A 72,089-nucleotide genomic window follows, 5' to 3' on the forward strand; every position below is an offset into this window, starting at 1 on the left:
TATTATAGAAATAGACAATTGAAATAGGCATCAAACATGCTATATTACTGAATTTATTACTATCGTCATTTTTTTTTTTTTTAGTCGATCCATTTTACAAATTCAACTACAAAGGCCATTAGTTACATTACATTTAATTTTTCAACATACTTAAGACACAATTTAGCTTAAAATACAATAACGTACCTAATTGATTATGGTGTTGTGTACCTATTGTATTTGTATAGGACTACATTGTTTGAAATCTATATCATAAAATTTAATCTCATAATTATTTCCTAAATCCTACATAATATATAAACGAATAAACGATATTATAAAGTATTCAAAATTTAAAACAGGTAGAAAGAAGCATTTACGATTTTTTTTATAATATTGTTAGTAATTCAGAAATCAATGCGACTGAAACACAATAATATGACGTATCTATATAAACTAAAGCTACTGTTATGATTTTGATGAAGATTATATTATAAATACTAGGAAATTAAATTATTTATTTTTGACTATCTACCGAATACGTATATTAAATTATATTATTTTGTACGTTTAACGAGAAATTCATTGGAATTCAAATCTTTAATATTTAAATCGGATTTGAAATGACACGATTAACTATTGTATTCAAATATTTTACGATAAAGTTTTACTTTTATCTTATATTCCTATCATTTTAATCTGATTTTAATAAGGTGCTAAATGATTAGTCATTATAATGTCTACTGATAGTAGTTTCCCGGGTACTGTGAACATATGGCACGAGAAATTGGATACACATGTGTCGTACCGTACATCCTATAACGAACAACGTGGGTAGCTCGTAAGATAATATTTTTGCTAAGTTAAAGAATTATATATTTTTTCAAACCGAGACATTTGTGGCAAATTATATGATAGGTATGGTCGTCACACACGTGGACTGATTATAACATGCTTAGGCTATTATACTAACTTTGGGGCCTGTTTGAGTGTTATATACATATTGTATGTTATATTATATTCTTCCGTAGTGTACATTATTTTATCAAGTTGGTACCTAATAGGTACTACCTAAATATATTTTTGACCAAATACTCTTACATTAAATATTGATATCATTCATAATACATTAGTTTATTCACTTGTGTAAAAATGAAGAAAAAATGGTAATTCGCGGAAATGTTCTTAGGTCAGAGAACTCGAATATCCGTATCCTAAAATACAGAGTTAAAGATTATTTTTATTATTTAAAGCTTTTTTCGTAGGTTTTAAAATATTCCCACACAAAATATATCTTCATAATATAATTACATTCTCATGCCATTTCATTGTTTTATATATCTTGTGCTACCGCCGATATTATCTAATATCGAAAGGATTTGATTAAATCATAATATTATAACGCGCATTTTTGTTTTGCATCAACTATATTATTCCAATATCCATAGTACATAGTTGTTTCATACTTATATTTATCCTAATATAATGTATAATAAAAAAATTCAACTGAAAAAAATAAGTCGATGTTGTGCACTTATACATAAACCATGATTTATATAATAGGCACCTTCTCTTCTTGTTTACCTTGAAATATTATAACTATTATAACAACTGTCATCAACTATGTGCGTACTGCATATTATCATCAATATAATATCCAACCATAATAATTTGAGTGCATTCAAATTTTCCAAACTACTTATACATTTTAGAAAATCAGAACATTAAAACAATTAAATAATACACCTTTAGGTTCAGCAAAAAGGAATCTAAAACAAATGTCCGAAGCAAGAACTTTTCTTGTAAAATAAACGATCCAAAAATTAATTAAAATATTGCATATCGGTGTTTACTATTTTTGAAATTTATTTTAATTTGGTTCGTAACTTTAGGTATTACTCAGGTACTAACTGGGTCTCTGCAGACTTGATATTTTAATGAAAGGAAAAAGCCAAAAAAATTACAATATTTTGCAATTTAAGTTATTACAGAACTTAACAAAAAGTAATTTCAATTTATGTAGTTTTTATGACAAATTAATCACCAATATTATTATTTATTAATTATTTGTTACATATGCGCCAAAGCAATAATCACAATAATTATTCTTTGTATTATGATTTGTTTAAGTAGTTTAACAACTTGCTTTCTGAGTATATAATAAAAGTATAATACTTTGTTGTGTGTTGAAATAGCTATGTGGTATAAAAATGTCAGTTTCAAGCGATATCAACAATTTTCATAGTATAATTGAATGAAAGTTTATATACCTATATTTTGTGATAATTTTGTAACAATAAATATGGATATTGTGTTGGACGTTTTGGTAATTAGTATAATTAGGTACACTAATGTTCTATATATTTTTTTTTAATATTGACTACGACTTAAAGTTAGATAAATTAAAACTGTAAAATGAGCGTGTAGTAATCGTCATCGTTCTTGTTAAATAATTAAAATTACTTTATTTCTATTTGTTATTACACGTTTTTAGGCTATTATACATTGCTATAGTTATTAATTACTCATATATAATAGACGTACATGCATTGTCAATTTTTTAATTTAAAATTAATAATTATAATCATATAGTATATAAAAATACTTATATACTGCAGTTAATAATTTGAAGGCATGCAGGGAAAACAGATTAAGTCTTTGTGAAAATTATTTTTCTTGATGAATCAATAAGGTGAGTGGTGACCCATCGATTTCAACAATATAACATTGATTCCGCCGCCTACTCACTTCATTAATTAATCAAATCCAGGGCTTCCGAAGGGGGACAAGTAAGAGTAGTATCCTCTTGGCTTCTTTGGGTAAATATTATCATAATCATAATTTAGTACAAAATATTTTGTGATATTATCAACATATTTTTTCTTCAAGTTATTATTTTGAAAATTAGTATTTTATGATAAGGCTGCTGCCTAGCTGCTGGTTGCATCTGCTAACACTGATGGGTATATAAATATTGAACTTATCATTAATCGAGGAGCTATGATGGATTAAATGAACTATCGTAAAACACGCATTATTATTCCAATTTTTTATCGTTTAGGGAACTTCCGATAATAAAATATATAATAATTAATATTAAATAACTGGACCCGACTGGTATTAATCGATTAATGAGTATGGTATATTGTTATTGTTGCTTATAATAAAACTAACTTTTTTCATTATTTTTGGTTGTTTTTGCATTAAAATCTATCATATTTAATTTAAAGAAATTTAAAACATTTAATTTTATAAATAATTTTAAATTATCAAGTCAATGGTGCCATTTTATTTATAAAAAATACATTTTAGATTCTGAGCGGAGCTATGAATGTATTGATTTTACAATGATATGTGATTTTTAACATTTTTTTGTGTCTATGTACACGAGGAGTAGTCAAAATAATGGCTCGATTTTTAACTCCAGCATCTTTTCTGGTGGGCTCGACGGCCCTGCAGGTGCTGTTAACAACTGCTGTACCAGCGATGACGGTGACCTAAGTTCGAAGTGATCGTCGAAGACTATAATATTGGTGCTTGTAGAATCGACACAGTGTCTGCCGCAGTCAATGTCTCCACCTCGGGGTCGAGTGCCACCTAACTCTGAAATGTTTCTTTTCCTCGAGCTCGGCTCTGCTGACGTCCGTGTTCTTATACTTACCCTATAGTCTTCTATCACTCACCCACTGTGAGCCCTCAGGTCAAATATGAGTACCTAATTATGTTTCCATTGTTTAAAATTGGATTTGATGGATGATCTTATTATTGATCATGTCCTTAATTATTGCAGTTTCGATTTTTAGAGCGGTTTTGGTGTTATGTGATTCAGCCCGTTTAATTATTGCAGGTGTTTAATGATACGGTCGTGCGGATATAGATAGTCAGAATAATATTAAAAGTTAGCCGATTTCGAATTTTGTCCTAGGCCGTTGCCTATTATTTAAAACAAACATCGGTTATTACTAGCCAACGAGTACGGCACCATCATATTATTAATTGGCCAGAACAAGCTGGATTTCGGGCCCGTTTTTTAAAACTCTAACTGTCATTTTAATTAATTTATGAAAATGAATGTTGTAGGATTAAATTGTATGTATACAATATTATAATTCATAAATAATTTTTTAATTTGTTACATTTGAATGAAAACATGTCGCAGACAATACTATCATCACTTATCAGATAGTGAAATAAAATTGAAAAATTAAAATATTTTGCCCATCCCCCCCCCTTTGATTACATTTTTACGGACGTCCTTGAATCAAACAATACATTAAAATTTGGCTTAATTATTTAAAAACGAAGTAATAACTATAGATAGTAGCCTACCTAATATAATATTCACTCGATATTATTTTTAGCTGATTAAAAAAAAAAAATTAGCTATGCAATAAAACCCAATAAAACTTATATATTATATTATATTATCAATATAGTGGCCATTTCATACTGACAGCGATTGATGAAATTAAGATTTGTATTTTGTGTTCGAAATTTTATGTATTCCCTTACATCTACAATACTAAAGTACACTCAGTTCTCAATTTTTTTGGTATGAAAAACAGTAACTCGATGTTGAGCCTCCTACATTTACAAATTAAAATTGACAGAATCGATGGGACTACAGCCCTTTGTGGCATAAGTGATACTGGTAGAATTATTGTACTTTTGCGTCTCATAAAAAATGTCTAAGGGATTGATGAAATTCTGAACCAAGGAGTTGGGACTATTTGACAAAAGAAAATTGACTGAGGAATCCAAAATTGTTCATAGCTTTTAAGGCTTGGCAGAGCTCTGCGGTATTTATATACTATAGGACGTCACTGATTTGGTTATAGTAGCGTTACGAATTTAGAGTTAATTGCTTGTGGATAGGTTGGGTCAGAAAAATGGCCAGAACAGGTGGAATCTGGAATTAAATGTTTTCCTTTTATTTTTAAGACGTGGACCCTAAGTTAAGCATCCGTCGAACGTCAAACCCAAGGACAGAAAATTAAAATAACAAATGTAGGTATTTACCTATTTGTACTGTTGAATAAATTTAACTAGTTGCTACACAGTTAACATTTTAATGACAAAATTTTAATAATTGATTTAATCATTATTTTTATTTTCAATATTATAATGTACTCAGTACAACTATGCGTATTTTAGAATTATTCATCTGTTAATTAAGATAAATTTGTTAGTGTATAATTTTTTTTTAAATAGCTGTGGCTGTAATAAAAAAAAATGAACTGTAACTCGTGAAAATATAATTATGTAATTTATTATGTAGATGTGTACATAAATTAACAGTGAATAAATTTCAGTTTTTGGACAAACTGTTGACTATTTCAACGACGATAGTATGTTGACAATTCTACTACAATGTTGATAACTATAACATGGATAATATTATACATTTATGTACATAACTTTTGTATGAATTACTACTATTCATAGCGTAAAGTATAGGTTTGGTGCTACAGGTGAATGATCCTTGACCTCGAGTTTTCCAGGAGTTATAATAATATACAATATGAAAAAACAAACCAACCGTTTTCACTTTGGGTTAGGTTCACAACGGGTATTACCTATTTTGATTTTTACTTCAATATCACCCAAAAAGTAAACACAAGTGTGAATTTTCCATTTTATGTAGATTGTGTTAAATGTATTAACATTATTAAAATATAAACTGTAAATACTGTATCTAATTAATATAAAAATACTTATAAATTACATATTATATCCATAGTATTATGCCTTTATATGTCTGCATATATGAACACATTTTAATAGTATAAGATTTGTAATTACAAACTAATTTGCATATCTATAATATTTTATATATTACACAAATATGTTAATCTTCTTTCTACACGTGTCGTAATCTTAAACCATGTTATTTTATTATTACATTAAACTATCATAATATAACAAATAACAATACGAGTCCGAGTTGTTCAGTTGAAGATAAATTATTATTGTAATTTGATGATGTCCGTCGTCCATTACTGAGTACGAACAACGAATTACGGTGCATTCATCAGTATTGTGTTATAAAATTATAATTGTCCTTGTTTGTATATAAACATAGGTAGAGTATAATACGTTTTTCATAATATTTTGACATATACTTAATAAATTATAAAATTATTTATTGACTTAAACGATGACACTAAACGACAATACGACAATACGACAGTAAATAATAGAAATAATTATATGAATACCTAATATGAAAAACAATAATAGCTGATACCTATTTTATCCAATCCAAATAATAACTTTAGGATTTTTTCACAGTTTAAAGGCTTAACATTTGATTTTTACAACCTCTTTGGCTGAATGAAGTCGGGGATTTTTCCCATGTTGACCATAACCTACTTGATATCCCCTTATTTTAGATTATACCAGGTATCTACAATATAAACTTAGTCTTGGCGTGTAATCAAGCTTTTGCTTTTTTTTTTTTTAATACAGGATATTTTAAGTTACCCATACTAAATTATTTTTTTCACGGTAAAAAGTGTTCTATTATATGTTGAAAATTCATATAAATTAATCGGTTTTATATTTTTCTATAAGTCTCTAAGTTGTATTAATTATTGTTTTTATTTAATATATATTATTATTATATGTTTATGTAATAATATATCCTACATCAACAGGTCATGGATTATAATTAGTACCTACCTATGTTTTAATTGTTTGTTTTGTTTTCTTACATATTCGTTCTTCGAATTTTCATTTAAAGCAGTTAGTCAAACAGAGTTTGTTTTTCTTTTGTATTACTAATGTTGTAATGCATTATACAATGGTTATTTTGATTATTATAAGTTATAACGTTATTTTATCGTTTATTTTTCTATCGTAATGACACATAGTGTGATTTGTGGTGCAAAAGTCATCCACCAGTAATATTGTGTTGATAAAAAATAAAATAAAACAGTTACCGTTGTAAAATTTAAGATTATAAATTATAATATAGTACCTATGTAATACCTAAGTAATTTAATTTAAAACCTAAATTCAAGATATTGACAACTGTTGCATAGGTATATGCATAGTTAAATTATACAGATAGCTTATATTAATTAAAGGCAATAATAATTATGTGTTTGAAAAAAAAAAATACTTGGCAATTAATTTCCTTCACATTTATTCAGTTATAGCATACCTATTATGGCAACGTTGCAGATAAATTAACGTTTGTTGTATCTGGATGTAATGAAATTCGTATTCCTTGATCAATCGACCAATGTAAACACAATTGTTTATAGTGCATTCGAATAATTTAGTTAACCGAATAATATATAATACAAGTATACAACAGACGTTTCTAATTATTTGCATTTAAGTATCTAAGGGGAGGAGAGCGAGGGAAAGAGAGAGGGGAATGGCTGGTTAAAGTAAAGCAGCATATTGTCTGTATATTACATAGATGATGTTATTTACACGGGCAGAATTTTATTCGATTTTATTTGTAATTTATTCGTGTTTTTCAAAGATTCAAGCTGCGTTAAAATATATAACGTTTAAACACATAAAAAATAAGTGCGTTTAAAATACTTAAAATATTTTATAAAACGCTGAACAAACACCATTATAATATACATATTTAGTATGGTTACACACTTACACACACTTAAAGCGGATTATTCTACGGGTATTTATTTTTGGTCTCAAGTGTATGGCTTACTGTTAAAATTTAAAACTATATCAAGAACCAAACGCGGATCAATTTTAATTGAATTATACACGCTTTCATCGCAAGTAGAGTCGACGGATTCGTTTTCACACAATATATTATAATGTTTGAATAGTTATACCTACGCGTGTGTAATATATAGGTACACGCGTGCTCGTCAAACCTCGTTGTTCTCCGAGTAGGCACTTACAATAAAATATGGACCAGATGGTTTTTGCACGAGTATATTCAGTACCACATTATATGTTATTTACGAATCCCGAGGTCTTATGCAGTGTATTATAATAATATTATTATATTATATTTTTCGATCCCGTTACACCGTGTTATTTTTTCGGTATGCGTATTATACAAAATTATAATGCGCGCGTGTACGCTGTTCGCATTCGCGGGCCAGATATTTGTTTTGTTCTCGTCGTCGCGTGGTGGACCAGATTTGCAACGATACGTAATAATATTATTATACTTACCTACACGGTAAAAAAAAATCGTTTCGGTCTCGGCCGCGTTTTTAACCGTTCCCGAGTGCATTACATTGTAGCTGGTACTACTGCGTATCGGTTATACGACAGATAATACGCGAGTGCAGTTTAATAACAATAATAATAATAATGAGGAAACACGACTGAAAAAAATTTCGTCGTTGCAAGTCGCCCGACGGGTTAAAATATAATGCATATTATAATGATATAAATTATAAAGATACAAACGATTTTTTAACCGAAGCGAGGCAGGTAAACCTCCGCCGCCGACGACAGATGGCGCTGCTCCGTTTGCGCGGTCCAGTCTCCCCGACTACGGCGGGCCCGCTCCCCGCACGGTCCGCGGCGCCGACAACACCGCGGTAACCACGCATCGACACGACCGACGACGGCGCAGAGCCCGCACGGCGTCCGTCCAGGTCAACTGGTTTTATCGCGTCGTCCGTTGCGTGTTTTTCTTCCTTTTAAATCGTTTTTCCGTCGCCGTTGTTGTTGTAGTTGCTGTTATCGTCGTCTAAATATTTCACACGCCTACCGAACAAAGTGTAGTGTCGCGTGTACAACGGTGTGCAGGTGTTCGTCGATCGGCAGTTGATTTTTTTTCGGTCCATGTGTGTGCAATACGCTGCACGACGCGTCGCAGGTAAACGAGACAGCAGCACGTTATATTATTATTATTATTATTATTATTACACAGAAGCCCGGTGGTCGTCGGGGTCGGCAAACGAACGCGGTACGACGACGAAGTGTTTTTTTTTCCATATTATTACATATTTTCTTCGTTGCCGTTATTGTATTTTGTTTAACTGCAGCACACCTGTTGCCCGCGTAATCGTGTTTTTCGCGGTTTTTCGAGCTATGCGTTTCGCGACGGTTATTGCGAAGATCCCGACGACGTCGATCGAGGCGGCTGCTGCTGTGGCGGTGGCTAGTCGATAAACGAGCGCGGTTGTTGAGTGCCGACGACGTTTACAGTTTTGACACTGCGAAACCTACCTACGGTTACCCACCGCTCGTCTCGTAATTTAACGGTCACCGCCCGGCGTCGCCATTCGGTCCATCGTCGAGATGCTGTGCGCCGAGGAATTGATCGGTGGCTTCGACGAAGCGGACGCGTCGGCGTTCAAGTCGCCCATCCGCAGACTCGGCTCCACCAGGAAGATACTATACTTCAACAGTGAGTACCTAATACATGAACCCGAATTGCATGTTAGAACGTGCGCAATATTAATTATTATTAGCATTTAGTCGTGACCCGCGGGTCGTTATGTCATTTAAGTAAGACCCTACGCGTCAATATCGTGTCTAGGACTTTAGGTCATGGACGAGGCTCACAAAAACCGCAATACGTGACTATATCCAACAAGCTCTTCGTTGTTTGTGGTAACGGCTAACTGATACTGTGTAGGCGTCACGATTACGATATTTTGGGTGTAGACCGGCTGGCGCCTAATAGACGCCGATAATTTCTTATTGCTGCTCGAGAAAAACTAGAGCAAACTTCGGCACTGCTACTTCCGATGAAAGTTTATTATTTTTTCTAACTGATATCGTGAAAACTTCATTTAAATATTATCTTTTATTTTGGTATGTAGGTACCTACTGTATGTGTGTGTGCCCTTGAGTATCTATCACTTACTCCGCAGACCGAAACGGTTAGTCGAAAACGATATCCTTATGTCGACCGTTTACCGTCGTATCATCGTCGCAGTCTTTGGAAACACGGTAGGGTATTGGCCGTTATGGTACATATCTGATTTCCCGTTGGTTTTTTTTTTAGATCCGACGTACACGGATTTAAGGTGTACAATTTAAGTGGTTTTTATTTGAAAGTAGGTATCGGAAAACCCGACCGGCCTAATGGTAACGGCTGACTGATTTTCGCGATGATGAATTACTTATAAATATTAGATTTGAAGTGGAGAAAGTAGGACTTGTAATAATGGTTTTTAAAAATTATTGTAAAGTGCCGTAGAGAATGAAAATTTAGAATTTATCTACTTGACGATTCACATGTACCTATTTAGATTGTGTGAAAATAAAACTGGAGTAGATCTAAACTTGTCGATAGGTCCAGTATGTCTCAGTAATTTTGTTTGACTGGAAACATACATAATGTTAAAAATATGTATAATTGAAGTATACAACTTAACACGTGAGTGGTAAAGATAGAAGTGAAAAAAAAACTGTTTATAATATTGATTACAATAATGAATAGAACAACCGTCCAATATTGTTGAAAAAAACTTGAATCTAGAACGGACGTAAAATATATCTAAATACTTAAAATACTATAATATCTATGTAGGAATACGTATATTATATTCGAGTATCAACAAGTGTGAAAAGCTAGATGAAAAGTGAGTTTTTATGGTGTTGGAAGTGAAAGTATGTTTTCATCAGGAGCCGACATAATTACATTATTTCTTATGAGTTATGGTTATAAGTAATGCAGGCACTCACTTTGGCAATATTATAATATTTTGAATTGATATGATTAATTAGTAAATACATTCGTTAGGTGCCTAGTTGAATCGTACTCAAATATTTTGATGCACCTACTGATGTAAAAATTAAGATTTGAAGTAATATCTGTGCAATAATAAGTAATAATATTGTATATTAGTATCATGACATGGTATTATGTACCTATACACACATTATACAATACTAATACATAATATTTATTACTTGATATTAGTGTAATATGGTATCTATATCAAATACAGGGTGAGCATTTTATATTAAAATCGCCTATTTCACTGCCCCACTACTGAGCATCAAACATGTTCGGTAAAATGATAAATCTAAGACATTACTAACTTTACCTGACATTGACTTCTCATCGAAAAATTCAATATTATTTTGACAATAGGATAATCATCTGGATAGTTTTTTTACTACAGCAGCATCGTCGATAGTGACAAGGCAGCGTTTATTTATTACCTCGTGCGACAGCTCTTCGACCATAATATGTTTAGTTAAAAAACCCATGATGACTGGTTACCTATGTATTACTATTACTTCTTCAGTATCTATACCTTAATTTAAAAACTGAAGATGAATGTCAGACTATATATTAAATTGTGTCTTAAAAGTATATAGAGTAAAAAAAATCTGGATGGTAGCAATATCTGTTTATCAGGAAGCCTTAACAGAACTCAAAATTCTAATTCTATTTTTTCTTTAAATTATTATACCAAAGTTTATTCGAGAACTATTTATTTATTTATGTTGAAATAGGATGATAACAATTTATTTATGTAATATAGGTACATCTGGATTGGTTTACGGTTTTATGTTTTTTTATGATGAAAAAATGATTATCAATTATGCATTAAATATGATAATATTTGTAGTTATAAAAAAATTAATTATACGTATATTATTGGGATTGAATGATTGATTGGCTTTATAGTAGTTAACAGACACAATTATATAAAATATATCATCATTTAACCAGGTATATATGTATGTTGTTAGTCAAAGTATGTAAGTATGTTTATGATAACATACATAAATCGAACCTGATAATTTGTAATATAATAATTACCATAAAATAAGAATAAATAGAGAAAATACAATCATAGCATTATGTTAATGCTATGTGCATATGTCATATTTACACATTATATAAATTATATAAATCAGCGCTTATTTATTGATCCATTTATTCTAACCTGGAAATTTAAATAGAATTATGATAAGTGAACAGGTAAATTAATAATGCAGGTGCTTGTTCTGAATAAAAACTATGTATAGCATAAAGGTTCTAGTAAAGGTCAAAAACACTTCTGTGCTTCTTAATGGGATAAGACGTGTAGCATACATTTTTTTTTCCAATTTTCCAATTATTTTACGAATTTTCATTGAAATAAATTATACTTGGAAATATCAAATCATCGTGGTCATATGAATGCAATATATCCGCCGGTCTGAGTGGATACAGTACTTGTAAATAGTTGTGTATAAAAATGTTTCAAGTAGATAGTATAGATATATACTATATTAGGAATAAGTATGTAGATAGTATAGATACATACTATATTAGGAATAAGTAATATAGATCTAATGAATGCAAAATATTTGTTTTTATATGACGACGTGTCCATGTCCAATCGTAAAATTAACATAAGCCTTACTTCAGTCTCAGTTCAGTACTCAGACGGAAACACGTATATTGTTATTTTGAAAGAAATATTAATTTTTACGATATGGTTTTATTTTTATTTTCATTGTGAAAAGCCAATGCAGCTGCATATGGTATTCTTTATCGAAATATCTAAACGCGTTTGTAAAAGAGGATTTATAGTAGTCTAGGGAGTTTAAGGGATGCTATTGTTAAGACATTGACAATAGGGTGAATGATTTTTATCTAAACTTCTTGACACTGCTAGCATACAGATGCCCCATGTGTAATGGTAAACATAGTTTAAAATTAATTCCTGATATTCGAAAAGGCTTCTCAATTTCATATTGTTGTTGATATATCGTCTTGAACAATGAACAATATAATAATATTTCAGTTGATGTAGGCGAGCAACATTTTGACTTATAGAGTGAATTTATTCATCGATTACTAATCTAAAATACGATTATGTTTAATTTTACAATAATAGTAGTAAATTTTGTTTTATGTTGTTACTACGAGTGTAACTATAAATAAAATTTAATGTGACGCCAGGTAATCTTCTATAGTTTCTAAAATATTTGTTAAAACATTGCCCTTTTTCAGTTATCTATAGTTTTATAAATGTTTTATTATTGAAATATTTTTGGAATACGTTGTTTAGTTAAATTTATAACGAGTACATAGGTACCACATAATTTTAAGCTTAAATATAATTTTGATGTAGAATCTAATCCATGTAAATATTTGATGTATGTACTTTTTACTATGGAAGTTAATTTTGGGGAAGGGCGATTCAAGGACTTTTCTTAGGGGCATAGAGAGATTCGCCGAGATCTATGTAATTTAATAGATGGGGGCCCATACATAAATTATATTTTCTTATTATTCTATGGTATTTGAAAATGTACGAGGTGGCTTTAAATGTTGTCATTCAGTATATTTTGTTCATTATTGTTGGAATTATGACAATGCATGGCGTGAACAAAAATAAAAAATAAAAAAAAAAATATGAAAAAATACAAATACCAGTCAATGAACATCAATACACTTCCATGTATAAATAATGATCAAAATACTACACTCCAACCCTACTTTGTACAAAACTCGTTGTTGCGGACTTAGGAAGTTCAGCTGTCAGCGATAGAAATTAACGTGACCGTAAAAGATGAAAATATCTATAGGTTCTGTATGTTTTTGTCGGTTTTTTTTCATCACTCCACGTTGGTGAGCAGATGTTCATAATATATCCTTTCCCTGCTAGACGGCCACCACCATTGGGCTACCATATGGGCTATGTAGTGTTTGACACAAAACTAATTAATCATTTAAAACAGTTGAATATTATATGTCATATTGTCGTTCCCTGATAATACTCAAACGACTTTAAGGGTATTTAATGCAATAACAAAACTAATATAACCTTTAAGTACTTAGACATTTTTTTTTTGTGTGTGCTGTAGAGGTATAGATTATAGACTATACTTGTAGTATTACGCATAATTATATTTGATAATTTAGAAATTAGTTAATACGCATCTGCCTATTTTAAATTCCAGAAAATATGAATAAAATATTATTAATTTGAGTTATAAATTCTTAAATGTTGTTATTTTTATTTAATAAAAATAGAATACAAAAAAAGTCCTTATTATTTAAGGGACAAATTAGTGTTACCATAATATGTATAAAAAATATATAATAGTGCGCTTACTAGTTTAAATTACAGTTTAAAAGCTTCGCTAAATGTATACCAGTTTTTTTAATTTGAATTACTCCACTAGCCTTTCCATCCCTGTAAATATATTTTATTTATTTTGCATTGTAATTTATACTAAAAATAAAATTAGATACCTATTTATTTTCATATAATACATAATTTTACGTGAGCACTTAAAATAATTTTTTTAAATAAAAACTTTAATTAAGTTGACAAGGAATGAACAATAGCCATACTTTATCTATTTTCATTGAATTTAGTTGAACCACTTTATTATAATGTGTCCTAGGTAATATGCATTGCATTTTTCCTAACAGTACCTAGTTGGTGAACAAAATTGAAATTTCTTAAGGTGGTTTTACATATAACAAGTGTTTGCTTAACTAACGTAATTTAAAATAAATAGATTTGAAATAATTTTAAAACACTTATACTGTAGGTATTTGTTAAATTAACTTACATATTGATGTTATTTGGGATTCCAGTTGACTAATATGAAAATGTTCGTATTTATCCGGTAGTAGGCTTTATATAGGTAATTAATACTCATATAGCTGTATACGTTTTCCATGATGATTGATCGATTCAACACGATTTACTCTATTCTCCCTCTAAACAGGATGATGATTTTATAACTGAAGATTACCAATAATGATGCAAGAAGACTTGATTTAGGTATTTTTACTCGCTATAAAATCTTTTAAATTTTCTATATTTAAAATCCATTTTATAATATTTATGTTTTTTTTTTATCATATTATGTACCTAACATAGTGGCTATTTAAGTTAACTATCTGTTTTGAGTTATGACATAATATTATATAGTTTCATTTAAAAATGCTGAATCTGATTATTCATTTAAATATTTTAATGAATATTGATCGAATGTTGAACCAATATATTTAATTAAGCGCATATATTTTAAAATTAATACAAGTGATATGAAATGGTAGGTAATGCCGGAAATGGTGGAATAATTCGTGGTGCTCTAGCTATCCACAGAATTAATCAAAAGAACCAGATAGAAAATAATGATACTAAAAACTGCTAATCGACAATAATTATTAAAAATCAACCTTTATAAAACTTTGATTTAAATATTATGGTTTTTTGAGGTTAAACTCCAACTACAGTTTAAAATACATATTCAGCTAAAATAATATTAGATTTGGGTTTTATGTATGAGAATGTAAGTACCTATATAAAGTTAATTAAAATACAACTCATTATTTTTTCATTCAAAATATTTTTTATATTTAAACATAAAATAAATTCATTAACACTTATTTAAAAGAGTTTAAAATAATTTACTAAAGCTGTTAAAAATCTTAAGTAGAAACTAGCTTAACTAAACTTGTCTATACATATTTTGTTTATTTGTTATGGTTATTTTTTATTTTTAAGCCACTTAACTACCAGTTTCCACTTCTTCTTTATTTTTTACTTAAAACATATTAGTATTATCATGATAATTATTAGTTATGAGCTTATGATTCTAATAAAAACGATATATCTACCTACTTAATAATAATATTAACAAGCGCTGAGAATTATTTACTATTGTACAATGTTGAACTCGTAATTATAATTAATGACAACTCAAGGATTGAAAAAAAAAAGTTTTTCGAGTTAATAATTTTGATGTAATAACTTAATTGAATGGTTCTATATGTAAATTATAGCATAATGTTTTAGGTATATTTAAAATGTTAGATTAAGAATATTAACCGGTTGCATGTGATGTCCTTTTAATACTTTACAGGGTTCTTATTTTAAAAAATGGTCCAATTTACTATAAAAAATGGTTTAAGATTATATATGTGGTAAATATTATGTATTGTACGATTTACTGAATGAATTTGAGTCAGATGTCAGTTGTAGACTGTGAAAATGTATGTTTAGATCTACACCATGGTGGCGTACTTGCTTATCGTTTATTTGAATATAATTTTTAACACCTATCATACAATAATTTTTTATACAACTGTTCGTATTGAAAAATATTTGAATACATATAAAAATGTAGGTGATTTCATGAGTTTGTAACTGAATAATAATATTTACAGCAAAAAAATAAGCTATAGTAGTATTATTATTCTACAAATAAATAATTGAAGTAAAAAATATTGTGATTAAAATAACAAACTAAATCAGTTAATCAACCAATTGGATAATCAATAGTTTCTTAATTGTATTATAAGTACATCATTTATATAGTGATCAATTATCTCTATAATATTGTGACGATCACAATTAAAAAAGGAATTAGTATTTTTTGTTAATTACAATACCTATGTAATGTTTATTATTTTATAGTATAATAGAGTAGGTAAAAAAAATGCAGTTTGGCTATTAAATTTTTATTCTACTGCGCCTTAGTCGATTAAATATTGGACACATTACACTCGTTTTGACTATATTGTGATATATGTATAGTATAGTTTTTGGAGAGTATCGAATTTATAATTTTATGAACTATTTTCGTAATACGCATTATAGTGGCTTATTTTTTTTTTATGAATTGATGTTTTTAATAAGTACCTACCTAAAATATTTCTCTTTCTTAGTGTTATTTTTTTATTTGAACCATGACATAGACTTATATTTAAAATGAAACTCTTGAGAACTATTATAGTGACATGACGTGACTAGCAGAACAAAAGAAAAATAAAACTCAAATGAAAAAATCCAGATGCTGAAGTAGTGCTGTTAGGATCGAAAGGGGTACAAGTAAAAAAAATTGACACCATTTTGTATTTTTATCGTTATTATTATTAGACCGTGACGATTGCCATAATATTATTATATAAATAAGTTGTATTAATTGTAGAGAAATCGATGTCAGTAAAATGAAAATGAAAACGAGATATTCCTCAATACGTTTGTGAAACATTTGATCACCTATTAGGTACAGTTAAGGATATAGACTATGCGCGGTTCGTTTGGATAAACACAGGGATTGATAAAAAAAAAATCATCACCAAGGTAAAGGCGCAGCTCCAGTGTTTCATTGGATTGGTAATGAGGATGTAACGGATTAAATCGAAAACATATACTGTATAACGAATTTGGCCGTGTAATGTGCAGCAACAGACTCATCTGAGTTGGTCTGAAAATCATATCATTAAACATGATAATGTTTTAAAAAAAAAAACTATAGGCCGGTAAAATATGAAGAGTTTACAACCAATAAAGTGGACAAACTCAATATTATAAACATTGTGTAGTGTAGTTGGATATGGAAATTAATATAATATAATATTAGGTATACTTTTTTATTCATAAAGAGTTTTCTAACTAGGTAACTCTATATTAATGAAACGATGCGTAAATATAAGCGATGATTTTAGAAAGAAAACCGAATATTATGTATTTATGTAATACATTTGTATTCAAATAAAATAGGCCCTCTATTGTATTATGGAACATTCAATTGGAGACGTTTATTATATTATGCGTTATATTTAATATTTATTTTTTGTTTATTTGTTTGTGAAATGAAGAATTTTTACCCATCAAGTATATTATACATTGTACATGGTGGAAGGTTTTGATTATACACGACGGATCAAAACACTATTTTTTTGTAATCTTATAAAATACCAACTGGTTGTTATGAGGTTTTTGAATAAGACGTAACTACAATATACAATTTAACAATACCTACCTACAAGTTAATACATTGAATGTTTTTAACATTATTATTATGGACTTTATATAATTATTTAATTAAAGAAAATACTCAAATCCAAGTAGATATACCTGTAATACCTAATACACAAATTAACTTTCAATTTAAATTGTTATTATATGTAAGTACCTATGCAATATCATGCATATTATTTTTTTTGCTTAATTTGGGTAAATGTAATTAGTTAATCATGTTGTTGTAATTATTACTGAAAAACAAATTTTTGATGTTTTTGATATTTATACAGTTTAAAAAAATAACTAATTTCGGTATGCTTTATTATACTATGTGCCCAATACTGTACTCGTCTAGTGTAACCACTAACCTAGTTAAAAATAATAAGCATAGGCGTTTTTCAAAGTAATTATGGCACACCCTGTATAACACATTGAATGTGTGCGACTTGTGTGAGTCAAGGTTTATCAGCATTATTTGTTAAGGTCATGTTACAACGGGTAATATTATGTTTTGTCCCCTACGGAGGCAGTAAATTGATGATATTCAATATAATATTATTGTGCTTAATTTGTTAGGATTTCAAAAGCTACCCCTATAACTTTTTTTCAATGTGTTTTTTAATTTTAATAGATAAGTATTTCTAATGCATTAACAATAATATGATTGGTATCTTTATGGTCAGTTAATAAGTATATTTTATTCTCATACGTTTAAAAAATATGTAAGTTGATAATGGATGCAAATATGTTAGGACTTTGTGGTCAAATATTGACCATCGTATTTTATTTAATATAAATAATATTTACACTCTTTGATCTGGCATAAAAAAAATAAGATAATTTAATTTAATTTAATCTTAAAATAGATTTATGTAATTTTCTCAAATGCATTTCGTTTGATTTTTTTGTTGTGTATTTTTATTTTTTTGAACAAATTAAAAACTGAAATGTTTGTTGGTGTTTAGAGTATACCAATTGACTAGGTAATCACTACTATAATGAATCACTGCACAATTGTAAAATGCGAAATCATACAATTTTTCTTTTTTTATGGTATGGTTTTTTAATTATTGCCAAAATTTCACATCCTTTCCATAAAGAACTGGGGGGTGAGTAACTGTTAATGATTAAGCTAAGCACGTTCGTCACGTGTAATTAAATTATAAAATTTAGAATTCCTGTTGTTTATTTTTATTATATAGAAGTTTATTCCAAAATGTTTTTACTCTTAAAATCGTATTTCTATTTTTAGATTTTGGTAATAAATTTGCCAAATAAAAAAATTCTGAACCACATTATTTATTCACTTGAAAACATTTGGCGGGAGTCTAGTACACTTAACACATTATACTAATTTATACATTTTCGATCAAATAATATTTTAAATTATTTCTCCCTTCACTAGCTATAAATGCGGTTGTAATTTGATTGTATTATTGGAAATCTAATAAAAGTGTTATACAGGGATTGAAACAATAGTTTCTAAAAAAATATTGAAAAAATATATAGAAAAATACTATTATATTTCCATAATGGTAATAATAAATTATATGATTTTCGGACTTTGATTATAAATGATTTAAAGTAAATTAAAAACATTTGTCTACTAATTTAATTGGTATATTAAAAGGTTTTGTGTACACTGCACATAATAAACCGTGTTCCTAAACTATACTTGCAACACAATATAAGACTACCAATGTATTTAATTCTTGTGTTTGCAGCGTTTTGTGGTTTGAGCACTTTAGGGTTTTTTATTTTGTAATTGACAACATACAAGTTGTATTTTGGTATGTTGTACAGTACGTCACTTTCTCTTTTTGGTTCATATTGAATTTCTATCATGTTTCAGCGTCATACGTTTCTCTAACCGTAAAAAATCGGCAGGTCTATTGTGCATTTGAAAATACAATAGGTGATTTATTTTTGAATATGTTTTCGTCAAGTTCATACATATTGTATCTTTTTTATATGTATAATGCACAACACACCGAGTATGCTAAATTTACAAGGAAATAAATCAGAAATGTATACGAAAGTTAATTATTTCCCACGATGCATACGATTTATACGATTTAAACGTCATTATAATAATATATGGATTATTTTGACTATTTAAAACGACATTATAGTAAGCCGCTATTATGGGTGGTCTTCTGGTCTATTGGTTGATGCAATGATGTATCATATAAAATGGTACGCTTTGTTAGTGGACCATGTGTTTTGAAATTCTGTTTTCTGTTCATTTTCACCCTTATATCTTAACTACCGACATCCTCATTTCATCTGAACGTGTGTTTATGTTCTCGTATAGTATGTATATTTTCTACATAGTGATATATCATATAGTCTGTTGGCTAATATATTAAGTATCTTTTATTTTCGACATATTGCGTGGGTTTGGTCAGTATTTGTACTGGGGTCAGACGTATTTTTTCATTTTCCATTAACATGGATTTGAGATAAATATCTTATTGTTGTTTGACACGTTATCAATTTATATTCGTAGGTAGTACCTAAATACTAATCAATTAGTATTCACTTAAAAGGTAATTTAATTACACAAAGTATTAGTTACATACATATATTATTTATTTTGTTCATTTATTTTTAGTTTTAAGTTTAACTACTTAATCTAAAAAATTAATTAAAATATTTAGATTTATTATTAGGTAATCAAAATGTGTATTAAAGTACCTATATTAGTATATTTTTTATGTATATGCTTAATATCCATTGTTGTTAATGATCTAACTCAAATAATAAAAAAAATATTTTGTATTTATATTTGTACCTATATTATTAGGCATTACGTTTAGACAGTTAGTGAATCGGCAACATTGTAAATAGCAGCACCTAAACGGAATAGCTGTGCCTATTGCATTAAGTAATCAACCTACCGTGAAGTCTCTTGGTACAATTACTCTGACATATGTTTTTCATAATATATATATATATATAAATACAAAAGTATGGTGTAATGGCTATTTACTAAATTACGATATTTTCAAAATACTTACATACTAACATTTTAAATAAATAATCTCAGTTGATAATTTTTGATTTAATGACTTATTTTTCTTTGAGACACAATGATATTGCATACTATATTTACATAAATGATAAATTAATTATTTTATTCGTAGAATTATTATTATTGACTTAAAGTTATAGGATTGATCTGCTGCTTCAGGAGGTTGGAGTGTTTGAAGTATTGGTGATATCTAAAAAAAATTTGTTCATGAAAATTTTGTTGGCATAAATGGTTGCTATTCAAAAAAATATATGAAATAATTATTTAGTATTTAAAATGATCGAATGGTATTTATATGTTGTCAGAGATAATAATGTGTTCTAGACCTGGCTATAAACTTATTGGTGCCATAAACAGACATAATACTTAAAACTATTTTGTACTGGATAGTGCGTTATTTAAGATTTTATATTAATGATCGATTCGTGACATGGATTCAATCCACGTTAATATACGAGTCACGTTTGACACCAGGTTTTCTTATGACTTAATTTTTTCAACATCCTGGAACATTCTCGTGTAGTATATGGCTCATTGTGATTCGAAAATAATGTCTGTACATTGTACACTCATATATATATATATGTATACGTACCTACACATTATTAGTGCGTATTACTATTGTGTACAGTCGAGACCGATGAAACGATTTAAACCCCGAATGACCTCGATTCGATTTCTAGCGCACTTATAACTACTATTACATTATGATTATATTATGGCGATGGGAAAATACGTTTTTTCATCCCATTGAAATTTGATTTTCAGATAACAAATTGGCTAGGCCCCGTATGAACGCACCCATGTGGGTTGGTGGTAGGCGGGGGTTGGAGATGACGTCATAATGTTATTGAAATCCTTGAAGTGTGGTGTGGCAGCGCGTAAACGGCGCATTTCCCCTGCGGCGGACGGCGACGGTCGGAAAAGCGCATGATCCGAACGGGATAAAGCGGGGAACTCGGTCCGGCGGGCGGCACACAGCTTCCAGTATCGCACTCGCAACAGTTGTCGACCGTATATTTCTCGCTCCGTCTCTCCGCGTCGTCTTGCAGTTGTGTGTATACAAACACATCATCGTCGTCATACTATTGCGTCGCGGGCTTTAAAAATCCGCCGTCGCGCGTCTGCGGTACCAGACCGAAAACGTAGGTACCGATGAGTTACGTGGCTGGTGAATAACATGTTCCAGTGTATTGTCCAGCCCAAGAATACGTGGAGCAGGAGCAGCCCCGAACTCCGGGAACTCAGAGTCGTCTATCCAGGTGACCCTCGCCGCTCATGTATTAAAAATTGCAGTCGTATTACCTATACTGTCATTGATTATCAGTATACCTACTCGATCAATGCTACTATTAATGTTTATTCGTAGTCGGTTTACGCGTTTCCGGACCGCGTCCTCGGATATAGTCTCTCGGCCCCAGTCGTCATTTTGAGCGTCTCGAGAAACGGGCATCGTAAGATTGTTGTTGTTGTTAATGTTATCGCGGGAAGCAGCGCGGCTGACTGCAGCAGCAGAGACGAATCTCACATATCAATATAATATTATAGGTAGTTCTAGGTCTTGCCACACTGCAGGCCCGTGACTGTCGTAATCAACATACCACCTACCATGTATACGTATATGGATAATCGTAATGGTAAAGAATTCGTGTTTCGTACACGGTTGACGGTTCATTTGTCACGTGCGTGTTGGCCTAACGAAATTTGGTTTTGCGTAGTTAGCCCGTGTGTACCGTTGTAAGCGTATTTCGCTGTTATACGCATGGCAGGACGTGCCGGAGAGATCGATGACACCCGTTGCGGCGTCGGCGGCGGTAGAGGGCGATAACGCTCTCTCACCAGAACGTCCGGAACCGATTGTCTGCAGTGATTTCCGATATTAAATAAAATCTCGAATGAGATATTCCTCTTACAGGGTAATCGATATTAATGTTATTAAAATGTTTGTTCGATGTAATTATGCGTACCCACTTCAATTACAATACTATTGATTTTATGAAATTCAGCGTAATATTATTATAATTTACTTTCACCGACTCTTTCATTGCTGCAGTTTATTATTTCTATAGTATACCATTATTTTTTACAACGAGAATAAATTAGTTATAATTTGTACACCCTTATTCATATATTTAAAATATATGATTGTTCAAACTAAATGCAAATCGTAGACACAGTGCTAGTGTTATAATTACTGTCGTATATAACGTCAAGGGTAAGGTCAAAATGTAACTGAAATAATTCTAAATTACCACCTATGTGAACCAATTAAACATTATATAATGTTTGTCCTTGAAAAAATAATGAAGTATATCTATTAAGTTCTTGTATTTCGCTGTTAATAATAGGCAATTCACAATAAGATCAATTTTGAATTTTAATGTAAATTTAATTAAATGTATTACTTATATATTTTAATCGTAATATAAATATTGTCCATTATAAAAAATCCTATTTTATCATTAGGTACAAAGAATAAAGTCTTAATATGTTTATAAACATAAAACTACAAAGTTTACATAAATAAGATAACAAAATCATCTAATTTATATAATTTTGAAACGTTTAGCGTGGTTGGGATATAATATGAATCGATGTGCATTGTATAATAAATCTTATTATTTTTAGTAGAAGGGAGGATAAAAACAATGGTTAAGTAGCACAACTGTATACAACTACAAGTGGTTTACAATGTTTTTTTTAATGCTTTGAAACGGGTTGAGAATATCAGCCAACAAAACGATAATTTCACAAACATCTACTCTTCTACTTACATTTCTTGACCTCATAATATATTATATAGCACCGTATTATATTACTTAAAGATAACTTTAAAATTGGTTTCACAATACGTTGTAATTCAGAAGTAATTTTTTCTTTAAATATTTTTTGTACACATTTCAAATAATTTTCAAGTTGTAATATTAAATAAATATGAATAAATAATTTAGATTTCGTTAGTCAACAAGACGTATGCACAACAATGAATATTTTTGGTTGATAATATAATACTAAATATAATATGCCAATAATAGAATATCAAAACATTGTTGGTTACAGTTTCTTCGGTGCATATAATATATTTGCTATAATACTTATATATTATACTAGAAGTATGTGTGTAAACATCAATAAAGTGATCTAATAGGTTTTAAAAATAATTTTTTTTAAATTTAGCTATCTGAGTTAATTAAAAAAATTGTAAATAATATTTCAACATTTTTGGATTCTGGGGAAATAATTAATAACAATATTAAAAACAAAGTATTTCATATTACACATATTGAGCGTCCACTTATGAACGTTTTTTTTATTTTTAATATATACCTATTTAAAATGTAAATCATAAAATAAAAATCAACCATGTTTATTGATGTTTAGAATGCAAGTGACCTACTTGAATTCATATAACGAAAGTGGAATATAATATGTGATATTCGTTATTTTATATCATTTATTCAAATATGAAAATTTTAAAATTTCATGAAGTTGTTGGCAATTATTTTTTGAGTTAAAGTTTTTTATTCATATGATTCATACATATAGTCTCTTTGTATTTCTCCACCCTCGTTTTTGTTGTGCATTCAAAACATTCACAACCAGTGATTTTGTTTGCTCTTGTCAAATAGAACGACCATTAAAAACCCTACCCTCGTATGGCTGTGGACAATAGATGGTTGAAATATTCTTATATTTTTTCCTTTTCGAAAGCTATTTTTTTTTTTTTTAATGATATTGTTGAACAAATAGAAATAGTTATACTTATGGGTGGAAACGTTGAAAAAAATATTTCGGTAAATCCATGTAGAACTAGGATCACTATAGGTCACATCCATTTTTATAGGTACCATAAACTTTAGTTTATAATTCATGGTCTTCGAATATATATAAAAAAATCACAGGAAATGGGTTTTATTTTTATTTCCAAAATCCTTAAATGTTTTAAGTTATGGTCATTGACTTGACTATTGAGCAATGGCTTTAATCGTGATTCATTATTTAGGTGTGCACATAATTGTAACTAAAATCTTATTTACAATATCATTGAAAAATTAACTTCATTATTCGTATTCATGTGATTCTACTTCAGTTACTTCAGTTACTTGACTACTCTTGAAAGTCAAAAGTTAGTACGATCATAAATGAAACGTGCCGTATAATAGTATATATGTAATATCATACATTAAAATTATAAATGTGTACAGATTCGTGACTGTAGGGTACTTGGGATTAACAGTTAATTTAACTTGTATCCGTATATAATGTATTATTTTACAATTTTAGTTATGTTTTAAAAAATACCTCTATGGTACGTGGTAGTATAGGTATGTATGTTTTACAGTTCATGATTGTTTATACTAATAAGTGAATGAATTAAAATATATTTTTAACTTATATAGGTACAGACATTGGTAAAGACTGAATTTAAATAACTAGAATGACAGACATTTTAATTTTAGTGGCACACAAATCAACAGAATCGTATACTGATAGTTCTGCCAAACTAAGAAAAATATGTTAATTTTAAAATATTATTAAAGACTGTATGACGGTTATGTGAAGTATATTTTGACGTACATTATATGCATTTAAACACTGATAGTATGAAATGTGTTGAGAGAAAAAAAAAAAATTTTGAAGTGGCAAAAAATAAACAGTAAGGTTATAATAAACAGTAAGTGCCCTAGAAATTAATACTATAAGGGATCTGAGTTGAGTTGTAGTAGGTATACAAAAAGATTTAAAAATCAGAGAAAATCGTTTTTCTGAGTACATTTTATAAAAGGGGGTAAAAAACCCTCATACATGTTTAGAATTAAATTTAATCTAAACTTGCAATACATTATAGCTAGGAGAACTATTTGCTTAAGATTTCAGAGTAGAAATCCAATTTTAGTTTTAAATCTTTACTTTTATTTTAAATAAGTACCACCACGATGAATCTTAAGAAAATACTATTCTATAGGTACTTTTGTTAATATTTATTTAAGTATAAATATTTATTTTAATATAAATTTGTGCATTAAAATATTATCTAAAAAATTGTCAACATTTTAATATTTTGCTTATATTTTGTATGGTATACCTACACCATAACGTATCAACGATTTTTCTACATCTATCTATGAATAGTTCATTAAAACTGCAATACCTAATAACGTCTAACAAATATTCAGAAATATGTTTTTAGTTTTCATAATATTTTAGTACTTATTGGTAGTAACTTATCGAAATAATGTTTTTATGTTGTAGATAGCCTGTAATAACGAATAAAGTTATATGTAGCACGTCTTTGTCTTGAATGTTTATATGGGTATATTATGAACGAGATTTTCTACAAAGTTTATTATTTTTTGTGAGAACAAACGAAACATAAGCGACGTGAAAAAAATGAGCAACTCACACTAGATGTGGTTATAAGGTTAATGCATATGGTTTTCGTCTTTCTGAAAATAGGAACTACATTTCCGTCTGCAATCATCTTTAGAAGGGGTCGGCTTACAGTTGAAGGGTGGCCAGTGTGAGTCACGCTATATGTCGTTTCGTCTTCCCTCGCACCGGTCGAAACACTGGTGTACGTCGTATACACCGACAACGTTTCGTTGTTTTTTATATCGTTATTTTTTTCTCCAATATTCATTTACTCCGTGAAAAAAGTGTCGATGTTTTGGTCACCGAATCGAGTAATAATAATTTTCGGAAACGATGGAAACATTGGATTGTAATAATTCTGCCGAACAATTTATTGTATTATTTTCACGTAGCTTATTATAGTCTCGACTTTTGGAGCAAAGACATGTGGTTGGAGCTAGTTTTATGCGACCATATTATAGTGGTAAACAACACACGATTCTTTTACAATGTGTATTAATACACATTAGACATCGATGTATCCGTATATGTTTGAAATGCCTCGAATGGGTTCGTTCTATTTTTCAACGCTTAGTCAACCGACGGCAGCATATTGCACCATGTGGATATTGCGTTGTTTAAAAACCAATTACTGTCTCTGAATTAATTACATTTTTAGATTTGTTTAATACTTTAATTTATCATTAATTTTTTTTTACCTAAACTTAATACGGTAAAATTGCATTGAAATCCTTCATAATAATTGAAGAACCAAAACGCTGATTAATGTTTACACATAACTTATTACTATATACAATGCGGTACTTATTCCTTAGATTTTTAAAGTAAAAATAAAAATATCAACAAATATTTTTAGCATAAAAAGTTTATTATAGGACGATTTGGGAGCTTTCGAATTACACTTAAATCGTAGTACAATTAGTGATAAATTAAATCTGACTGTTTGAAATAATATAAATTGTTTATTTAATTTGTAAGTTTTTAAGTATACGTAAATACGCAACAATCATATAAAATATATTCGTAAATATTGATTTGCAAAAATGACAACGAGTAATTGGAAGAAGCAAAGAAACGATTGTTCTGTATTCAAAAAGTTGTAGGGCCATTTTGGTTTTACACTTTGTTTTAATAATACATTCATCTGCCTCGAGTAAATCTGCATTTCCTTATACTTCTTGGTATGTCTGACTGTTGTGAATATTTGATACCTATAATTTCTATTTCCAAGTATTTCGGAAAATCAAGTAGAAAAACTATTTCTTTATATCGAGCCATATAAGAATGTGTAGCAAAATGTATTATTTTTAATGGTGGAATTGTGTAAAGTCTTTAGACATTTTATTTAGACAATTAAACGTTGTTTGTAAAAACGAAAAAATATATAAACAAGTTTTTTTTGTACGGAAAAAGTGTAGTTGTAGGTAATTATTTAAAGTGTTCTTTTATTATGTAAGGGTAAAATAAGCACATAATATCATTATATTTTATCTTCAAGTTGTATATAATATATAATTAGCGTATCACATTCATGTATTACAGGTTTAACAATTATGTAAATCGATCAAGTATTAATTAATCACCATTAAAAAATAATAAGTATATAATTGTTTTCGGTGTCGGAGTTAATAGTTTTACACTATACATAATAGGTCGTCCAAAAACTGAAATACCATATGATTAAATGTAAGATATTAGATAGGTAACTTTTTTCTCTGTTATAATGCATTATTATTTTTTTTTTCAAATCTACAATAACAATATCTCTTTAATGCGTCGAGGTGGCTCATCACTTGTTTACATTTAAATTTAGCTAAATATATTAAGTTATCGAATGTTTTGAATATTTTATAGTTACTAGATTTTTTATTGAAATTTCGGTCGAGGACAAATATAATGTTTGAAAATTAGTGCAGTCTGCAGGTTTATAATATTGTAATATTTATGAATTATAACTAATGAAATGCTAGTTCATACCTATACACGTGTTGATGTGTTTCTTGTTAGAAGGTTTTTGTTATTCTAAAATTGGGTATAACTAAGAACAAAATACAATGACTTTGGTTTTTCTTAGTTTTATTATATTATTTACCTTCATTTATCATTTTATTTTATAACTTAATGAAAACCATTTTAGTTTTAAAAAAAAACTCTTTTGTTTAATTTTTTGTAGAAAAATGTATTTTTACTTGAATAAATCCTATGAAATGAAGAGAAACTGTGACAAACTTCGACATGATATGTTTTTTAAACAGTTATTATACGTCCTTAATAATTACTAATAGCTTGTTACATTGATAATTTGTAAAATAATTGTTAAATATCATCTATTACAGATCAATATAAGTATGAATTACTCTTTGTCCGTGTACAATATGATGTGTATACTGCCGTATGTTCGATCACACATAAATTTAGTTACAACTTGAAACACATATTCACCAGTGTTACATACTAATAGAAAGTAAAATGATGAAAACGTCATTGGTTGGAATTCACTCCTGCATTATCAACAATTAGAAAAAAGTACAATAATAATTTTTTTACTACATCATAAAAGTAAACATTTATGAATGTATACTTAAATATGGCGTTATAAACTACAATTTTGAACGTGTTTTACTGTTCCAAGTTTTATCATAACATAATGTTAGATATTATACTATATTAGCTTAAATATGATCTGCATACTATTACCTGTTGAATGAATCATAACATATTATTAGTTTCATGTTTATTAGGTAAAAATGTAAAATAGCTTAGTAAACTAAAATCAGGCATTTTTCTATTTGCTTAAATTTAATAAAATACTTAACATTAAATTATAGGTATTAAATAATCACTATAAATTATAATAATATGATGTGTATCGTATAATTCCATAATGGTCTATTGTTTTGGTAAATTTACAAATTGTCTTTTGAATTTAAAATCAAATTATAGTAGTCATACATAAGTCATTTTTGTGCTTGTATTATTTGGTAATCGTATTGTATATATATTTCCATAATATATTTTAATAAAATTCGTTATCTTACACGTTTAGCGATTCATAAAATAAAAATATGTATCAACAACAGTACTAGACGCATAGTAAGTGTATACATAATGCACTCAGTCGGCTCCAAAGTATCTGCATAGGTGCCGAGAAATGGAGGAGGATGACGTTCGTATTGCACCGTTCGATTGCATGTACGTATACAATTTTGACGAGAAAAACGCGGTCGTGCCTGATATACGTAATATATCATGATATATTATACCATTACTCATGATATATCATTACCTATTATATTTGACGAACCTATGTATGAAAATAATATATAACAATATAATGGTAACACCACGTCGGTGGCGGTTGGACAATGACCGCGGTTCCGTTATGACCGTGGAAACCCCGCCGTGCGCCGCCGCCACCGCAGTTTTCTCGACAGATGCGGCGGCGCGGTGGCGGTATTCAAAACCTGTAAAAATACGGTTTATTTATTTTCGTACGATTTTTTTTTTCGTTGTTCAATTGTTCCTTCCATTATTTCGCGCTCGATCGTTGTGGCCGCCGCCGATAGGAAAACGAAATAAAAAAAAAAAACACACCTAATAACGATAGAACAAATTACAATAAGTATACCAGCTATACTTGCCTACCGATCGCCTCCACCGACCGCGTCGTCATCGCTGTCGTCGTCTGTTGTTGTTGTGTATCGAAATTTCGTTTTACCGTATAGTTGGCATAAATCACGTAGAACACCTCCCCACCCACTCCGCACCATCACCCCCCTGCCGACGACGAATAGTCGCAGCGAGCGGAGAGCACACGACGCTCGCGGCCAACGCCGACAGTTTACGCGCACGTGTCGTACGGGATGGTCTCCGATGTCATCGTGTGACGTTTTCTTGTACAACAACAACAATAATTCGTGTGTGGGAGAGTATCACATAATATTAAAGTAAATTTAAAATTATTATTATTTTCGTATTAATATAATACCGTTTCGTGTGCGCGTGTGACGGCTGCGTATCCGACGACCCGACCGGACCGAGTTATAACTCGATATTATACAATATCAGTTTTATTTTATATTATTATTATTATATTGTATTGAATGGGGAAGATGTCTTCGGGCACCGCGGCTGCCGCCGCCGCAGCCGCCGACGAGAGGACGATGACCGCAAAGGGTAAGGTACCAAGGGCCTGTTATTATATAGCTGCTGGGGGGTTTATAATAAATTACGGTTGTCGTATAATAAACGTGACGTGTGTCGTGTACAATGGCTTCTGACGCGTTATCGTCTTACCCGGGGAGCCGTGTTGACGGTTTTTTTCTTGTCCGGATACGAGTATAAAATACTAAAATGGAATATACGAGTATACAACGAATGAAATGTCATTTATTTAAACGCACCTAGGCAGATGGTACACAACAATGCACCAGTACAATTATATGTTGTAATTTCAAACAAATTCATATTGCGAGGATTGAAATAAACGTTTTATACGGCTGTTACACGATTTATATTAAATTTTGTGAATATTGGCATGATCTCGCAGTAGATGGAATACTTATGCTCAAACTCCAATCGCAGAGTTTTACACGATTTTCATTTTTAATTTGTATTTTTCTGTGTCGAGATAAATTAAATAATTTAATTCTAGAGCGCAACTTATTTTGTTGACTGTGTTCATACCTATATTATCTTTACTATGTTAGTGAAATCTCCTTGCTTGATTATATAGCCAAAACATAATATTATGTTATGTCTACTACAACAGCTGTCACGTAGAAATTACGAGTTTAGAGTTCACTGGTTGTAGTTTCTACTAATTATTTTATTTAATAGTGATTATACAGATTTATTATTTATTTAACATTTTCATGTTCACAACTTAAATTACTCATTAATATTATTATTTATTTTATCGTTATAATTCGCGTTAACTATTATTAATAATTTAGTTAATTTTAAATCCATTATTTTCGTACTAGGTCTTTAAATATTGCTTACAATCAATTTATTATATTTTTTCACTATATTTTCACCCGAAGCTCTGACGTCAGGGGGAGATTACCTTGAAACTTTTGTACCTTTGTGGTGTTATATTATTACTATTGTTATGAAAACAGCGTGGGTATTGGGTACCTGCTACAACTATAGTGCATAGTCATGAACAGTTCTTGCATGGGGTTGACGGTTGTCAAAATATTTATAAGGTTTTTCGTCAACAGGAGCTTTTATTATATTATTGTATATTTTAATAACCAACTTTGCTAAAAACAAGAAAATTCAAACAATAATTAGGAATCAATAACTTGTTTCAAATAATGTGATAGAGTTTAATCGATTGCTTTATTTTATTATTTATCATTCTACAATAACAGTTATCAAAATGTATAATTACTTATTAAGTATACCTATTTATAATATTAAACAATATTTACCTACCATTGAAAACTATATGATGATATCAGAATATTATAGTTATGTTTGTTTTGGCTAATATCTTCTCAAACTAATTATTTTATTAATACAACGATATCATCGATAATGGAACTTATTATATTAAAATAGGTATTACTATATAAGAGTACATTCAATAAAATCGTGTTAATGTTAATTATTCATAAAGTATAAACAAACAAACGAATTGTCAATGCTACAATGTGTAATATATTACCTATACTCAATCATCGTACTGACATGAAAATGCATTTGAATGATTTTCGTTCGATTTAAAAATTTAAATACGAACTAGATATTAGATTTTTGTGCTGTTATTTATTTATAAATCAATATATGAGATGCACATTTACGGAAAGTAATTGAGTAAAAAAATTCAACTACATAATAGATTATCTTTACTATTGTTATGAAACAAATAATGCACTATAATATGTTCTTAATACAATTTATTAATTAACAGCTATAGATAGACAATGTATTTCATTTTATATAGAATTATTACCTATTCTTTTCATAAGTTACCAACTTAATTTTTTGTCCTAGTGGAAAAACATTGCAGACTGTTTTTGCCTATACTGAATAATCATACAAAATGTGTGTTTGTTTATTTTACTTTTTTAACTAATTAATATAATGTTACTACTAAAGTTAATACTATTTTAAATGTTAACTTACTTAAAGGCTAGTTGTAAATCTAATGTATAGGCATATATATTATTTGTTATTGACTGTAAATAATAGTTAATGTAGGTACTCGTATTTTAAAAGTAAAATTATGCAATGTACCTACACAATTAAAATTCTTTATTAAAATATCCATAAAGTAATAGGTATATTCACAAAGTTTTGTTAAAATAGTTTTGTAGTTGACAATATGAAGATTAAAATTGGGAAAATTGTTAATTCGTTCATATTATTGTCGTTATAATATTTTATTTGCACAAATAACTATATAAAGTAATATTTCATTTTTTAGAATCCTTACATTGAGCTGGTTTCATAAGTAAGTTTTAGTTTCCATTTTAGAAGTATAATTATACAATGGTTTTATTCGTTTTCGTTAATATTTACGTAGTTATAATAATTAATAATTGCATATATTTTACTTGTTATTTAGAATAATGATTTTAAAAGTTGAATTTTTCCACGCTTGTTATACATTTCCGGTATAATGTAGTAACGAGGTCAGATTTTACTTCATTCTACCTTTTACAAGACCACTTGTATAGTTGTATAGCTATTACGATTTTCTAAATATTGGAAGATATAGCCATAAGATAAGATATTATATTGTCCGATGTACAAAGGGTCGAGCATCGTGTTAAATTCCTGCCTATTCTTATATAACGTTAATGTGTGTTTTCATATTTAATTTATACCTACCTACTTATTGAAACTTACTTTTTATTGGAAAAACGGCTGTAGTTATACATTTATATGATACATATAGTATTTCAGGATCATGTTTTAAAGATGACGTGTTGAAATTTTTATGATATCCAACACATGTTATATATTAAATGACGTGTCAAATATTTTATGGTATCTTTTTAATAATATATAACGTAATGATACATATTATCACGTAAAAATAATTTCACGACATTTAATTATAAAAGCATATAATAATAAATTTCCTTTTAAAACTGGCACTGGTGAGTCATGATCAGAGACGATAGACGTTCCCCTTTTGGCGTTTTTGATTGATTCCGTTTCCCTTTTTTTGTTCTCTCTCTCTCTCTCTACTCCCGAGAACATTATATATATATAATTATACGCACGCACAGGGGGCTGCTTCTTTTCCCCTCAACATGGCAAGGTCTTTGAATCGGTGATTAATTATAGCCGTTTGACTCCACCCTGTACCCGTATTCTTTGACGAAAAGACCTCAGTAGGTCCTCTGTACGTGTTCACTTTAATAGCTAGACAACATATACGCGACACATTTTACGTTCTAAAGGGTCAATGAAGGTGAACTCGGGTAATTTTTATGTTTGTAACAAACTGATGAATTATCAACACGATTATCCAATTAAAGTCAGTGTGTCGTTTTAAACTCGATGCACAAATATCTAACCACACGCCTGTTATAATATTACATTAAAGTACCAACTATGACGTATGTTGTCCTCCAGCAATTGAAAATTTAAAATTTTACCGGAATACGCCTATAGTCGGCTACTGTTAGGTCGAGTCGGGTTGCTAGACAATTTTTTTTTTATTATGGGACACGTACTTCTGACAACGCTCGGACAAGCTCGCCCGTGCGTTGCATTCGAAATCCTTCACAGCCGGGCGTCATTTAAATATAGCCACTTAGTATTTATCGAGTATCTACCTACTCTGACTCGCACAGAGGAAGTTCTGCGAGACTACTGCAGCGAGTACTAATTTTACAGTGTCTTCATATTATTATAATGTTTGATGGCGGACGGGCCCCGTTGGTGGGCCGACAGCCAGCAAGCGTGCTGCACCCTTCTCCCCCCTACTCACCCCTCGCTATGTCGCCCTTATCACAATCAACGGCCGGAAGTTTCGTTGAGCGATATCATCTAAATTAAATATTATTATTCGTTGGTCGTGTTTTTCCGTGTTTACACACACACACACACACACACACACACATACACAAATACACAAAGGGTCTACCGTTATTATTGACTGGTGGTAAACAGCACGGTATAATTTGTTAGGCACACGGTTCGTAACGGGGAGTCTCCGAATCGCTCGAATCGGAGGTCGATATATTATGGATATCGGAACTTTCAACGTTTGGGACATGTGTATTTTATTCGTACGTAATATTATCAGACCGCCCACGATCCCGATGTCTATTTCGTAGATAATATTATTATTAAAAAAGTATAAACAGATGAGAAGAATATGCTCAACACGATCCGTGTTTCCGCCCTAGTTCGCGCATGTTCGTACTGCACTGTAAAATATGAATTAATATATGCATGTGACGTCAGCTGGGATTTATTGTCGGTTGCATATATTATAAAATATTATAATATATCGCCCCTTGGAAAAATTTTGCGCACTCCTGTCGTTGAACATATTATACTTCTTATTCATTAATGCTATGGTATGTGTATAGATGTTGAGCGACTCGCCTCTTGTAAAATGTGCATGGCCAATGACGTATTGCAGTGCTTTTGAATGTCATACGGTGCATTTACGACATGTCCGCGCGGGCTGTGCGATATGGCGTGTTCTGTTCTATTTTTAAAAATTGGATTTGTCGAGCGTCGTTTCGCCGGCGTATTTTTAAACCTCGCGCTGATCGACGCCAACGTGCCACGAAAAACGCTCTCGTATCACTGAGCGGTAGACATTATAACGCGTATGGTTACGCTCTTGGCGATGATGGGCGGAGAAAAAGCACGCGAGATGAGCCCCAAGGTCGTGCCTTTATTCCGTCGCCTTTATGGCGGGAAAACAGTATGGATTATTTTGTTTATTAGCCTACCCATGCAACTCCTCCTCGGTGAATCCGTATAGATTTATTTTCTCGAGTGGTATTATAATATAGCGATCAGTCCGCAACGAGACCGTACAGGAAACTCCTATAATATTCACATCGATAATGGATGAGTATATGGGGTTACTCGAGACTTGAAATAGGGGAGTTGGGAAGTATAAACAAATTATGAAGGCGACTTTTTTCAGAAACAAATCGAAAAAATATCCGAACAAAGAGTGTGCGCATTAACTGAAACATGCAAAACCGTGGTACTGAAAATAAGAGTTGTTATTGTTATGTTAGAGAGAACCAAGGGATGATAAAAATAGATTTTAAAATGATCTAAACGGATATGGGGGAGTTTTGAAATGCCTTAAATTATTTTGAAATAAAAATAAACGACATTAAGATTGTAGTAAAAATAGTTTCAGCCCTAACATGTCGCATATATCAATATTTATAATATACTATATAAATACCCTAAATAGTGCTTAGTTTAATGTAATTATAACTACCAATATTATGTCGAATATTTTTTTATTTCTGTTTTTAATTTGATGTAATTATTACTATGTTACTTCTTCATTTAATTTTTTTACTGATGTAAAAACAATATGTGAAATCTAAGAATTATTTTACATTTGATCAAAATACTTATCTCGAACATCTGCGATTACGATTTAATGATTTATTTACAATCTATAAGTTCGGGTGTCAGAAGAAGTAGGTCAAGTCCATCTAAACGAGTTTGTAAACATTTACGAAATACGTTAACTAGGAATATTTGACCTCTAACAGAATAATAGACACTTCTCGACCAGGAATAAAATTGTAATTTCCAAACTTGGCTGTTATACTTGTGTGAACTGATCAAGGTATTAATTTAATAATCCAGGGTAATTACTTTTATTTAAAGTTTATCATTATCGTGGTAAATAAACTACGTGAACTGAATAATATTATCGACGAGTTGACCGTCATCGAATTATTGTTTCGTATCAATAACAATAATTAATGACATCATCTGTAATGACAGTCAGATTGGTATGTACAGGTATGCGTTTACCGGATGGTTGATACCGCTACGACCCATCATATTTTGTCGTAATTATATTATTATTTGTGCGTTACGTTTATTTTCCGCTTGTATAAATACTATATTGTACTTGGATGATATTTGTTTGACACGTGTGTCAAATGAACACAATGGACATTCAATGGTGGTTCGTGAATATATAGTACCTATAATAGTATATCTCAATATTAATAAAACCATTATTCGTTATAATTTATTGTAAATAATTTATAATACCTAATTGCAGCGTTTGTAATGTTTTGCTCGTAATTATATTATATACTTGAGTTCTCGGCATATTTAAATCGTTCATAATTGGTCGTATAGACATTCGTTCTTGAATTTTAGAATGTTATTATCATATTATAATAATATTATTATCCTTGTTCTACGCCGGGAGAAATTTGAAGCCTTAAAAAAATCAGTTTACAGGAAGCACCTGGCTACCGGCGTTAATTGTTAGGACGAGGAGAGGGGGGGATATTATTCAACGATATCCAAATCGTGTCTTCCGGTCCGAGGTAAAAGAACTGCGGTTTTCAATGAAATCTCGAGACTGATTGTTGTACGGTCGTACTATAAATACATACTTAGGCATTATATGTTTGCACTTAACAGTGACTTTTTTTCTTCTACCATTAGTTATTATCGGCTTCTATACACGTGTATAATATGCGTTTTCTAATCCAGTCGTGACATTTTGACGCACACATTCTATCATTTGCGGTCCGCCCACGTCAACACGAAATGTACGCGTTTTATTGTGGCTCAGCGACAACATTTTAAAACATAAACATTGTACTCGCTTACGGGTTTTGTATACACTAAATCTTTTGTATACTTTAAGCGTTAATTCGATGCGAAATAAATAAATAAACATTTATCGTTGGCTACACAGTATACAATCGCGGTTCTACGCGTCATTATTGACAAAGCATTTAAAAAATAATTCGATTCTTTTTAATACGTTTGCCACGTATATCATTCTGTTTTGTCGGGCTCGTTAATATTGTTGGATCAACTGTGACAACTTCACTTAGGATGAACTGTCATCCCTAACCGCCAAAAGGACGGAAACGTCGCAGGGGTTCCACTGTTCAAACACGCACTCTTGTTCTACCCGAATGTTTACCCTGCGAGGAAGGGTAACCTAATATTGGTCGTCCACGAAATGGTCATATAATGTCATACTATATTTAATGGGTTTTATAAAAATATATATTTTTGTTAGCAAGAGTATAGTCGAGTATCTCGATACTCTTGCTAAAACTCTGGTGACCTCGGAACCGTTGGAACGACACCACCATATTTAGCCTGGGACACACAACCACCGATATTAGGATACATGTGATTAGTACTCGCGTTGTCATTTTCATCTGAAAAAAAAACAAAATATAATGAACGAAATTCTCATTTATCCTTGACTATTATACCAACATGCGTGGTCCTACCATCTACTGTATTAGGATATATTATTTAAAACCCATGTACTGTTTCTATAATATATTATGTTAATATATTTCAGACCATACGTTTATCGTACTATACAGTTAGATAATGCACTATGTAGGTACCCAATGGTTAATATACTCGATTGTGATATTGTATAATTCAATTTACAAACCTGAACTTAAATAAAATATTCTAATTTCTAAAATGAATAATAAAACTATGGCCTATGACGATATTTTTTTTTTCATGGGCGTGTTTAAATAAATTACACTGTGTCACTATTATTTGTACACTATATTAATAAACCAAAAAGTCTTATGTTACTTATTCATTTATGTAGAATTTCGAAACTAAAATGTTATCCTAAATTTCTTATCAAGATTACTTATACTTGATTTATGTTTACATTAGGTGTGCATCTTACACAATGCAGGAGGTCAAAAGATCATTGTGTTGCCCACGTTTTTTGTTGTTGTTATTTTTCAGTTATATGTATATCTTCCAGGCTATTGTTAGAACTGTTTGAATCCGTACGTCTTCACCATGTGTAAGACAGCTATTTATTTTGATTTTCAATCGGAAGAAAACACAATACATATACTATTTGTGCAAAGTTCATTGTAATGACAAATCATAAATCATAATACAATTATCATTATTATTTGCTGTAGGTTGCTGAAATAATTATTGCGTTCAATGTTTTATTTTTTTTGTTTTCGTGATTTGTTCGAGGCGTTCTAATACTAATTCAATATTTTTTACCTCCTATAGATATCCGCCTCCAGCTTAACGAACATCTACGATGTCTGGACAGTCGAGTCGAAGCACAAGTATCCTTAGTATCCGAGCTTCAAGATTACTTCAGAAAGCGGGCCGAGGTAGAAATGGACTACAGCAAAAGCCTGGATAAGTTGGCTAAAAGTTTACAACTCCGCCACAAAGAACAAAAACAAAAGTGAGTGCATAAATACAAATAATATAATAATATTACCTATTAAAGTTTCATGCCACATAAACTGGTTTATAATCCACGTATATTTATATTATCCTGATAACATACTTATTTTTAATTTCTTTTTGCTAACATTTATTTAAAATATTACATAAATAAATTTTACAAGTATTCAAATATACCTATTCTGGTTCAAAAAAACCTTAATCTTAATATTTTTTTTTTATAATACAATTCTACACGTCTTGTCACCTACACCTATAAAAACATTTCACCATTTCAAAATTAAACATAATCACATATTATTTAAAGCCACGATTTATGAAGTTAGTAAAAAAAAAAATTAATTAATTAACCGATAAATTGAATTTAAAAATTAAATACAGCTAAAAAATTGTATAGTAAAAGTTTTAAAAAAAGTATTCGATAACCATACAAGAATACATTTAAATCATTTTATTCAAGTACTTAAAAACATGGAATGTATTTTTTTACAAACTATAAATTGTTAACTATAATAGGTAAAAATGTAAATATTGTGCAATATACATAATGTAACATTATACCTACTATTATACTCGCTATTATAGTAAAATTTCTCACGATGTTATAAATTAAAAATTAAAAATATAAATATAAATATTTATAATTGTGAAATTTCACTTGCCGCTTTTTGCGTTCAACCGTTCACGCCCTCTCACCTCATTGAATATTATAACTTGAACGTAGAAAATAATTTAATACGTGTACCTAATGTAAAATATACAAAACAGAGTAAGTGTGTTTAAAAATTATCATATATTTTGGAATTAGTATTACTAACTACAAACGTCAATAAAAACAAAACACATTACCTTAGGTGTGTGTGTATCCTGTGTTTTCACGTTAGCAGGAAGGAATGCAAATTAGTTTGTTTCATATTTGTATTGAATACACTTGCATGTATGATATCGTTAACCTTGTGTGTACTTAGGAGAGAGCAGTGGTCGTTATTTACCAGCTACTCGTGTTGGCAGCAACTGGTGTTGCAAACAAAAAATCTCAGTAAAGATCACGGAGCGCTCAGTGAGCTTTATTCCACTCATCTAGTCAGCAGATTGTCTCAGGTCACTGAAGATGTGCAAAGGATATATAAAAGAGTTAGTATAGAAAATCAATTGAATATATGTCTGCTAGATCGTCAACTTAACTAATTTTGTGTTGCTTGAATTAATAGTGTCGGGAGATTTGTTACGAAATCCACGAGGAAATATTACGGGTTCTTCACGAACTGCATACCACCATGAAAACGTATCAGTCGTATCAGACGGAAGCCAAACAGGCAGAAGCGAAGCTTAAAGTGGCTGAAAATCAAAGACTGAAAATCGAACAGGCAGTTCCTAAAGAAAAACTCGATAAGTCAAAAAAAGTTAAACTTATCGGGAAAGAAGTTCAAAAAGTAATAATTTGTTATTTATTTGTATTTTAAACGTCGAGCTTACTAATCGTTCATATTTTAGAGAAAGAACAAATACTTCGATGCCAAACTGAAAGCATTGAAAGCTCGCAACGAGTACATTCTGTGTCTGGAAGCAACCAACAGCACAGTGCACAAATACTTTGTCGATGATTTATCCGATCTAATGGACTGCATGGATTTTGGATTTCACCACTGCGTGACCAAAGCTTTAAAGATGCAAACATCGGCGGAAGAAGGCCGTATTCATTCCATGCAAGCTGGCCTAGACGCTACTAATTTAATTGTCACGGCTATGGACTCCGGTGTGGACAAACAACGATTTTTAGAATTTAACCATACCGCGTTTATGATACCTAAGAAATTTGAATTTCAAGGACAAAAAGATGAGGTGATTATTGTGTGATATAATTTTACTAATATTCTACTTACAGCATACCTATTTATTGTTACTTGTTTAGTACGCGGAACCAGAATTGCAAAAATTGCTGTGTGCTGATATGGAGACGAGGTTGGAGCAGCTGAATCAAAGAGTTACGAGCCTGCACACGGAGTCCGATGAGGTGTGGAAAACACTGGCTACCGCTGAAAAAACTCTTTTGGAGATGCTCACTGCCAACGACTACGATTGTAGCAATTATTTCGGCGAAAAGGCAATTCCGACGAGCAAACCACCGGAAACCATTAGTATTAAGTTGCGAGCAGACAAACACGAGACTGAAGAATTTTATCTAACCGTTAGTATATTGTCGCTGAACACGTATTCGAATATTTCGGATTTCACTCAAATAGTATAATAAGTCTAAAATAAATAATTAGGCAATATACATGCTTATTATAAAATACAATGCACTACTCGTATGTGTACTATATTTTATTTTCCATCGACACATATTTAAATAATAATTATTTATTACATTTATTTTTAATGCTGCACACATGCGGAATGTTTTTTTTTTTATATTTCCTCTTTGTTCTTTGTTGTAGAAACTACGTGATTATCTCATGAGAACGAGTCGAATCGTACGTCTAGATGCCAAACAGCAGCACATAAACGAAACGTTAACGTCCATATGTTGCAAGCGTCCCCAAAATGGCAACGTCGATCTGACGCCCGCTAAACTGACGCCTCAGCGACCGCTGCACAAACCGATTGTCCGAAGGAAAAGGATAGGCAGGCTACAGATGAACGGTCAACCAAAACTGTTTGGCGGGTCCCTGGAAGAATATTTGGATGCAACGAATCAAGAGATACCGTTGGTAATTAAGAGCTGTATTCGAGTGATAAACTTATACGGTAAGATATTTTGCTATTAGATTTTCCATGGTTTTCGTTACTAATCCAAAATTTTCCCCTCAGGTCTTCACCATCAAGGAATTTTTAGAGTGTCCGGCTCGCAAGTAGAAATCAACAATTTCAAAGACGCGTTCGAGAGGGGTGAAGACCCGCTTGCTGATATGACAGACGCCTCAGACATAAATTCCGTGGCTGGAGTGTTGAAATTGTATTTACGTGAACTCCGAGAACCTCTGTTCCCAATTATTTATTTCGACCAATTTATGGAACTTGCACGTAAGCTTTTTTTTGAGTATACAAATTATAGCCTAAGTTTTTATGATTTGAAAAAAATATATTTATATATATGATTTGACATAGTTTTCAATATGCCGTTTCCATAAATGTAACTGGTCATTTTCTATTTTTTTGAAACGATCATATATTTATGGTAAGAAATAAATGAAAGCTTGATTCATCAGATTAACTACTTTTAAAATTGAATAATTTTTCAATTTATTTAACTTAATATGCGTAGGAGAAATGTGATTAACGGATCACTCAATTTTACTAAATTGTAGGTGGGATGTGTAGGTATTGATATTGATTGAATAACATGTTTTAACGAATATTTTTCTGTTCTTATAATATAATTATAATATTTTGTATGAAAAATATTATATCTTCAAAAATAATTGTATTTAGTTGTTTTGGCATATGCCTACTTATTGTTCAGTGTTCAAGTTTGTATTTATTCAAAGGTTTTATTATTTTATAGAACTCGAATCACGTCATAAATTTGTGTTGAAGATTAAAGAACTCGTTCAAAGCTTTCCAAATCAAGTGGTTGTCATGTTGAGATATTTATTTGCGTTCCTAAACCAGTAAGTCTATTCGAGTATATACAATAAATTGTAATATAATGACTATTATAAATGTATGCAGTGTTTACTGCAGGTGGTACAACATATTTATTAAACTTATTTTGCGTATTATTTCAGTTTGTCCGAGTTCAGCGACGAAAACATGATGGATGTTTACAATCTGGCCATTTGTTTTGGTCCGACATTAGTGCCGGTACCCGAAGAAAAAGACCAAGTTCAGTACCAGAACCTGGTCAACGATCTCATAAAAAATATAATTCTATTCCACGAAGACATATTCCCGTCGCCGTCGGATATCGGCGGGCTTGTGTACGAAAAGTACATATCCCGCGAGCCCGATGACGTGGACGTGGGCGATTCACCTTCTGACCATGCCCAAGAGGACATCGACTCTGAGGTTTACCCATCAGAAGACGGTACGTAGTGGTTTAGGTACAAAACTCATTGTTAGTCGAAAGAAACAATTGAAAAAAAAAATCAAAGCACAACAAAAACGTGTCTTATTGATTCCAACGGAGCGAAACCGAGTATAATGAGATCAAATAACATTCTATAAAATACTAAAACTAACGAAGCATAGCGATTTGGTGTTGGACTTGACGTAAATGATTTAAAAATATGAGTCACGACTTGTGGTGGTATTACATTATAAATTTAATTGGGTAACATCGTTAGTAAGACAAGTCATTCAAATCACGTTGGTACTCGGTAATCACTTGAAATATACATTGTAATAGATATTATAAAACCTTTTTCGTGTTTATGGCTAATAAATGATTATGGCTATCGTTATTCTAAGTAATTATACTGACGAAACAAGACATTTAAATATTATCATGTGTTCTTCATTTTTTGTACAGTTTTTTTTTTAAATATTATTTTAGAATAATATAATGATAAGTATTATAATCTGCAGTTGACAGTTCTACTATACTTCATCAATTGAACGTTTATTTTATATTTTTAACAGAACCAAAAATGTATTCAACTTACAATTGTTTTTTTAACGATTAAAATGTTAAATAGTTTATAATTTTTCTTCTTAGAATTTTTTTATTGTACAATTTTTAATTTAGTTGCCAAACCCAAACACCTAAAATGTTATTAAAAGGTCCTATATTGTTCTATTTTTTAGGATATAATGAACCATAATATAATATAGTTTGAACTACTGTAAAAATCATAACACAGGGGTATTGGTACCCTTGGTTAGGGTATTTAGTTTGGCAGTTACCATGATTTTTTTTTTTATAAAACGAATATTCTCGATCATAACATTATAGTTTTTTTTTAAATTTCGCATGCACATTTTTACTCTATATTATTATCTATTCTGTTATAATCATTGTGTTTATGTTTGTGAGGGCTTTCAATTTTTAGACATGTCTATGAAAACTATAATTATTAAAATATTTCGATTCAACATTTTTTACCAACTGCGGTAGCTATTTGGCTTTGTTTTCATGATTCAATGAATTATATGATAGAATGTATCTTGCTTTCGACTAGGTAGCCGAAGCGAATCAGTGCCCAAAATCCAGGTTTATATAACCTGTTTGTATTTTTTTTCATACTTGCTATGCTTATTTTAGTATAAATGTGTAATTTTAATTCAATACTATTTAAATACAATTAAAATAAGGTATGTGTACATCGACGTTAAGTGTTAAGTGTATATTTTGTATTAATTCTCTGTACCTACTAAAACTTGGTTACGATTTTCTAAATTAATAGTTGAGTTTTTGTGACGAATCCCCCACAACTTGTAAGATGTAAATATTATAACGAAATTGTGATCATTAAAAGGATTATTCAAAAGTTTTCGAACACGTCGAACCGACCGAACCTAATCGAAATCGCTATAAGCCAATCACACACATCCGTCTTTGTCGCATCGATGATCACAACAGTAAACTCAAATGCCATATTAAACCTAAGTCGAATTTTGTTTTTAAATAATTAAAGTGGTTACCTCAATTTTTGAGTTGATTGGGCGAACTCAAGATCTAAGATAATCGTGTATCAGTCACACACGCTCCTCTCCAGAACTAATACTATACAATTATAGTACACACATATATATATTAAACATTTTGAGCTATAATAATTGTTGTTCAAAGAGCTATTAAAAAAAAAAACATCAAACACAAATTAGCAAATGTAAATTTTGTGTACAGATACATGTGTCATTCATAAAACTATATCTGGCAAACTCTTATATCAAAAGTATCTACTTTGATCAAAAAAAATATATTTATATTATAATAATGTCGTAATTTTTTATTTTGTCAAAATGAAACCAAAAATGAGTAAGGTGTTTGATCTTCTATACAATGGGTTTTTTCAGAAAAGACCTTTGATTAATTTATTATAATATATTGCATTGCTTACATCATAATATTTATTATATATTATTGCTATAGGTACTGTATTACTCAAAATATTTATGTTTTTATTTTAGAATGTGAAAGTCTCGAGGCTATAGCACAGCATGATTTTGTTGCTCGATCAGAACGGGAATTAAGTTTCAAGAAGGGTGAAACTATTGCTCTTCATACTCAAGTTTCTGGAGATTGGTGGCGTGGTTGTGTCAACGGTCGAGAAGGTCTTATACCGGACAAATATATACTTCTTAAGATCAGGTAAACGTGATAATTCAACAATCATGGCAATATAATTATGTGAAAAAAAGGATTATGAAAAAATAACTGTTCAGAGTTGTAAACTATTCTGTGCATAGTTACATTATTTTTATCCCGTCATGGTTATAATATAAGTCAAATAATAACTTCTGTTAGTGAATAATATGATGATTTGTATTCATTACATCCCTGTTAAATAAAACAAATATATTCCAGTAAACCAATAACTTTATTTTATATTGCGATTGGTAAAAAATTATATAAATACTGTACTCAATCCGTTAACATATTTTTAAAATTCTAAACCGATGTCTTATGTATATGTATTTAATTCAACTGAAAAATTAATTCGAGTTTCGAACGATGTACATTATTTTAACGAATCTAACCTTAAAAAATTATCACTCGTCAGTATATTCTTTGACAAACAAATGAGGGGGGGAGGTACCTACCCACATAATATTTTTCAGAGACAGATTTATAATTTTAGTTTCCCCATTTTGTATATCGTGGCACATTTCAGACACGATTATTATTTTATTTTATTTCAACTATCACATAGTTGGAAATTTGGGGGAGGAATCGAGAGGACAAAGCCTCCACAAAGCATAGAAATAGAAAAATGTGCAGCTCCTCAAACATAATAAGTGACCACTGGGCACTACTTTATAAATAATAAATATAAAGTAACCTTCTTTTAAAATTCACTTGGAGGGCGAATAAAAATAAGAACCATTAAAAAGAATCTTTGATTAATAAAACTTTCATCTACTTATCTTTTTTATCGCTTTAAAGAAATAATTCACAAATGCTAATAATATAACTGATACACAAATATAGTACATAATATGTATTTGTATGTGTGTGATACAGGATGTCCAAAATAAATCACACTTATGTTTTGCATGGTGTTTAAGATCAAATGAGTTTTGCAAGCGCATCAGGGTGTGATTATTGTATTATGTGTTCAAGTATTTTTAAATATAACCCCCACCCCTCTAAAATTATTGAACACTCTCAGCTATAAGCTACCCTAACCTCGAGTAAAATAAAAACATGTATAATATTTGAAATAAAAATAGAAAAACCTTTATGCTTGTACTATACTCAGTCTACAACATGGGTTGGCCATACGAAATTCTCGTCGTACTTACCTAAACTTGTGGCCGTTTGTTTGCACACAGGGACGAAGAACGCGAGAAACCTGCGGCCGAACCCTGCGCCAAGTCCATCACGTCCTCGGACGATTCGACCAGACGGCGGACATCCAGTTCCAACGATTCGGTGCTGTCCGAATCAGCTGCTTCCGGTTATTCTTCGCCACCGCTGGCCGACGTGCCGTGGCCACCGAACTCGGCAGGCTCCGGAACAACGGCCGGAAGGAACTCGGCGTCGTCTTCCCCGCACCGCCGGGCTCTGGCCGATGCGCCCACTCACGAGGTACTTGAGACCACCGTCTGAGTCGAATGCATTTTACGTTTTGTTCTGCCGTTTTTTTTTTTTTTGAAAATTCTTACTCTACCCACTCGTAGAGATATCGTAGCTTGAAAAGGTTTTTTCTTTTAAATTTAATTATAATTTTTATAATTTTTTTTTTTAATCGTAAATTACTTTTTTTTCGAAAATCTCTTCTTCTGCATCCTTTGTATTTTTTTCGTGTAGTTAATAATTATTATATATAATATATGATATTATCGTAGACTTCGTGTGCATACCGTACATATAAATTTAATTTTAATTTTATGTACCCATACTTGTGTGTGTAACGACGATAATAATATATTGTATACGTAGATGTTTTGTTTTGTTTACTCGTAGAGGTACCAATAAATCTATACAAATCACTACGAGTGTCTTGCGTGTGCGTTTGAGTGTTTTTACTACGAAAAATCCCAGCCGGGAACGTTGTTATTATTTTTTATCACCTATACAGCATACTTACTGTTGTACTGTTTAGCGTTGATTTTTTTTTTTAAGCATGATGAAATCTGTTTTCAAACTTTATTTTTGCGATTTGATTACTTGTTCTCATACTATTTTCACCCGACGCCTGCTCACGAGCTTTGCATTTTCTGTGAGGCTTCTCGCTCACTCTTGCTAGTCCGCTTTTAGAATCCAAAAATCAAAGAAGCCCACTGCGTAATTCGTTTTAACTCCAAAATAGATACTTGTGTACATTATATTATACTATTTATCCGAATGACACACTTATACCAACGCAATTATTATACTGTATTATTATTATTTTTATTTTTATTATTATTTATTATTACCTAATAGTTTTAATTTATTTTTACCAATAGATTTTTTTTTATATTTAATATACAATTAAATATGATTTCAATAGTGTTATATAGTTAATTACAATATATAGATGTAATTGAATCGTAGAATATTATCTCAGTACCATAGTCACAGGAGTAAGTCATGTTCCAACATGTTAATGTTTTGTGGACTTTTTAGGTTCACATCTAAATATATTTTTTTATTATCATTGTTTTGCGCATATTATTTTGTAAACCGCATGTAAAATTATACGTAAAATATATATAGATTATAGGTGGTATAATATATATATATATACAATTATATTATATTTTGTAAACAGATTTTTTATTATTATTATTATTAAACGATATGTCTGTATTTTATAATAAATCTGTCGGTATCTTATTATTCACCATGATGATGATTATTATAATAATAATATAGTGCTTGTGCTTTTGGTCGGCGGTTGCATTTTGCATGAACAATAATATGCAGACTCAGACTCAAGGTGATGACTTCGTGTGCCGTGTTACATGCACGATAAATGAACTACTAAAGTGCATCCTAGTGCAAACGGTATAAAACGCATTTTGCCTGCAGAGATGAGTAATACCTATCGCGTCGAACGTTGACCGCTAAATATCGTTCGGACCGTACCGTCAACAATAACGATCCAACCGCAATCTCGATTTATGACGTGCCTACTCGGGATTAATCGTGATCAGCGTGATTCGATCGTTCGGTAAAAATCGTGTTCGATACATTTACTTTCGCGCGAGTATAATACCTTATATTATGATGACGAAAGACGTGTGTAGTAACCGTGCTGTTCACCGCGATAAATGCAAACTGCACGAAGTGACGTGCAGTGCAGCGAGTTGTTAAAAAAAAAAATGATAATAATATTAAGAAGAAACGACCCTACGTACTATTATATAGACGTCTTTTGATCGTAGCGGAGAAGTAAAAATGGTCCGAAATACTAGAGTTTCCGCTGCTGCAGGGTGAATCGTAATAGTATGGTTGAAATATTTCCGAAACGACTTGTTGATCACTCTCGCAAGAGCCAGTCATGTAAATTCGGCGTAGGTATAGCGAAGAAAAATCACTGGTACTTGTACCATAGGTACAATTTAACAAAAACGCACGAATGAAGAACAATTAAACAATTATGTTATGGTTGCTCTGCCGAAACGTCGTCTATATAGCATACAACACGTTTTTGGTGAACCTGCCGTCTACAGTGAACAAATATTTATAATATATACAGATTGATTCACTAAGTATGCCCACCCACATATAAATAATGAATTTTTTTAAAAATCTGATTTTTGGAGTTTTCAAATGATTAGATTTTTACACGATTTAAGGATTCTTGTGATTTTTATAATTATTTTTTCAAATGAGAACCAATTTTTTAAAAATATTATTTGTTAAGGAGTTGAATTTTTTGAAAAATGTCAAGTACCTATCTAAATCAAAATAATTGTGAAAATCGGTTTCTGAGTTATTAAAATGTTTATATTTACTAAAGATAATTAAAATAGTCCTATAATCATCGTTTTAAATAAAATATAAAATTGATGTAATATTAAGTCTAGGTAGTTAAATATTCTACTGTAAAAGATGAAAAAATAATTAGTACCTATAATAACATTATTTCTGAATGTATAGTATAAATTATTATTGATTTCCTTATTCGATACGAATGTTATTGTTATTATTTATTATTATAATAATTATTATATACTAAATAATATTCCAATTATCATTGATTTAAAATAGTATACAAATTAAAATTGTTTACCCTCAACAGGCTGTGCCTGCTCCCTTTAATCCAGCCCTGCATGTACCTAATATAATATTATCCTTAGGATCTACACTAATTTAAAAATAATTCATACGTTTCTGTTTAGATTTTTTTAGATACTAAACATTTCAAAAAAAAAAATTCTCTATTTTTATCTTTGAAAATATGGTCTCTTCGTGTGAACACAATCATATTCTGAGAATCAGATTTTGAATAACCTCATTACTGTTGTGGGAAAAAACGGGGGTGACATAGGTACTTAGTGGATGTGCAATGTGTATGTGCCTACACGTTATACAAACATTAGTAGCATAATATAGCTGTAATAGAAACAATAACTGTTTGCAAACCTTCCCGATGATTTATGCATCATGTTGTCAAAAGTTTCTTTCGTCGCGAGGTCCCTCGAGGATCTGAAACATTCGGAACACACGGTAAATAATATACAGGAGGTCGTGACGACTAGTGCCGGGGGCAGTGTCATCCTGTCAATTTGCAGCTGCAGCCAGGACGACGTCTAAACTATATGTAGACTAGGATCGAACGCACTGCAACACTGTACCTAATTAGGATTATTCCACGATACTGCACCTTGTCATTTACCTTCTGCATATTAAAACCGTCATCGTATGCTATTCATTAACTACGACGGTCGTTCTAAATGTTTGTCTAGTCAAAAAGAGATCTGCAACCGTATAGTGCACAATTTCGTTAACGTCGATTGCCGAATACCGGCAACAGGAATCGCACCAGGATCATTATCGATACAGAAACAACTATTAATATTATATTACTCATAATAGTATTTATGTTTGTGTTATTTTCCTATTCCCTCATCATATTATATAGGCTTGCACTTAAGATGAGTTTAGAAGAGTTCTTAATGTGTTGTAGAAAACCTCGAAACATAATATAATCATACACTGCTGGGAGATTCGTCGTTTCGCAGCGACTTTTAAAACGAGACGCGTTTTGCGCTTAAACTTTTTTAAAAATGGATATTATATTCTTTGAAACACATCTACACCCCTCGAGACTGCAATTTCAGTTGCATCGCGCTATTCTGTGGTGAGCATATTATTTTTTTTATAGAGCTGCTGCAGGAATACTATAATCTCTGTAAAACCGCAGGCTGCAACCACTCGACGACAACGTGAAGTAATAACTGATTACCGTTATATTGTTACCACGTCGCCGCCGCCACACAGTCGATCTTAACTCCCGGAAATGATTTACAAGGTTTCTATCGCCGTCATCGCGCGTCACGGAGCCAACAGATTAACGTCAGGATGGCCGCAACAATGCGTCGTTTAATCACTACCCACGAATAATGAAATAAAATAATACAATGTGTGTATAGGCGAGCTACTCGGTTCCAGGACTGCCGCCGATACGTTTGACAAAATGTGTTTATTAATATCATAATCCCTCGCAAGACGACCGTAACTATATTATTATACACGATAGTCGCACGAGATATCGGCTTGCTTTTGTGAGGCTGCAGATTATTGTCTGCAAACCGATGCGATCTGTCGGTGTGCCTGTATATAATATTGTCGGTCGCCTTTGTACCTTTATTGAGCTCATATAACAGTATGACGTATCCTCCCAGGACGAATGCATTTCGCAGAGTGCTGATACTTTAATTCATGTTGCCATTCAGTTTTTACATAGAACACGTATGGTCTAGCTACTTCTGGAATATATCTAATATTATTATATGGGGCGATTAACCAAGCATACCTATTCGAAATCTGTTTTCTTGGAATTTTTGAATATGTACTTAAAGACCATATTTAAAAATACTTGAGAAGTTCGTATCATTTCAGGAATATTTAGAAATGTCCTGTGTTAACACCAAAGCCTGTGTATTTTTTTTCGAACGAGAACCACCTTTTTTACTTTAAATTAATGAACAGATGATTTTTGAGAAATGTTGACGTATTTCAATCAAAATTTGAACGAATAGTTTCCGAGTTAAATGAAAAAACTTTTGTTCTAATCAATATTTTATGTACATAATTTATTAACTCTTGCGTTACACATTTACACTTATAATATAACATATCATGTTTAAAAATTATTTTTAATACGGAAAAAAAAAATTGAAATCTTTTAAAATTGTTTATAAATAATTCAAAATACCTAATTTGTAAATATAGATTTTAGAAAACTGACATGATACAGTTTATGATTAATCATTATTATACATTCAGGGCTTTGATGTATTTGTATCGATATTTTGGATCGTTTTAAGTTGTGAGAAATGGCTTTTTTAGTTAAATGTTCAAATAGCATATTTCAATATCCTATTTCGTATTGCATGTTTTGCTTTTTTTTAGATATATAGATAAGTTTGCCTACATTTTATGTATGTACACACTAAAATAAAATAATTAATGTGACCTAATCCACTACGCGTTGTTACTATAATATGATTTTTAATTTAAAATACTATTTATTTTTTCATCTAACCCTCTGAGAAGAACGTTGGGCTTTCATCTATTATTGTTCGAGTTATTTTTTATTTAAAGCGTAGCAATACTGTTTGTGCTGCTATGTACACATTCCGTACGAGAGTTGAGTATAATGTTTTCAGTACAGTTGCATAAACTGGTTATTTTTTTGTATACAAATAATAATTTTCTTATTTCCATTTAGCTTAAAATATTGTTTTATACCTGTTATAAATTATAATAACGTGTATTGTAAAACATCATCGATTTTTAGTCGTTTTTGACTTACGCTTCTCGTTATTATTTGTTCATTTTTTTATTATGAAAACAATCTTACTGACGTATAACATAAAATCGTTTTCTACCCATTTTGTTGAGCCATATTTGGAATTTTAAGTACATTTTCATAAACCTGATCACCACCATAAATAGTAGTTTTTATTATTGTTTACTGTCTGATGGGACGGTGGCTGGCATGACACTGTTATGGAATGCAATCATTAGTGTTTCATATTTTTCTTAATTTATTGCTTTTATTTATCATTATCGTACAGCATAAATAGATATAGAAGTGGTAGTAGTAGTAGTAGTAGTAGCAGTTGCATTATGTTTTATCTATCGTGATACGGCGAGATCTGCCCATATTGTTGATATTATTATTAAAATAATAACTGTGCGTTGTCCTGATGACTTAAACAATAACTGGCGTGGGTGTGGGCGTGTGCGTGTGACGTTTTGCAGATGGGCAGCACCGACAGCTTGGACTCGGGAAAGGACTCGGCGTTGGACGAACAGTCGCCTTTACACGATGGCATCCCGAGGGCCCCCTGCAAGCAGCAACCGCCGATAGCGGACGGGCGGCGGAAACGAGCGGAAAAGTACTCGACGTCGTCACCTCCACCCGTTGCGGCCCGCGAACACCACAACCGGTCAAAGTCGGCGGACTGTTGCGGCGTCAGTGGCGGCGAAGAAGACGGTTCGCGGGCCAAAACACACGCCAAAAGCCTGAGCGTGGGCGACGACTCGTTTGACCACAAGATCCAGCTATGGCGGAAGCGGGCAGACTCGCAGGGATCCATCGACCGGAAGCCGATGCCCGCCGTCCGACATCAGCTCCAGCAACACGCCGCCGACATGAAGGGTACCGGTGGCGCCCCTGATCTGGTCATGGACCTTCCAGCCAGGACTTCCGGCGGCGGGGTGGCTCCTCAGGACTCGGCGCCGGCTACGACCCAAGAACCCGACAGCCCGGACATGGGCACTGCCGCAGAGCGTTTCGCCAAGCAGAACCAGTGCACGTTGAAGAAGTACAGCAAACCATTGCCCGCGGTGCCGCAGCTGGCAAACGGCGGTGGAGACAAGCCCGAACTTCCGCCCAAGTCGACCAAGCCTCCGCTCAAGGCCAAGCCACAGATATTCAAAAAACCTGTCTTCCTCGCGGCCGGTAAGGCCAACGATGGACCGGCTCCACCACACCACCCTTAGTAGTATCTTTCTATATCTACGTACGACCACCACCTACATACTTACCGCAATCGGTGGTTCGACTTCCGGTTTTGATTTCTGAATGCAAAACTCTAAACGTTCCACCTCCCGAAAATATGGACACATATATTATACGACCGCCGACAACAAATAACGTCAATAAAATGTATTTGATATTTTTTTTGCGTTAAAGTAGGGATATCTATCCACCCTCTATCGACTGTTCCCTGTGATCCTTCTTAGTTAGCAGCCACTCGTCAACCCACCCTTAACCGTATGCAATATAGTAGGTAGCTACAATCAATGTGTTGTCCAGTCGCATCCATTGATTATTTAACTTTTGGTGCAACGGTCGTTCCTGTAGTATCATTACAATATAATATAATATGTCACCTGCAGTCACCACCATTGATGTGATCGTTTTATATATCCACGATAACGTTACCCGTATATCTTATAATAACATACCTAATAATATTTATAATATTCGATAAATGGTCATTCTTTTTTCAAACCTTTTTTATAAAAAATATTTATGATATATAATATATATTTATTTAAACATTATTTTTAATCGATATTATATACTACCCATATGATATTATTACAATACGTCGTATTTTAGTCATTTCAACTCTACGTGTGCTGTCATTCGTGTGCGTGTGTGCAGTTTCCTACGTCCCCGATTGTTTACACGAAAATATTATATACAAATAATCATAATATTTACTAAATCGAACCTGATCTCATGTATTATAATAAAATATACACCAAAAATAATTATTCAAAGTTACTACTCGTGCATAGATTCTGCGGACGGAGTTTTTATGCGACAACGCGAAGGCCTAATATAAATTTATTTATTTTTTCGATTTACGCTCAAATCGCGTCTGAGGACTAAATAATAATAATACCATATATACATGTATGTAAACGTAATTTACTAGAGCCCGTTTGGTTTGTTCGGACATTTTTTGATCGAGGCTGTGTTGAATGGCACTCAATATGAAACGCTCTCAACCGAGACCTGCCACGAACGTCTGAATTCCGAGAGGATCGCACCGCGCAGCTCCCACGTGGACAATAAAAACGTAATGAATTGTCGAGCTCATTGAATTGCGTCGAGACTGAAAATATTTTCGTGCTTTTACCCTTTTTACAAGTGGAACGAGACTGATTGTATAGTATTTTATGAAGAGATCATGATAATATAAATGATTTGTAGATTTTGTTTTGTACGCGGAATTCAAGGGAAAAATGTGAGTCAAACTTTATGTTTAAGTGATGTCCAAATTGGTACCTGTGTCAAATATTAATTAATGTTCCGTTCCGTTTTGAACCGATCTGTTCGTGTGTAATATTGTTTATTCATTGTAAAGGTATAATACCCCCATCAGGACACCAATAACGTTACACTGAAACATTACAATAATAGTTAATAAATTCTTTTGGGCGAAGATACTAAGGGACGAGGGCCATATTTTATAGGACCTAGAGGTAATATAACTTCCCGCCCAATAAAATCGTATAAAATCTAATTCACTGTTGTGCGATTATTTTGTTTTATAATACACTATTAACATATTATGTTATACCTATTAATTAGTAGCTATGTATAATATAATATTATAGGCATTCCCTTCTAAACGGCCCTCCTCCCATTTTTGATCCTGGTTTCGTGCCAGTATTTGTTTCCTCTGCGATATTTTATAAATCGTCTTCATTTGAAATATATATAAATATATGATATATTATATACCTTTAATATTATATATTTAATAAAATATGATTATATTATATCTAAGCGTACTTCCCGAAAAGATTTTGCGTACTTGCATCAAAATCGTATTATTATTTTTTTTTTTTAAATTGTTGTAATATTATTTTTATTATTATTATTGTCATTATTATATTTTATGTTGCTATTCTTTGGACGTGTAAATATGTTAACGTGTGCATAACGACTTGTAAACGCCAACACATTGGCCTACCGAAATGTATTTTCCATTTTGACATTGTTTTAAAACCGTTATTTTATACATGAATTCATTATTTTATGTCGACAGGGTGATACCATAAACATACTCGTCCTCCGCCAAAATTTGCGATTTATGTAATATTGTTCTACCCATAAAAAGTATTTTTTTAAAACGATTATTACTATTATTATTATTATTATTATTATTATTATTACTATTATTGCATTATTGATATAATTATGTTACGATCCGCGTATAAAATTCTAAAAAAAAGAAAAATTATTTATTTTTTACGCTAAAATAAAAATAACGTTTGATATTGCCGCAAAATATCCCCACACATTGTGTCAAATAATAGGTGTACCCGCGTGACGTTCCGTCGAAATATAACAATATTATTTTCGTTCCTATATTATATTAATAATATTATGTAACATAGATAGTTCAATACCGATTCGGTTGCCAAACGTTCCCCTATTTTTGTACGCGCTCCCGATTTGTGTCTCCTGTACGCCAAATGTCTTGTTTTTATTTATATTTAAAATATGTACGTACGTTGTATCCAAGTACTCTGTATCTCGTTCTCTCTCCAACTGTCATTGTGCATCTGTTTGTATTCTCTCTCTCTCTCTCACTCTGTGTCTCTCCGTACATGTTTAAAGTATTTAATAAATAACATTATATATTAATACGCGTATGCATGTGTGACCCAGCGTGTGTGTGTTTATATATTATTATCGTTGTCGTCCTCGGTATTAATTATGCAACGACATGCGATCGCCGTATGTAACCCGGAAATGCAGTTAAATAGTAGAATCGTCGTATTGCACTACGAGCAGCGCAGATGGACACCGACTGCATTGTAGTCAATGCATTGTGTTCAGGATTTTTCTGGCTGTTTGTGATGACCCTAATCGCTGATATTACTCGTTTTTGTTCCATCGAGGGCGGTCCCCAGTCGTTTTTTCAACTTTTTATATTATTTGTTTCGACGATAAATTAATTACCTAGGTAATTAAAAATCATTGAGCAATATTTAGATCCTTTTTGAATAGAAAAATTAATATACTCGTAGATTTTATGCTGATTATCAACACCCGCAGATAGATTTTCTAGTAAAATTTTTTTTGCGGCCCGATTATCGACAACCATCTTAGCGATCAAACTGTAAGTGAGCTCCCTCTCCCCTCTGGGCATGATTAAATTGGGCTTCTCCTAGATTGTATTGTTTCGCAGAAGAAAACTGAGAAAATACGGACGCTCGTATGAGGGATAGTAATTAATCGAGTTGAAAACTTTCCGATTTGATGACGCGCAACGGCCGTAGAATTAATAGGTGTGTGCGGCCAAAATCAGTGGCTGGATCGAAGGTCGGGTGTTTCATGATTTCTTTTTAATCTCTGATTAAAAAAAACTGTCCTACTCACGGTTTTTACGCGAATTCTGGCTTTTTATTATTTCATACACATACCCCACCGACTATTCTACATACTGTGTACGTTTTTTTTTGAACGAAAATCCATTACTCTGTTTTTACGTTGCACACACATACACGCACACACACACAATACCGACGAGTAAATAAATATAAACGTACAATGCTGTTGTGCACAAAAATGCCGACTATTATTATGATTATTTTATACCTTCGTCGTCGACGACGCCCGGCACGTGCGATACGCCTTCCACCGGTCGTCTTTTGATGATAATAACGTCGCGTAGTCACTGGATTCGAATGCGCTTTGAACCCCTTTCGCATTGAGGGAGGGTGTACACAAGTCAGAGACGTATTATTATTATTATATTATTGGCATTGCACATAGGAACCGTTTGAGTGTGTGTGTGTGTGTGTGTGTGTGTGTGTGTGTGTGTGTGTGTGTGTGTGTGTGTAAGACGATGATATTATTTTAATAAACCTCGTAATTGCGGACTATACGATAATAGTGTATAAACTATACCGCGGCGTGGCACACAAATACATATTACTCTAATCATTTATAATATTAAAATAATTATAATATGTAAATAATAATATTATACCATACGATATTATGACAAAAAAATGTTAATGAAAATATTATGATTTCCAAATAAAACTCATTTACAGTACCTATATATATATATATAAACTTGTCGTCACATGTCGTTGTATTTATTTATGTTAGTTATTTATGCACTATAAGTAGTACCTATAAGTACCTACTCGCGGTTTAAAGGAGGGCAATTTCTGCGCTGTGATATTCTCGAGTACGTAGATTGTAGGCATATATGCGCTGTTATATTAAGTCCGAAGTTAGGATACTTTTCCTCGACTTGATCGGCACCGTTATACTGCGCGTATATACTATATACGTCTTGGCACGAAGAACATTTAAAAAAACAACGATTGAAACGTTCGATTGCGACGAGTCGACGGCCGGCACAGGTTTTGGGTATCGAAAAGAAATCCTTCCAACGTGTACCCGGTGCAGGATCACCGCGGATCGCGGGCAGGCAGGACGAACGAGAGAAGGGCTATAACGATAACAATACATATATATATATATATATAATATTGTTTTGATTTATTAAACTGTATAGCTCGCGAAAGTCGAACCGTCTTTGGCTTAGGGTTGCGGGCGGTACACGCGTACGTTACAACATAATATATATAGAGAGTTTTGAAGATGATGAATCGTGTGCTTGCGCTGAGCACGACTGCTCTAACGACGGCGGCGGTGGCGGTGGCTGACAAAAACCCGCGAAACTTTGACACCTTAAGACCGAAGCCCGGAAGACGTTTCGACGTGGGGTCGACCGGCGGGATGTAAGTGAGTATATACTGCGGCAATAAAACACGACTGTGCCAATAATTAATTATATATTTCGTATTATGTTGTATAAAATATATATTATTATAATACGTTCGGGACTTTGACGGACGGATTATATTATAAGAGCGGGAAAACAACTGGTCGCGATGATATTATGGCCGCGCGGGCAACCAGCTGCGTTGTTTCTCAACGGATTACCAAATAATAATTATTATTTAAATAGCTGCAATATTTATTTATTTTAATACACAACTACTAACTACGAACGCGTGTGTAACACCACAATACCAAATCCACATTCCTACGTAGCGTGGATCCGGTCTCGTACTCGCGTAACCGAGACCGATTAAACGGGTGAAGCGTTTTTAAGGGTATTGCAAACTGTCCTTTTTTTTATTTATTTATATTTTTTATTCTTGGTACAGCATCAGCTACTAGGATATAGTTTTACAACAAAACAAATATTAGCTACATATAAATAAATACAATGGTTTTCTTGGATTAAGTTGTACATATCAGTAAGTTTTAGAAATGTGATGATTTTGTTGGTGTTGTCTTCGATTGGACAGTGTATCTGTGTCCTTTTTTAAAGTGTTTATAATAGATAATATTACGAAGAGTACGTACCACGTGCATACAGACCATGTGCTAGGTAGTTTATAGCGTGGTAAATGGTAATTTATCATTACAGAAGTTCAACTTAAACGCGTTACTCAATCACTTACAGGCTCGGTTGGGCCGGCTCGGTACTATAAGAAATTCTCATAGGGCCGCGCGGTCACGAATGTTTGATAATAATTTTATTTTTATACGATCCCTTATGAAAAATTAGTAGAAAGTATAATTGAGTCAAATTATTAAACCAAACAGTTTTTTTTTGAATGTATGATATTAAAATAAAATTTAGGGGAGGTTCAAATATGTTAGAAGTTAATTTCACTTAAAATACACGATACAATTATTTCTGTTTTCTGAAAATGTATAGCTTTATTAAGATACTTGATCGGTAGGTGATGTGTAGAAGATGAGTATTTTTTAGTACAAAGCAATATGTTCTTCCATTGTATGGTATATGTACCTACCCTTATTGCGTATTTAGAATTTTTTTTTTTATTGATCTTTTTGTAGTTTCGGCGACATGGGCCATTAGCTTTATACTTAGATTAATAAAATATTATGCTAAAACATGTTATGGGTAACAATTTTGTTACAATAATAGGGGGGACTTTATGGCTTATGATTATTGACTATATTCTATTTCTTAAATTCTAGAAATATTTTATAATAGTAAATAGTTACCCTAATGTTCTAAAAATGTTTTACATTACACTTCAATCAAAACGAGTGATTTCATTTTGAACATCGTATAAGCGCTCATGAACACGAGTCATGAAGTTGAGCTTACGTCCTCAATATTTCATCATTATTATAATTAATTTGTTAAACGTACTAGACTCGATGTGCCCGTCAATGTTTTTACATTTTTTACTTACAAGGAAAGTAGAAACTATCGTAGGTGAAATACCTGTATATGTATTATAAACTGTTGTCTGTTATTAATTATTATCGTATCAGTGCACCTGGAAATATGTGCAAACTATTTTTTAAAAAGAACTATTGTTCTTACATTTTTGCGAAAAATGAAAATGAGTTGTATTTTAGGTACCTAAATGCACCCAAAGCTGTTGTGACCGCAAAATATACAATACTCGTCATCTATAACCTCTGTTTGTATGATGGTTAATATTTTAACTATAGTTGAAATTCCCAACAGAGGGTGTTATCGGAAATATCAACTTCATCAATTCAATGGACAGTACGTAATTATGTAATGGTATTGTTAATTATATTATAAAGTGATTTGGTTTAGTGCAATATTAATATTAAATACAAATAATGTTACAGACAAAGTATGAAATCAGGAATTGCTCGCTGTGCCCAATAATTTTGTTGATCAAAATAGGAAAATATAATTAATAAATACATACACACCTATTCCAGTCAGAGTAAAACAGCACAATTTATTGATGTATTTTGATATTGGGTAATGCATTAATAAGTAATAACACAAAAGAAAAAAAAAGTAACAAAGCTGAATAAGTTGAAAGAGCTTCAACATAATATACCAAAATGTATACGTCCGATAGTTCCAATTTCGTGATTTTGGCTTGAATATTTAATATTTAGTTAAGAGTTAATTGACCTATTATTCAAACTACTAATGAATGAACATTATCTGTGTTTTTTCGTTAGTTTTTTACGATATATTTATTTTGAGGTGAATTATGAGCATTTTAAATATTAATATTTTGCGTACTCATAATTCACTTCAAATGTAGGACCTATCGTAAAAAACCTACGTCAGGACATAGCTAATGTTCTTACATTTTAATTTTTATTATAGATAAATTCACTCTAATATTAAAGCTAACAACACAAAATTGGAAATACTGGTTGTTAATTCTGGTATAATATGCGTTGGTAAGGAAAAGATAATATTAGAGCACAAGTGGGTACGAAGTCTTCTTAAGATAAATATTTAATAATACGACTTTTGAACATAATAGATGACATAGAATCGCAAAAAATATCAATATTTGACAAATCATTAAAAGTGCGGCAAGCGTGATCAAGATTGGCTATAAATTATATAAAACATAATAAGAGATATAGCAGAGTAATTATAGTATTATTTATTAATATTTCATATATTTTCTATTTTCTATCATGTCAAAATATAATTTGATTTTCATCTTATCCAGTTATTTTTTAACCTAATACCTATTTATGTCTTACTTTTTGTAATTATAACCTAATTCAAATATCAATCCGTTGAATTTTTATCTGCAATGTTCTTATGTCTTATCGTTTAATATTGTTGTCATCTCTATTTACGATGAATTCTCGGTATTTCCGTAGATTCTCAACTTTTAGCGGTGTTCGTCAATCGATCGATATTTCGCTATGAACAAGGCAGAAAAACAAATCACACCTACGCCACGGCGCGTAGACGTAGTCCCACACGTCGGCCCTATATATTCCGATAAGACATATTTTCCGAGTTCAGGTTTGCTATAATATTATATACTGGCTAATCATCATTCTTATGAAATATTTATTTAGCTTTATGTGATTTATGTAACGTCTACATCCCTCGACTCGTGGTGTACCACCTCCCCTCCATAACGCATGACTGCAACCACGTGGGTTCGCAGAATTGTAAGTCGTAATTTATACAAAGTCTGGAAAATATCGAGTGCATATTGTATATATGTATAGGTATAGTATATGGAGCTGCAAAAAAATATGAAATAATGACGCGTCGTAATAAATTATTGTGGTTTGAAACGAAAAATCAGTACCGAATAAATTAGATTTCGATGAAACTCGTTTGGTTTTTTTCCCCTGTTGCGAATTACTTTTTACCGACAATATGGCTGACTCAAACATATTTCGATTAATTAACGCGTTAATAATTATAGAGAAATGAATATTATGCTTGACAGTTGGGTATTTGTTTTGTGGTTTTACACAACCGACGATTGTCGGTAATAATATTATATCCGATGCGAGTTTAATCCGATTATCAATATATGTGCATGAAATCGAAACGGGTTTTCAACGCTATTTTTTTTCTTAAAACATATTATACATTTTTAAACCGTCCACCGTCAGTGCGAAATCTGATCATTACAATAATATCACATTAGGTACCTGTGTCATCTTTGCATAATCGACGAAATATAGAACTTGACGGAAGCTGTTCGTCCGAAATAATTTGTTTTGAGCATGACGCATCAACATATTATAATAATGTGGACACAGATGAAAACGAGGTAGACTGCAGTCATAAAAAAAACAAATATTATGTGTGTATTATCATATATACACATGATGGAGGTAGGTTTTTATTTATGGAACCAAAATTAATATATGGTAATTTATTCGATAACAGTTGATAGTATACACAAAAACAAATTCGAGAGTTTCGAATTTTCCGCTTAATTACAAAAACGTGCGACGCGATTTATATTTTAACACCTTTAAACACTCATCGATTATTTTTTACAGGTGATTTTATTTAATCCATATAATATAATATATAATATACCTAATGGACACTATAAGTCGTATGTGTGGTACATGTACATGTTAGGTTAATACAAAAAATCGTGACTTAGTTTTTAGTTTAGCTGCCGTCCATTGGTGACACTCTCCGGCGATAAATCCTTAAAATGTGTAAGAGGTCGTACTTGAGTCGTACGTGCGTAATTTTAATGTTAAAACCAAATGTATATGTGTGTGTGTGTGTGTGTGTGTGTGAATCAATACACCACATTGACGAAATTATTTTCAAAATAAATAGAAGAAGGCACTCTGTGGGCGATGTATAATATAGATATTTTTGTTATTATGTTTTTCAGTTCATATATTGTACATTTTAAATACTTACCTATGTTATTTTACATATTTTGTTTGCACATTCATGTTTTTTGTTTAATTACATAACATTGTATTGAATCGAATGTTCGATAAAATAAAATTATACTTAATAAATAATAATTTTAAGTTTTAGCCTTTTAGGTTTCTAAAAAAAATTAAGAACATTTTAATAAACCCCGTTGTGTCCGTCCGTTAGTTGCCAGTTCATAGTTACGATGGTTGATAGGTACCATTATGATAATTATTTATTCACTATTGCTCATCGTTACGATTTTAAGAATTACGGTTGTTTGTATTAATATATTTGAATATTTGATTACTATTGCTTTTATTAAGATAATTAATCACTTACCTATTATATAAGTATTTAATATAGATTCGTATTCTCCGAAAAATGTTAACAAATTAGTTAGGTAACCAGATTCTTTTTAAAGTTTATTTGAAATTATAGTTCTTATTGTTAGGAATTAAAATAAATAAATTTAAACTTTGAAAACCGTGAATTTAACATACACGCAGAGTGAACTTTTTATAACTTATTTTAAAAAATATAAATATTTATTAAATAGCGTTGGCTTACTCAAATATTACTTATTTAAAATAAAATTTCACAGTTAGGCATAAACCAGTACTGCTGTACAACTGGCCGGGTGCACGTGACCTTTAAAGAAAATAAATTACTAATACCTATACTAATACCTTTCTAGTTACATTAATGGATGTGCATTTTTTTATGTAAAATTATCATTTTTCATTTAGTAGATACCTATTGGCTATTATGTCATTATCGTTAGAATAATAATTATAATAATAATAAATATAATAATAATTATCACTTGAAAAAAAAAATTGTTCGTTAACTATACTTTACATTTTGTGTGTTATTTTGAAATGAGCGTGTTTCACTAAAAACAAAAATATTACTAAATATTTCCCAAAAAAGGTTGGCATTTCCACATTGATCAAGTACTCATCTAAGTAGATTTTAACGAATCCGATTAAGGACAGAATCAAACATTTGTGTTAATAGGGGAGTCGGAGGGGGTCAATAAAAATTAAAATCAAAAAATAGTATAGTTTCACTCGATTCTTATTGTTAATACGTAATTATGCTCACTAATTGCTTTTTATCATTTTCAAGAAGATGTCTGTATTTAAAAAAAATTAAAGTATCTTAATAATATTTTGGGCAGTCCATATAGCCATTGACCATCTTTTATAAGAACTTCAAATCATTAATATTTTCCCTGTCACAGTTAGACTGTTCATATTTGACGTATCTAACTGTAGTGCAGGTTTAAATTGATGGAACAAGTCTGACGTTTAGAATGAAACATTTGTAGGATAAAAAGCAAACGAAACGAAGACGACCATGGTTGGATACATAGAATATTTATATTTCACATATTTTTTTTGAACCTGAAGATTGGTTTTCAGCTCTAATCCTCCATTCTCATCGATTGCTCGCCTTTTTTTAAAGTTCCCTAAATGTTTTAACACTTGCATCTTTTTTAACTTGTCCTGTATATGAGTTTTCGGACGTCCTGCAGTTTTTCCCTTTTATAATACCTTCTAATATTATATTAAAAACTCCACCAAGTGTCTCAAGGCATGTCCAACTATCTTCCAGAGTATTGATCTAATGAATCCATGATTGTACGTTTTTCTTTTACTTTTTTCATGTCTTCATTAGTTTTTTCCCTTATCCAGCTTATCTGTTCCATACGCCTACAGCACCGCAACCCAAAGCCTTCTAGTTTCTTCTAGTGTATTCTTCATGTTTCACTTTTATGTGTGCAACACTCCATACATATTACGTATTGATGACTTGATGAGTCTCTTTTTGATATTGAGATGTAGCTTTTTTGAAGTAAACAGTTATTAAAGGCAGTCTTGTATTTTAATATTGTTCTATTTAATTGCATATGGTACACGCATTAAAATTTAAAACAACTATCGATTTTAAATTAAAATACTGAAAGGCAAAAAAAAAATAGTTATGCGTACTTTTAATTGCCGGTTTGCATAGGACTCGGTGATACAATATTGTTAATGAATAATAAACAAATTTCGGGCGTTTGGGATAGGCAACGAACGAGTGACACGTTTGATTGCCTGCAGTTTGGGCGACTAATTGATGGTTGAGCAAATTTAAAAGAAATAACATAAACAATCAAAAGTAGTCATTATACAACTACAGACGTTATTCTGGTCTAAATTATATTATTCTTTTAAACTGTTTTGTCTTTGATGTCTTGTGAAAATCCACTCTGATTGCAATAACCGCTTAAAAATAATGATGCCTTTAAATACATTACAACACGAAGTACGCACAATATGTCCAATGTATAATGTATATATATCTCATATCTGTATATAGTATTAATAATAATGTGACTCTATGTGTATATTATAATATAAACGGATTCCATTCGTATTTCAAAGTTTTGAAAACTTGGTTTCAAACGATCTGAAGTAGAAATGAATGGAATTATTTTAAAATACGTAAGTCAATGGGGGGCGCATTAAGATATTTTTCGCTGATAGATTAATTTTTTTACGCTTTATAAAATGTAATCTCTTTTATTTAAGTTTTAATTTTTTTGATATTGAACGCCGAGGTTAAGTCTTAACCGCGTATTAGAATCATTACTTTTTTTTATTACTTTCAAAGAAAATAACGAAATAAACCAAAGTCCATTCGTTGACAAATTGTTCAAAGTGACTTTTATTTTTTTTTTACATTAACTTGCTAAGTTTTCCCGTCATAATTTTGATCCGAGTTATTAAACAGTTTTGAACTTGGAAATTATTTTTATAAGATACTTAGAGTAATTATTGGTATTTTTTTTTATTCACTTGAGTATAAGAATTGAAAAGCGTATTTGTTCATGGTATTTTAAGTGCAATCGTGAAATATTTTTCATGACGCATTAATGATGATTTTATACCAAAATATTGTAATTATAGTAAAGTTCCCGTTTGGTTAGATGTATTATGATATTTTATCAGCAAAAATTCTGAAAAAAAAAATGTCATAATATGTACCATCTATGATAATTTATATATTTTTTCTTCGGAGTTTATCAACGTAAAGTTTTCAAACATCAAATTACATAATAATATTGGTATGAAGTACCACGAATGATAGTAGGGTCACTTCTTGCATTAATCGTCTATCCACCCACGTATACTGATCTCAAAGATATTGATCCAAATTATACATGACTAATGGTGAGTTTAAATTCAGATCGTGGGCAGCGAGCGGCTGAGATATTGTAATTATTGTATACTTTAAAATAATTATTATTATGTAGTGCGCTATGAATGTATAAAATATATTTTCATAGTGGTAAGATACTTAGATTTAATTTTTAGTCAACCATCTAAAATAGATTTTTTTAAATTATAATTCGGGATACTGGTTTTCAATGGGAAAGGATATTACGTTTTTTGATCTTGATAAAGGTATGAACTACATGTTCTGATGAAACATATGACATGTTAGCTGTTGCCAACACACGTGTCATTTTGAATAGGTCCCTAGTCTACTAATTTATTTTAGATAACGAATTAAAATTTCCCAACGAATATTATTTTCAATTCTCGTTTGCTGCGGATATAATGAAAATCACCACCGATGCACGTCTCCAGAGCGCTGTACAATATTCAAGTGTGACGACGAATTTCCTCGCCATTCGATTATATCGTCACTCAGGAAGGTTGAAAACGAAGCTCCCTCCTAACAATTATTCAAAGCACGAAAATGTGAATTGGTTTTTGGACTAATGCAAAAACGACCAGACGTATTCTATAATATGTCTTTACGATCGGTTTATATTATCCACAATGACCAACCGAATTAAGAGGAAATTTTAAATTTTAAATCTCAAATTCTGATACATTGACCTATATAACCTATATTATATTAACCTATATCTAACCTTGACCTATGCATCATATCTCGAGATTTTTATGGGATATTTTGTGAACAAGATACGATGTAGCTATGGTATTTTTTAATTACATGTATACCGTATAGTGTACCTTTACACATTAATAATATTTAAAAAAACCGTTTCAATATATATGATGTATACATGTAACTTATTTACATAACCTCTCCTATTGAAAATATCCACGTACTTCACTGTCAGCGGGTAAGTTCAACTAAATTCCAACATTTGTAAATAAAGAGACCTCAAATGTTACAATCAGGTAGGTACCTACGACGTGTGAAGACACCAAGGTTAGCCTTATGCTTTTTTTTCGCACAGCCCAATGAGAGATGTCATCGTGGTGATTGACATAGTTTTTTAATTGCTACTGTGGAAGCCAATTCTACATTATATTAATATCATGTCACCGCTGTAATCGCCAAGTATAGAATTACCGTACAGTTTAAAATCACTTCCGTTATGGAAATGTGAAATATAATATGAGATGAAACGTCGAAATTAATCATAGAGATCTGCTGTAAGCAGACAATATAATAAAACTGTGAAACTTCCTTATTTTAACGAAGTACAATGAGATACAAAAGAAAAAATCGTTTTACAGGAAAATTCGTTTCATAGAGTTAGATTAAAATACTTTTATGGTTCTCAAAAACATTTCGTTAAACAGCAAATGTTGTTAAATAGGAGTTTGTTATTATAGCCTTATAAGCTATAGGTATGCAAATTGCACTGAAATAATATGTAGGTGTTGCAGGTGTGTGGATAGTAATAATTATTGTGAATTGCAATTTTTTGTTTTATTATTTGGTCAACTCGTCTGCTGACGGTGAAACAACAGTACGACGAGCATCGTACGGCCACAACACCGCGTGTTACAATATTATTAATTATAATTAAGGAATTTGTTTAGTAATCTTGTTTCGTCCCCGTCTACACCCTACACCTTATCGTCCGCCCCTATTGCTGTACTCAAACAGTAACCCTACGTACAGGGTCATCCTGCTGATGACATAATATTACGTAGCTATTTGAACGTGAGTATACACGAACTGGGTGTTTTATTTAAATATATATATATTATATCGTTGTCGTAATTAGATTGTGTTGCGACGTTGCTCATATTGTACATAGTCGTGTTTAAAAGCAGCTCGTATATAGTTTCTAGGACTTATTAAGTTTACCTTGCTTGTATAAGTGCGTATTGTTTGAACAAAACGCCGATTAGTACATATTATTATTGTAACGTCTAAATAATAACCGGCTTCTGTTATCTGCCTTAGTTTATAAGAATTATAGGAACAATATGATTTTTACACGATGAAAACCGCAAAGTCCTATGATTAGCTAAGCTAAGGAACTGGTATGCTACGATACAATGCTCAATATTATGTTGAGGAAAGCGTATAATTTATTCGATTATAAACATTATTTCTTTATAAACTGGATTATCACAGTATATAAATACGGTGATATAGATATATTTTCGTTTTAAATACAAAATACAACAAAATAGAACTAGATTTTGGGGAATTGATATAAATGAGTTCATGTTTATTAGTTTATAAAAATAATATTATTTGACCGTCGTGGTTTACGGGTGTGATAAATTCAAATAATGTTTTTAAAAAAAAAGTTTTGATAGATTTGTCAAGATTTATTTTGATTTATTTTGATTTTTTAGTTAGACATTTTTCTTTGTCATTTGTTTCAATCAATTTTTTTTAATTAAAATTTGGCTCAAATTTAAGTTTTTCAAATGCTTATTTATAATGATGGTTTTTAGCATTTTTTTGAGCACTTATTTTAATGATTCTAAGTCCCGAGCCCTGATAATAACATATTGCAGTGACAAGGCATGAGTTGCATTTTCGAGTAATGTCCAGGGTCTTAAAGGGGTGAAGAGTTGTATATATTTTCTGTATGTTCACAGAATTTTTTTACAAATAGATTTAAAAAGTTAAGTTGGGAATATTAAGACATACTTTTTTCTGTGTAACACAAAATCAAAGTGTTTCTAAAAAAAGTGTAATGTACAATATCTTTTTAGTGGATTGGTACTTTTCAGTTTTCACTACCTTTGATAATCACAACATTCAAAAATATTTTACAGTAAATATTTTTGTGTGAATGATAAATTGACGGTCAAAGACTAAGAATATTTTAGTAAAAACCCGCTGTGAGCATACAAATAATATGTACTATTGTGATCGGTGTGTCAGACAGTATTAATTGGTGTTGGAAAATATGGTGATACGAAACTGGGATTTCTCCGGATTTAACTCATTGACTCCAGCCCACCCCTGTACAGTTTTCAGTAGTGAAAGGGTTAGAATTGGATAAAATACTGCTTGCCAATATCGACGAAACTATTACATAGGCACACCATTCTATGTTCGCATTTTATCGTCGAGATCTTAAATTACGATTGCAGTTTTAAACTATTATTTGTCCAAAATCATTATGTTTAATGTAATATTGATATATTGATGATGATGTAATAAAAAAAACAAAAACTGTACATTTTAAATTAAATTATTTGTAAATTGTGTGGGAATTGTACCGACAAATAACCATAGTTTGCTTTATAACAACAACTTAAAACAATTTTATGCTCAAAGTAATTTTTTATTACAACTATATTAATAAGTATAATAAACATATATTATTAATTAATAATTATGATTCAAATATATTGTAGTTGTATATTATGATTTATGACATTATGTTTAACCAATCGGTCTAGTAAATAACAACGTTGGCTCTAATCGACATTTGTTTTCATTCAATATTGAATTTTGCCACAACTTCCAGATCTCCTTGAAAGCACTAGATTTGTTATCCTAGTTGTAAGAAACAAACATAATATATAACTTAAATGATCTCCACCATTGAAATTTGAAGTGATTTTGACCGCTTGAAGGATCATAGTCTAAAAACAAATAGTCGTTTCGAAAGTCGAAAGGTATATAATGGATGCTCCATTAATACAATATACCATATTATTTACGCCATTCAACTGAAATAAGTAGGTACTTACTATAGTATTCCATAATAATGCACAATTGTGCATGAGGAACATTATTATATTATAAACCTCTAAGGTAGGTATATACAAAAATGCATACTGTGAAATACTTAGGTAATAATAATTATTAAACCTTTGTAAAAATGGATACGTATACTCCAGAGATACAGGAAAATAATAAAGTCAATAATTATATTGTAATGAAATTCATACATAAAGACCGAGGGAGTCGCTCTGCTGTTGACACCTTATAGTCGTTTAGTTGGTTCTATGTGTGTATGTACCCATTATAGATGGACATACCTACATGAACATTTCAGAGTAGGCAAATATTTGTAACATAATGTTTTCTTCATTCCGCATAAATTGGGTAATGTATAGTTGATTAAATTATTATTATTATTGTTGTTTTTTTTTCATCTTGTTACAGATAAAATAATATTGCTAATTATTACAAAGTTGCAGAAAAATATATTTTGTCGAATAAAATAAAATGTATTTATTTACACGGAACATGTTTTTAATTTTTTGTTTTACTATTAAAAATATCGCAAGAAATCATAGTGAGATTATTTCCTTTTTTTTTTTAAGAAAATCTTTCAATAATATCTTCATCATAAATATTGAAGATCCATGGAGATAAAATCGATTTTAAACCTTTGACATTATCATCCGTATTTTGATAAATCTCATTTGCTATACTATGATGAACTATAAAATATCCATACTCAATAGCTTATCATACAAAATAAATGTGAGTGCTTTGCCCTCAGCGCCCTCCCTATTTCTGGTTTTGAGTGTACCTCGTAATTGAGAAGATCACTACAGTAAAGACTGATGGATGTGTTAAATATGAGAAATAATGATAAATTATTGCATACGAAAAAATAATTCTTTGCGGAGACATTATGTCACCCTCTATTTCTAAGGATATTTTGTTATACATTTTTATTAAGTATCTCCGCTTATTTAAAGCTTATTATTATTAATTAATTAATCTTTATTTATTAATTGCTGTTGAACTCACTTTTGCTACCACATTGTATTTATTATAGTTTTAATTATTATAGTATTCAATTGTACATTATTACATTATTTTTATGAACTTATAGGTCAATTCTGCATACGGTATGTACGAATTTGTAGTACAAATATTTTCAAAATAGATGAAATATTTTGAAATGACACTGTGTAAATCATGTGAAATTTTTTTTAAGTTCCTTTAATTTTTATTTTTTGAAAACTAACTAAATAATCAAATAGTGAAATCATTTGAGGATAAATTATTTCAATTTTAGATATCCATTATGTCGTCAGAATTTGAACTCACCACTGGGTTAAAACAGTTTTAACATAAATATATTTTTGGGCTGAATTCACTGTAAAATGTTTCTGACCGATTTTTCGAAAGGTTTTCTGTCACTGTTACTTATTAACAAAAAAATATTTACGATTCATAGATATTTCTTGTGGAGGAAAAATATAGAGTAGCATTCTTTGTTTTTTTATCCATCCAACTGTTATTATTTATTGTATATTGTTTCTATTACCATTACGATATAATTAATACTTAATAGTCATTAATCTTAATTTGTATTTTTTGTTAATCGATATGTTATGAATTTATGATATAATGTACAAGTTTTTCTATATTGGTATTATACTCGTATGCATTGAAAATTACATAATAATTATTGAAATAAAATACATTAAATGTATGTAACATGCAGAATCTTAAAAATAAATAACTAAATTTAAATTTTGAAATATTACATCCAGTTTATTGAATGCAAATGTATTTTATTGTAATTTAAATTTTTTTCCACACATAAAATAAATTGTATTACAGGAGAAGATAATAAAATTTTATGAAATTACTCATATTATGCCATAAAATTAATATTGAATAACTATAATATGTAGAACCATAAATAAATAAATAAATAAATACGAGTTAATAACAAATAAAAATATACCTAAAATAAAATTGTAATTAAGCCGAAATTTATTTCAATTAAATTTTAAATTCGTTAATGTTACTATTTAGCAATTGGAAAAGTTACAATGAAAATATGTAGGAACGCAATACAATTCTATCCCTTATAAGTTATAATTGATTAATTTTCTTTGTATTGAAATAAACATATTATTGGTACATAAAATACAAAATATTGCGTATTTTTTTACCGATATCATACTCGAGGTCAATAAATAATACACTTTTACGAGATTGAGAGTTTTCCTTTTTAACGATTTCCATGAATAATAAAGGTAATAAACGATTTTGGTAACATTTTGAAATGAATTATCAATTCTTAACAATAAATGAAGACTGTTTACGTATCGCTTACCATTATACGCGTGTCAGGTCTTATAAGCATCGTTTAGAACCTAACTTTAGATCCATCCACAGCGCGCATTAGGTGGTATACCAGATACCAACGCATACCTATAATAATACCATAACCCTGTAATTTTAAAATGTCCGTATCGCATATTACATCGCATCAGCGAAAATTAAATTAATCTGGGACCTATGTATGTATACGAATGTTTTCGTACGGTCCCGATATTATTTAGTAACGATTCAATTATGTATAAGTCGTGTTGTGCCGTCAGCTCGCAAGAGGAGGGATAACGACGTCAAAAACTTCCAAGAGTCATTATACTTCACTGAGTTGAATTAAGTGCTGCGCAGATAAAGTTATACGTGGTATACACACGCCTTTCCTGTCTTTGCTTATCCAGCGCATAACATTGTCATAAGCTCGTATTCAGAATTCCGAGAAATAAAACTAGTGTAAACATTAATATGTCAAAAATCGAACAAAAAATACAAGGAGAATGTTGCCGAATGAGTATTTCTCGTGATTAATCCGTTGTAAATATGTTTTCGTCTATCGTCAAACAATTTAATAGAACCTGCTCGTAACTTCATAATATGGACAATTCTACAAGGCATCATATTTTTATTGTTTAGCTCGTTATTAATAAAATAAAAACATGTGTACACTGTATAGGTATCTGTGTATCTATTGTACCTATACAATTATTAAATGATACTATGTTCTGTGATATCGATTAAGATAAACGTGTCTTCTAATATATCGAAATAGAATCTTACAT

At 31.0% G+C, this 72,089-nt stretch overlaps 1 protein-coding gene across 3 annotated transcripts; it reads left to right on the top strand.

Moving 5' to 3' along the window:
• Positions 1-8,536: 8,536 nt before the first annotated feature.
• On the top strand, positions 8,537-56,223 carry LOC111030664 (SLIT-ROBO Rho GTPase-activating protein 1-like). Of its 3 annotated transcripts, none has more exons than XM_022310287.1 (13): positions 8,537-9,334; positions 38,287-38,470; positions 39,441-39,606; positions 39,684-39,905; positions 39,967-40,314; positions 40,385-40,660; positions 40,911-41,220; positions 41,284-41,496; positions 41,978-42,083; positions 42,201-42,499; positions 44,545-44,725; positions 45,910-46,165; positions 52,001-56,223. In XM_022310287.1, the coding sequence occupies exons 1-13, from the start codon at positions 9,226-9,228 to the stop codon at positions 52,742-52,744; spliced, it is 3,414 nt and encodes a 1,137-aa protein (XP_022165979.1). In that variant the 5' UTR covers positions 8,537-9,225; the 3' UTR covers positions 52,745-56,223. The 3 variants fall into 3 exon arrangements, with proteins under 3 accessions (XP_022165979.1, XP_022165980.1, XP_022165981.1); XM_022310288.1 differs by lacking the exon at positions 8,537-9,334 and adding an exon at positions 21,674-21,950; XM_022310289.1 differs by lacking the exon at positions 8,537-9,334 and adding an exon at positions 29,902-30,237.
• The last annotated feature ends 15,866 nt before the right edge of the window (positions 56,224-72,089 follow it).

Source organism: Myzus persicae, unplaced genomic scaffold (genome assembly GCF_001856785.1).
Source record: "Myzus persicae strain clone G006 unplaced genomic scaffold, MPER_G0061.0, whole genome shotgun sequence".
Taxonomy (NCBI): domain Eukaryota; kingdom Metazoa; phylum Arthropoda; class Insecta; order Hemiptera; family Aphididae; genus Myzus; species Myzus persicae.

What these genes read in the sequence shown, in the direction of transcription:
- LOC111030664 (XM_022310287.1), top strand. Translation starts at nt 9,226, where the DNA reads ATGCTGTGCGCCGAGGAATTGATCGGTGGCTTCGACGAAGCGGACGCG. An exon ending in GAAGATACTATACTTCAACA is followed by an intron (nt 9,335 to 38,286) that starts GTGAGTACCTAA and finishes TACCTCCTATAG; the next exon opens with ATATCCGCCTCCAGCTTAAC. An exon ending in CTGAAGAATTTTATCTAACC is followed by an intron (nt 40,661 to 40,910) that starts GTTAGTATATTG and finishes TCTTTGTTGTAG; the next exon opens with AAACTACGTGATTATCTCAT.